General features: G+C 35.0%; 2 pseudogenes; both read left to right on the forward strand.

Moving 5' to 3' along the window:
- The first annotated feature begins 18,397 nt into the window (after positions 1–18,397).
- On the forward strand, positions 18,398–20,450 carry LOC124934986 (annotated as a pseudogene).
- A 2,547-nt stretch (positions 20,451–22,997) lies between these two features.
- LOC124934987 lies at positions 22,998–47,550 on the forward strand (annotated as a pseudogene).
- The last annotated feature ends 24,539 nt before the right edge of the window (positions 47,551–72,089 follow it).

Genomic DNA, 72,089 nt, shown 5'->3' on the forward strand with positions numbered 1-72,089 from the left:
TTCTATAAAAGAAATTAGAATATTTAATCAAATAAATATTCACCATATCACATGATTTCTACAAAAGAAATCATAATGTTTCAAGCACCTTTGACCGAAGTCGCTTAAACATTTATTTCCGGTTGCACGTTTGCATCCCGTAATATCGGCACGTTTGCCACATTATTCTCAAATCAAAGAAGACTTTACTTGTAATTATTTGATTTCAAAATTATCAAATTAAGTAAGTCTTAATGATGCAATTGGACAATGTATATCAAGTATCTTATATTAAACCAAAATTAATATATCTATATATATGATATTATATATTATTGCTTCTTTTATTTTAGTCACCACGATAACAAAACAACTATAATATATATAGTCAATAACATAGAAACGTAATCAGATAAATAATATGTCATATATATTATTAAACAAATATATATACAACTTCATTTATCATTAAAAATATCGTTTAAAAAATATATGATAATTAATTAGAATATTGATCATTCATCTTTAATCGAATATAAAACTAACTAATTATACAAATAAATATTCATGTCATCAATTATTCGTTTCTTAATTAATTAGATGACCTTTAACATTCTATAACAATTCTTTGCCAATTAAAGAACACATGATTTGTGACAAATTTCAAAATTATCTATTAAAATAAAAATGATAGAAAATAAATCTTAATTTATATATATATATATATATATATATATATATATATATATATATATATATATATATATATAAATTTCTAGATAATCATACTTATTATGAATAACATGAATCATCATATTATTAGCTAATATGCATGATTTATATTAATAATCAATTAGCACATAATCAAATATTTCATATATTAATCGAAGCACTTACATTGCCATGTTTTGAACAATAATCGGCGTGAAGCGACTATGCATGCTCAAAATAAATCTTAGTAGATTGTTCTCACCGAGACAATTTTTGCGAAGAAAATTTCGACTAACATAGTCATGTCTCTTTAAATGCATGATTAGAATAAGTTCTAAAACAAATAACTTATTTAATCTCATTATACATATGACCTTCATTTTCTGTCATTATGAATCACATAATTTCTATAGTGCCCCATTTCATTTCATTTAATAATTTTTACACAAGAAATTATAATGATTTTCACATCAATGACTCAAGTCTGATTTCTATAAAGAAATCATTAACTACCTCATTCATCTCCAACATTAATGGATAGAGTCATTTTAACTAGTCTGATTTCTACCAAGAAATCATTGACTACACATTCAACTCATAACTTATACACAAGAAATTAAAATAGTTTTAATATCAATGACTAAAGTCATTTTAACAAATCTGATTTCTATAAAAAAAAAAAAAAATCATTGACTACCCCCATTCAACTCATAATTTCTACAAAAGAAATTGGAATGGTTTCAACATAAATGACTAGTGTCATTTTATAACACATCAGATTTCTATGAAAGAAATCATTGGCTCCATTCATCTAATAATTTCTATACAAGAAATTTGAATGGTTCCACCATAAATGACTAGTGTCATTTTATCACGTCCGATTTCTATAAAAGAAATCAACGTAAATGACTAATGTCATTTTATCACGTCTGATTTCTACAAAAGAAATCATCTTATCAGTTGGATTTGAACAGGGGACCTCCCTTTCGTCACGCATCATTGCGTCTGAACTTTGAACCACTGCACCAATGCGCCATTTCATTGTTGTACCGCATTTATGACCTTTTGTCTTTTTTCTAGAGAAACTTAACTTTCTCTTCTTTTTGACTTAAACTCTGTCAAACAATGAATATATACACATTTAAAACCATAACTTATTATCATTATAAAATGTAATATATAAAACAATGTATAAATAAAGATATCATCTCTCTTTATTTATTAAATTATCCTACCATATTCTTATTAATTATATTGTTTAATTAAAAAGAAGGTATATATTATAATTAATTATTTTAAAACTGAAACCATATGTTTCAATTATAATTAATTTTAACACCATAAATTTTATAAAAATTGAAAGCTAACATATTAGTTACTTTTTTATTTTCATTCATTATTATTAATAATTTTAATAACCAAACAAATCTTTAAATAAGACTAGAACAAATTAAATTATTGTGTTCTAATTTATTTTCTATATAACATTTGTATAATGAATATACAAATTAATGTTTCTTGAGAAAATTTTCATATAAAATTATATTAGCTTATAAAACTAAGCTTTAACAGCATAAGAACATATGTGTTAATAATCAAACATATTTATATGCAATAAAGACTTATCTTTATTTGTTGATTCCTTGAGATGAATCTTTTCCATTTTTTTCGAAATGAACATCATCTCTTCCGCAACATCGCGACTCGTATTTCTGAAACATCAAAGACAAAAAATATATTCGATGGTGCAAGCTCTTAAATAGCTTAGCACAAAGAACTTGTTTTAAGATTGTTAGAAATCTTGTCTTGAAAAATTACAGAAATATATATATAAACGATGTTACAAACAAATGAAATAAATACAATGTTACAAAGAACGAAATCACCAGATACATTGTTGATTCGAGGCATGTGCTTAGCACATTTCCCTTAAAACAGTTCCACCGTCTCCCCATGTGCTAGAGCTTATCACAGATGGCTGTCTCCCAGGGTACAACGAATCTAGTAGTGATTCAGCACCGGAATCACTACACAACGAGCTTGATAAAGTACCTGAACTATCACCGGGTTTCAACGGAAAATATCGAGCGAAGAACTCGAAGAACACTCACAAAACAAGAAGAAAACTTTTGGAATTCTAGAGTGAGAAAGTTGAAGGATGAAGTATTTGTAAAATGAAATAATGAATGGGTATATATTGCTGAGAATTAAACCTGTAAATAAAACCATCCAAACGTTTATTAGCAATAAATATTGCTCATTCATTTGTTAATTAATCCATAACTAATTAACATCAGCCTATACGTTGATTTGCAGAAATGCAATGTTAGACATTCAATGCTAATGCTAGCTAATTGAAGAGTCCATACGTTAGCCAATAGGCCAATTAAAGCTAAATGTTTATCCTAACATTATGCTTTAATTTTCTAATTAGGCATTAAATATTAATTAAACAATTAATATTTAATTATAATTTGGATTAAATTCACCGTTAATTCACGTTTGAATTTGTGTGAATTTTATTTGATTTTATTTATTTACAATCTTATTTCCATTCATTAATGGAATTAGCTTAATTCCAACAAGATGCACGTAGACAAAATGTTTTAATCGGTCTATTAGACGAGGTCGTCTAAGAAGAAAAAGCATGTACTTTGTAACACCGTTTTGTTTCCCCCCCGGTCTATGTCCCGTTCCATAGCTTATCACGTGTTTGTGATTCACATGGCAATATGGAAGGACTACCGCGAGGCAGCTCGAGGTTCAATGATTTCAACCTTGGTTTGCGTACCAGGCATCTTTTAAAATGAAACATTTAATTTTTAAAAGATTTTGAGAATACCTGGAGTAGTAATAAATTAATTATGTAAAATAATTAATCTTTTGTTCAAACATTAATAATCTAGGAGGCTGAATAACAATTTAACCTGGCCTGATTTAAATCAATTAAACATAATCAATTTAAAGATTATTCATTTGAAAATCAGAGTCGCCAAGAGATTTTATGAAAATCAATAAAATGATACGTGTACAAACGTATTTATACTAGAGTTTCTAAAAAAAGTGGTTCGTTGTCTGTTTACGCTCGCGAAAGGGCTTTCGCGCTATGTCCTTTGCGCCCGCCTAAGTACGGTTTTCAAAATCCTTCTAAAATAGACAAAGTCTAGCTTCTATAAATCTAATTATAACATTCCTTATCTTTAATTAGTAGTCCAGGGGTCCTAAATGAGTATAAACTTTAAATAATTGTACAAAATTATTTAAAGGAGGTGTGTACCTGTTGCGTTGGGGTTCAGATTTAGCAAAACCTGAAAATATCAGAAAAAGATGTTAGAGAGTATAACCAAACAAGACCTAACAAAAGAAAATTTCTTTGGGAAACATCCCAGAGAATTTTGAGAATTACTTTATGACCTTGAAAATACCATTTTTTTTTTAGAAAATGGGGGCTTGGTTCCAAAATAGTTTTGGATTTTTTTGAAAATTGGAACCAAACGGGCCTAAGGATTAAACCCTAGGAGTCTGATCTGGTCAATTTGGGCTTAGTAAGGTTGAAGAGGTTCAATTTTGAGTAAGGGTTCGGACTTAGGCCTAGGTCTATAACGGTCTAAGGTTAATTGGGGGTTTGATACTAGGCTAGGGCTAGGGTTTGGCCTAGGCTAAGATGAGGCTAGGTTTAGTTGTTAGTCCTAGGTTAGGTGTTAATGTCAATCCTAGGTCAAATGGCAAGGTTTGTCCTAGGTTAATTAGGTCTAGGCTAGTTTTGTCGGCCCTAAGACAACTTTCTCGGTCGGGTGGAACGGTCCTGGGCGGTTTCCTCGGTCGCGCGGCTCGGTCCTGGCCTGTTTTTCTCGGCCCGAAGGCAAAATTCTTGGGCCTGGTGTTCTTGTTTTGGTCCGAAACTTCAGAAGTTCATAACTTTTGATTGGGATGTCCAAATCACAATCCGTAAGTTGCAGTAGGTTCATATGATCATGAAAAACAAAAGCCCTAACATAAATCACGATTTTGAAAATCATAAGAGGATCAATTTTAAAACACCATTTCTAGGTCAAATTTTGGGATCTTTTAAATTAAGCCATTTCAAGGCCTGATTTTTGTTCCATTAGGTTTGAAATGATGAATATAGTTGATCCATACCAAAACAAGAATATTATTACATCATTAAAATGGTTTTTAAAGATTGAATCAAAATCTAATTTTTTTCAAAAACCAAATTTGATCAAACATGATCAAAAGGGTGAAACAGTTACTTGAAGTTCATCCCTACATGTTAGGAATCATGTATAGCTACTAATTGAATCAACAAATCCATCTTAGAAGCAAGAACATGAAATTTCAAAAATTCAGATTTTTAACCTTTTTTTCCAAAATTTCAATTTGATCAAACATGATCAAAACATGATTACAGTTACTTATAAATCATCTAATCATGTATACAAACATGTAATACAACTAATTGAACCAACAAAATCAGATTAAAAGCAAGAACACAAAGTTTTGAAATTCAAATTTTCAAGCTTTTTTCTCAAATTTCAATTTTGATCAAACATGATCAAAACTTGATTACAGTTGTTTGGAAATGATTCAAACATGTTTATAAACATATATAACAACAATCTGGATCAACAAATCCAAGTTTAAACCAAGAACACAACATTTCAAAAAATCAAATTTTCAAACTGATTTTTGCAAAATTCTGTTCTAGGTTGATTTGATCGGTTTTTTTTCAACAAAAAGCTTACACATGATATATATAATGATTCTGTACAAAGAAATCATACAATCAAGCATAAGAACACGACCAAAGTGATCAAACAAGAAATTTTGAAGAAATTCAAAATTTTCAATTACAAATCAATATTCAAAGCTTCTGGATTCATACCAACAGCTGGAAAACATTCTTGAGAGTTTTTTGAAGTGATCCAGAAGCCTGGATCGAAGCTTGGCTCGCTGGAGAAAGTTTTGAAAAAAACTGTTCTTCGCCGGATTTTGCAGGTCTTCAATCGGATTGAATTGATGTGTAATTCCTGGTTATTGTTTGATAGATTGGTAGTAGAGGGGTAGGGGAGTATTTATAGGGTGGAAAGGTCGGTTGTAGAAGGCCAATTCGACTTGATTTTGATCGTCGGCGTTCTTATCCTTAAAATCTTATCCAGCAGTTGGCAGCCTTATCCCGGGGAAGATAAGGCTTCTAGATAAGGGGAAAACGTAGGCGCTGACGAGGGGATCACGTGGGCGAAAAAATAAACGGATTTGATCGCCTGTAGCCGAAGTTAGAGCTTTTGAAAGGTTTGACGCCGGCGATGATCGTGAATCCGGCGACCCTGCATCCCAACGAAGAAGATGAACAAAACGACGTCGTTTTGAGTAACGGAACGCTGAGATCCGTCTGCTTCCGTCAGCGGTCAGCCTGGTTGACAAACGGGGTTAGTCTGTCCCGTTAGTTGATCCGGTGCGGGCGCGCGCGCGTGGTTCCGCTACAGCTGGATTTCTGGCGTGCTCTGGGCTGTCGGATGAGATCTGGGCGCTCATCTGATGGTCCAGGATCCTGTTGCAAAGTTTAAGCATAAAATCAACCACACAAGATTATGCAATTTTAATTTTATTTAAAAGGTTATTAAAAAATCGAATTTAATTCCTTTTAAATCCATTTTTTCACCAAAAATTTCACAAAAAATATTTCTAGATTCATAATAACAATTATGATCATATTTTATTTTTTGGGGAATTTTGGGGTATTTTATTTAATTGGTTTAAGTCATTAATTAAACATAAATCATGAATAAATCCTAATTGAATATTTTTAACCCCTTCCTTGGTCTAATTTGGGTAAAATATATACCAATATTTTATCCTCGACTTATTTTGGGAATTTTGAAAAGTTCTCTTAATTAAGGTTTAATTATCACAATAATTAATCTTTAATTACGTTTTAATTCATTCTTTCAAGTTATTTTGAATATAAAAATCCAAAATATTATTTTAATATTATTAAACATAATAATATTATTTTGCAAATAGGGTAAGTCAAATTTTCATGCTTACATACTTAGATGTATTTTTTTACACACTCTATGCATCTAAGTCAATGTGTCTTGGTTAATAACCTACACAGTTAGACATTTTTGAGACAGAACAATTGGAAGCTCACGTCTAACTAAACACACGTTTAATACGTGTTGTTCATGCGTAATTAGACGTCGACGTCTAATAGACGTTAGACGTTTATAAGACACGTGATTAGACACATGCGTCTAATAGATGTTTAGATCTCATAGATTGTAGGATTAAGAAAAACGTCTAACTACGTGTGTATTAGACTGATCAAGGACAGCTGTCCCACATGTCGTGTCATCTAAATTTCCCACTCAAACATAAAAATAGTCATCTCCGAATAACATGAAGACACATGTCTTTCAAGTTAAGAGAAAATAACTCATATATTCCCAAAATTAATGATGACTCTATGGGAAAGGACGTCTAACATTAATTAATGAGCCCTACCCCTAGGAAAAGTGACGGTTAAGCCATGCGACTCTTGGAAAATCTATTTAAGGACATCTTGCATGAGATCGAAAAGTTTTTCACTCTCAAATCTCCCAAGAACCCTAGATTTCTTCAAATTTCTCTCTAAAAACCCTTATTCATCTTGTATCTGTTCATCTTCTTTTCAAAAATGGGCAACAAGAGAATCACCCTCGGACATTGTACTTTGTAGGTGGATTTCCCTTTTGTGTATACATTCGATCAACAGTAGGTGGTCGACATGTCAGATCTCTGGAATACTCTAGTCTCGGAAAGTATCTCGGCGTGCCGTTCATATTCTATGAGAAGGAAGTCCGGGAGTTCTTCAAATCGGCAACTATGGTTGGCGATTCGGCAACGGTGAATAATACAGTTATTTCTTTCAATGAGGTGTCCTATGCAGAGTTCTTCGAACTTCCATCGGAGGGCCACACGTTCAAACTGAATCTCCCATCTGAAATCACTGCGGAAATGAAGACTATTTTCTCAGCCTACGGTTTAGAAGTCAGATTAAAGTGGAGTAAGAAAGTTTTCAAACCCCATTTCATCTTGTTGAATGATGTTGTTGCTAAGGCTCTTCAAGGGAGGGCGAGATCCTTCCATCTCTATAGTCAGGATCGTTCTGACTATATGACGGCCATTTCCAAGGGTATTCAGGTTAATTGGGCCTCCACGATGTTCTTGAACCTGTGTGCAAGTATTGATCCCAAGAACAAAGAGAGTGTGAGCTTTTTTGCTCAACTCAGCCGATTGCTGAAACACTTAAGGGTTCTTATGGGAGATTCTGAGCCTATTAACTCTTGCCGAGTGTTCAACTTCTTCACCGTCGCCAACACTCTCGTTCGAATGAAGAACTCTAAGGAGTCTCTATCTGGCGCATCGAGCCAACAGACGGGTGGAAGATCCGTCACTCGTTCTAAGCAACTGGATGATTATGTTCTTTCGACGGAAGCCAAAAGAACAAGAACAACCAAAAGAATAAGAACCATGAACAGATCAGAGGCTAGTTCTACTAGCCAAAAATACTCTTTGAAGAAAGACTCTAGAATAGTTTATTCTAGAGTAAAGCAAGGTCCTTCTACACTTGTTGTTATTCTGATGTCTCCCCGGTCTCCTCCTGCGAGCCAGTTAAGAAAACATGTTAAGTCCTCCGTTTCAAGAGTAGAAAAGTCTAAGGTTCCCAGGGCGTCTACTTCTTTGAAGGCTTCGTCCAAGGTAAGCCCTTCTCAATCTCAGGCCGAAGTGCCTAAGTTTATTGTTCGTGTGTTCAAGCAAGATGTGTCTGTTTCTATTCCATTAGTGGAATATGTTGTCGTGTTAACTGTTGAGCTAGTTGATCCAAATATTGAAAATCTTGACATGATTCCATCTACTGTCCGTCAACCCGATCCAATAGCTGCTGAAGCTATAATTATTGTCGAAATAGAGCAAGGTGTTGTTCTTACCCTTGTTGTTGGTGTCGTATATGATCAGGCTCTTTCTCTGCCAAATGAAGAGCCTCTTGTACCCAAATAAGTTCAAAAAGAGTCCGTAGTGATAGGAAAGATAATCTAGTTTGAAGATTCGCCTAGGCTCTTTGCAAAACCTCTTACTCCTCATGAGGTAATGAGAGCCACCAGAAAAGTTGTTGGCATAACCATCGGAGAACCGAGGCCTACTCCAAAACCTATTGAGGTTATTGAAAAAGGCAAGGCAATTTCAACCTATTCAAATGAGGAAGTCTCAGAGGCTACATGTATCGTTAACCTAATGATCGATCAGGCCAAAGTAAAAGCTGTTACGAACATCGAGATCTACAATACTTTGGTTATGAACAGAATGTCCAATAGGTATGATCAGGTAATCAAAGGAAGAGGAATAAGCGAGAAATGGTTGAAGTTAGTCAATATTGAAAAGAGAGTCCTGAAATGGCTAAAACTTCGGAGGTCTATGAAGCTCTAAAAAAAAGAGCTGGTTGAAGCCAATCTGAGAGGTTGGGATCTTTTTTCCGATGCTCCAAACGAGAAAAGCCAACTTCAATCCTTTGGAAAAGAATGTTGATGCAGAGGAGAATGCTCTAAAGAGACTTGATGAGATTATGCAGGATTATATCTCTATCGTACTTAGGTATGTTCATGAAGCAGACTACTCAGGGGTAAATCCTCTCGGAAATTCTTCAGATGAAGATGAACCGATGCAACTTTTTGACGATGTTGATTTAATTCTTCCGAAAGACGAGCAAGCAATTGCTCATCTCATGGAACTGGGAAGCTAGTCTGTCGAAGAAAAACGGCTTATGGATCAACCCAAAGTTGAACAGACTCAAGAACCAGTTCAACCAGATCCGATCATTAAAGAAGAAGAGAACAATATCGAACCAGTTCAACCGATTATAACCCAAGAAGAAGAAGTGTTGGGATTCCCTATTCTCGAATCAGAGGCATCTCTAGAGAAGGAGGCTGAAGCCAGTCATCCCATCGAAGCACGATCTGAGGGGGAACCCTCAAAAGACATGGAATCTGATAAGAGTTCTTCTGCTAAGGGGGAACAAGAAAACAATGATACGTCTTCCGAAAGTTCTAAAGATACTCCTTGACCAACTCAGATAATTACAGTTGCAAACATTCATGATGATGTTGTTGACCTTCTCTTCACTCCGACGGTACGCCTGATCAAATTCACAAGGTGTGTGAAGATATTCTGGGTAATAAAGAATAGTCTAAAAGTGCTTCTGAGGAGGATGAACTAGAGCAGTCCCTGCAGATTCACACTCATATCAGTCCTATTTGGACAGCTCCCACCGACTCTCATGAAATCTCTTCAAATGAAGGAACATCCGCTGGTGGTGCAAAGCTTCTAAAGTCTATGACAGAAATGACGAGCACTCTTCAGAGGACTGTTGTGGACTTACAATCCAAAATGGTGAAAATTGTAAAGAATCAAAAATCAAACAAAAATGAATTTGCCTTTGTCGTTGAAACTCATAAAGAAATGGAGCAAACTATGAAGAGGATCACGTATGAGATCAACATCCTCAACAAGACCTACACCAAATTCGAAAATAATATATTCAAACGGCAGTCCAATATGTATGATTGCAAAAGGGAAATCAACATTGAACTCCATCATGAGTAGAGCTGATGCTGAGCGAATAGAACAAGCCGATTCCTTTGCAAGACAAGTTTAGGCCATTGAAAATGCAAAAGCTACTGCTAATAAAGAAAAAACCTCATTTCCCGTGAAGATGATAATGTTAAAAAAGCGGGAAGGAAGTTCTAAAGGCGGTTCTAGAGGCGGTGGTAGCAGTAGAGGTGGTGCTTCAACCGGCATCAGATCGAAGAGAAAACCAACTAATGAAAGAAGTTGCAGGCCAACTAAAAGAGGTGGAGGTCGCAGCGGTGATCGTGGTGGTGGAAGCGATGGAAGTGGTGGTCGTTCTCTCCCTCCATTTTGAAACCTTCTGAGCGGTAAAGGATTCAACTACCTAATCGTGAAAAGGGAAGATCAATAATCTCTCCTCTTCTAAACCATCTTTTGCTGGTTTGTGAACTTGGTTTTTGAACTTGGCCTTTTTTAAACTTGGTTTTTGGAATATTGGTTTTTGGAACCTATTTTTGTAGTTTCCGAACAAGTATCACTCTTTCTTTAATATGATGGGTGTTTATCTAATTAATTATGCAAAGTTTTAACATCATCATTAAAAGGGGGAAATTGTTGGGTCAAATTATTTTGACTAAGGATCAAATCATTTTCACTAACGGTATTTTGATGATAAACTTGTGTAAAACTTAAATAAGAAGGAAACTAAGTCGTCTAATTGTTTTTGTGCAGGTGCATCAAAACGTGCTAAGTTAGACTTAGCCTGAATCAGGTTCATTAAACGTATTGGTTATTAGACGTACGTAGTTAGATGTGCAGTCTAACGAATACGTAGTTAGACGTGTAGTCTAACAGACGTAGTTAGATGTGTAGTCTAACAGACGTAGTTAGACATGCAGTCTAATAGACGTAGTTAGACGTGTAGTCTAACAGAGGTAGTTAGACGTGCAGTCTAACGGATATATAGTTAGACGTGTAGTCTAACAGATACGTAGTTCAACGTGTAGTATAATGGATACGTAGTTATATATGTAGTCTAACAGACGTAGTTAGACGTACATTCTAACGGATACGTAGTTAGACGTGCAGTCTAACAGACTTAGTTAGACGTGCAGTCTAACAGACGTTGTTAGACGTGCAATCTAACAGATGAAAGTTAGACGCAAATAGTCTAACTCCTTTAGATTAGTCTAAAGGGATACATAGTTAGAAGTGTTGTCTAACTCCATTAGACTTGGTGGTCTAATGGATTCTGCTATTAGACGGGGGCGTCTAACTTTATTAGAATTCTCAGTCTAATGGAGCACGTCTAATGCCTCGCTTGAGCAGTTGCTTGAAGTAGCATCCGTCTACCCACGATCAACTAGTTGTACGCTACTCCTACTCAAATAATCCGTGCAGATCAGTACGACAGCCAGTTGTATTCAATGAATTAATGCCACGTAAGTAAATATTCTTCCCACTTCTTGTTTTTGCAGGACAATCCTAGAAGAATATTAGGCGCACTACCAGATTGGTATGGTCACGATCTTTGTGCATAGTGTCTGATGTACCTGTGTACTATGGAGGATTTCCAATGGGTGTTTTCCACGTGTCATTATAAAAGATTCAACCGTTGGTACCTGTTCTCTATTTAAAGATACTCAAGGACAACGGACAAAGACACAACAAGCAATTCCGCTAATCCACTAGTCTTCCGAACTTACAATCGATCTTACGAATTGCTTACTTGTTTACTTACTGTATTTGTACATCAAGAGAGAGATAGAATCAAAGTATTTTCTAGCTGAGTGATATTCTTCAATATACTGTAAGTTGAACAAAGTTTGTTCTGTTCAACGGTGAGCTAGCATTGAAATTGTATTTGATTCTAAGAAAAGTATAGTGAATCCTTTCGGTGGTTGGAAAAAGGGGTGACGTATGAGAGTTTTTCTCCGAACATCCATTAACATCTCTCTATGTCTTTTGTATTATGTCCTTCATTCTTTCATTCGTTCCTAGCTTCAAACCTAAGCAAACGTTTCCACACTTGAATCGCTTCAAAAGTTTATAAAGGTTTGTGAAGAATAGAAAGTGATATAAATCCCTAACAAGATTTATATCAAACCGTTTTCCAGAAGATATCATCAATAGTTAGACCCCTGTCTCTATTGGTGCTACCGATCCTTTCACATTTTGTGTTAGATGTGTTGATAATTATGATAAACTTTGTAGTTTGAAATCATTTTGTGTTAAATGTGTTAAGAATTGTGATAAAATTTGTAGTGTGTTGTCATTTCATATCAGATGTGTTGATAATTTTGATAAATTTTATAGTGCGTAGTCATTTTCATATTAAATGTGTTGAGATTTTGATTATAAATAGACATATGTTGGTAAAATATAGTTCATCATAGACCACCATTTTAATTATGTCGAATACACATATACCTTCAACTTTTGTTAAGAATATCTATTCGATCAACTTCCTACAACCACGATAAAATATCCTCTTATGTCAGGTTTATAGAGAAGTTTTTAAAAATTCAATTATTTGAGTGTACTAATCAAGTGACAAATTATGGTCCCATATATATATAAAGAAAAAATGCAACAATGAGAGATTCGTACTAAGAGATCTATGCAGACACAACTTGATACTATTAAAAAAAACAGGAAGGAGACTTCACATGTATACAAACAATTGAAGATATGCATTAAAGCAGTGTTTCAAATGAAGATATTGTAAGTATAAGACATTATTTGATTTAATTTTCAAAATTATTTTTTAAACAAATAGTAATTAATTATTTGAACTCGACAGTTCGATCACGTGTGGGACATTGTTAAAAATTTCGAAAAATTTAAATATTATTTCACAAGTAGCAGAAGTAAGCAATCTTGCAACTATCATTCTTCTATATTTTCAAAACTGCGTTGTCATGTTTTCAATAAAGCGTTGTCATGTTATGTTTTAAGCTGAAAATATATCTATTAAACTGATTTTTTTTAATATCTAGTTATTTGTTGTATAAATACTAAAAAAACATACACATCTGATTTTAAAATAAAATTGAAAATGTTTTTAAACTATTTTTCTAAGGTGATATGCATGTCATTTCCCCAATGCTTCGTTATCATGTTTTCAATGCTGTGTTGTCATGTTTTCAATGATGCGTTGCTCATTTTTCTTTCCCCGTGAGTATAGCATGATGAGCCCAAGTTAAGGCTGCTCCGGATGAAAGACGTGGTGTACGAAACCCATTTACAAGGTTTCGCTATAATCAAGTGTCAATGGTGTGGCACGCATACTTAATCGAGTGTTTGCCCGTGAGATTGAAAGAAGGATTTGAATCGAATCCATTTACGATCCCGAGTTTCCAAACACATCGTACTGTAGCTCGGGTCGAGGCTGCCACTCGGCCTTAAGATCTGGCCGGGTGTGTACTCCAAGCTCCAAAGGTACGGTTTCCCAATCGGAGATCCATGGATCACAGACGGTTCACAGCCTGGTGGGAGTTCTACAGTACTTCTCGTCATTGAAACACAAGCTGGAGACGTATCGGCCTATATTCCCACCAATGTGATTCCCAGTACTTAAGTTAACAGGAGAGCTATCGCTGCTGATAGATTTAATTTTCCTTCTTGTATGTTAAAGAAAAACGAAATCCAAAAATAAATGCCTTAAGCCCTGACTGTGAGACCGACTGGGCGAACAGAGACGAAAGTCGGCCATAATGATCTGGGAGTCCCGTGTGGGCCGTATGACGCGAGAGTGTATACTCTTTTTCTCAGGAGGCGCCTAAAAAAATGAAAGAAGGTCCAATCCAATCAAGGCTAAGACTTGATTATAAAAATAAAATAGTCTAAAAAGTTAAAAACAAAGTTGGAAAGATGCGCGCTGGAGACTATTGAAGTTCAATTTGGAATCATTATGGTTTTCTATCTTTTGATTACCAGAGTATTAAACTGATTTTTTTTAATATCTAGTCATTTGTTGAACAAATACTAGAAAAAACATACACATTTGATTTTTTTAAAATTTGGAAACGTTTTTAAATTTTTTTTCTCTTTCTCTTTAGCTTGACGGATCATCCATCATCATTTACTCCCGATGTTCAAACCTCCACTGTTGGAATGACTTTTGATTCTAAAAATGAGCTTCTTGAGTATTATAAGTATTATGCCCGATTTAAAGGTTTCGGTATTTGTAAGTTAGGAGGAAGAAATGGTCAAGATAGCAAATAAAAATAGTTCTCTATTGCATGTGTCAAAAATGGTGTATTCACTTCAAGGGGGAAAATAGTTTACAAGTTATACCTTCTACCAAGACGAATTGCAAGGATAAGATAAATGTTGCTGTTAGAAATGAAGGTGCGGTTGAAATTACTAGTGTCTTCCATGAGCATAACCATATTTTGAGCCCGAGAAAGTCGAGACATCTTTAGATCTCACAAGGTTTTAGATTCGATTACGAAGAGAAGATTGTAATTAAATGACGAATATGGAATAACTTTGTAAAAAACTTTTCAATCATTAGTAGTCAAAGCTGGAGGATATGATAACATGACTTTTCATGAGAGAAGCTGCAGAAATTATATTTCAGAAGCAAGACGGTTGTAGTTAGGAAATGGTGCTGCAGAAGCCTTATGTTAGTATTTCTACCGAATGTAAAACAAATGTTTAAAAAAATTATGTATATGATGTGGACGAGGAAAACAGGATAAGAAATGTGTTTTGGACTGATGGAAGATGTAAGGCTACATACATGTACTTCTTAGATGTCATCACAATTGACACAATATATTTGACAAACTGCTATGATATGCCTTTTGCTCATTTTTTCGGTGTTAATCATCATGGATAATTGATTTTTCTAGGATGTGGCTTACTGTCTAGTGAGGATTCTAAGTCATTTATCTGTTTTTTTAAAGCTTGGTTAACATGTATGAAAAAACGTGCTCCAAAAGGCAATAATCACTAACCAATGTCGATCATTGGCCATTGTAATTGAAAAGGTACTTCCGAACACTTATTATCGTTTTTGTCTTTGGCATATAATGAAGAAACTTCCCACCAAATTGTCTGCGCATGCTCATTATAAAAGTATACAAAGACATTGAAGAACATTATCTATAACTCAATCACAATGAACAATATGAAGAGAATTGGCTATAAATGATAGAGGAGTTTGAGTTGTAAGACAATTATTGATTGAACTCCTTGCACGTAAAACGTGCTAAATGAATTCTAATGTATGTTAAATACCACTTCTGGGCAGGCATGTCAACATCTCAAAGAAGTGAAAGTATGAATGCTTTTTTTGATGACTTTGTTCATTCGAAAACATCCCTAAAACAATTTGTAGAGAAATATGACAGGGCCACTAAGAAGAACATAGAGAAGGAAAAGAAATTGGATTTTCAATCTTATAATTTGACTATTTCAATTGTGAGTGGTATTCATTGGAAAGACAATTTCAGAATGTATATATACTAACAAAATTTTTAAGTTGTTCCATAATGAGGTAAAAGGGTTAATGTTCTGCGACACCTCCACACTTGAAGAATATGGGACAACTACTATATTTAGAGTAGTGGAGACCAATTTGGGAACTGAAGGAGAATATTTGAGATATATTTCAATGAAGGTACAGTTCACCTTAATGGAGAGTTCTATCACTAACATTTATGATTCTGATGTGTGTGAGAGTGATAAAAATCGTTAGAAATTCTCCTCATTCTTTTCCTCAGCTGGGAGTGGAATCCTATCAACCACTCTCTTTCAGCCAAACCCCCAACCTCTTCTCGATCTTTATTCTATATCTTACCATCTTGTCATCCCAATATGACAAGATGGGGAACTATCTATTGTATTTATTTCTTAACGTATAATCTGCTACCTTGTCCATGTAGTATAACTGGAATTTTTTTTGTCAAGTGTCTAAATCTATAGAGTAATGCTATGCACAATAAAAATATAAATTATAAGAATGTATTCTATCACTTACCAATAAGAATGTAAGTGGACCATGGTAATATGATTGTTGATTATTTTGTCATTTTTGTATACTCTCAAGGAGTCCATTGAGTACGTACTTACACCAGTTCACATTCTTTATTTTATCAACATCAATTAATGATTTAAGGAATTTAAAACTGCAGTATTGTAAACATAAAAACGTAGTTAAATAATATGACAACATTGTATGAATAACATGACAATAGTGTATAAATAATATGACATGTTTACATGCAATGTGAATTTTGTGTTGTCCACAAAAAGCTGGATACGAGGTATACAAAAAAATCGCGTTTGAAGTCGTCATTCGTATATGTGTTTGCTAAAATTATCTCATTCATGGAAAGAGTTGCAGGAGCACTTCTAATTTCACTCACAATCCATCTTTTCCTCCAAGCCTTGAGAACTTGGAGGTACTCTGGTCCATCATCAGAGTTTTTCCCAATGGACTCTACTATGTCAACGTCATCTCAGGGGAGGTTCAACACGCACTGAACATCCTCCTCGTCAATTTTCAACAGCTCCCCATTGCTTAGTATAAGAGAACTCATCCTGGGATCGAATTTTTTAGAAGGTGGCGGGATATTTTGAAAGGGCATCTTAAGATACCCAAGGAGACTAAGGAGCCGAAACCGATGGCCTTTACAACATCTTTCTAAACATCTGAGAGTTTTCGGACTAGTGAGTGAAGTTCTTTAGGAGATGTTCTAATATTTAATATACATCTTCTTGTTGGATTAATAGAAGAAGCGGGAGGTGAAGAAAGCTTTATCTTCTTAGATTCCTTCACACTACAAAATCAGAGTATAATTATGTCAACATAGTATTAAAAACTATGACAACGAAGTTAGAAAATTATGACAACTCAGTTAGAAAACTATGACAACTCAGTAAGAAAACTATGACAACTTAATTAGAAAACTATGAAAATAAAGTTAGAAAACTATAACAATTTAATTAGAAAACTATGACAATGAAGTTAGAAAACTATGACAACGATGTTAGAAAACTCTGACAATGAAGTTGTTACCTTTCAACCTTATCAGACTTACTCTTCTTAGATTAATGGACAACGCTATAATAATGTATGACTATGAAGTTAGAAAAATATGACAACGTTACATTTGTACTTTGTCTAGCTTCTTCTTGTTAGATTCCTTGATAACACTCTAATAAAGTATGACAACATTGTTAGAAAAAGAATCAAGTATTCAATTTAATACAAATCATAACATTAAGAGGAATCATAAGTTGCTATCTTTCAACTTGTGAAACTGTCTTTATCTTCTTCGCTATCTTCTTCAATTCATTTTTTTGCATTTGTAGAAGATTTGGAATCATAGATGATTATTTGTTACCTGAATCCTAAAATCACAAAGTCAAAAGTTAGACTACAATGTCGCAATGAATAGTAGGTTTTCAGCACTGAAGTAAAGAAGGATGAGTTTACCATTTTGAAGTGCACGAATGGAAAACAAAACAGAAACAGACTAGGGTTTGAGGAAGAAGGAATGTAGTATTCTAGAGTTTGAGCGGCGGCTAAAACAGAACGAAGATAATCGCGAGGACGGAGCGGGCGGCTGAAGCGGAAGGCTGAAGGAGGGAAGAAAGCGAAAAAATCGCAGAAAATATAATTTGTAAAATACGCCGATTCCTTCTAGATTTGTGAATGGTCTTCGAAAGAAATATTGCAAGGGAGAAGAGAGACGCTCCAGATGAGATCCACTCTAGCGATATTCTTGAAACCGGACAGCCGACGACGAACATAAAGAGATCGCAGCCAAATTTCGAGTTTCTCTCCAGAACATTTTTTTGTGGGTTAGGGTTTGAAATGAATAGGGAGACATGCGTTTTAATTTCTTAATTCTTTTTTTTAATTCCATGTTGTCGTGTGCCACGTAGACGATCGCTGATATGTATCCATCCTCGAATATTAAATATTAAGATCGTTATGGACATTTATAAGTTAACTCTTCAAGTAATGAGAATACATGCTTCGACATGACGCGAAGGGGATCTTGAGTCATTTAAAAAAAATGCAGGTTATTATTAGTGTCATTTAAATTTCCCTAACGAACTGATCATCTGTTATTCAGTTGCAATGGAAGATCTCTCTACTTCTTCCCTCATGTTCTTCTATGATCAGCAACTTAGTTATGCCGATATACTTCCTCCTGCCGAGGTAATCATATCGTATATGTATATAATGCATTCATACGGATATGCTTTCTGTAAAGATGGAAATGTATGATTTCTATTCAGGTTAGGGCAAGGATTGAAGTGGCCGTACACAATTTCCTGAAGATATTGAGTTCTCTGACTTCTGCAATCTTAGATCTTTCTCTGGTACCAATTTCTCTCTTCCGTTATTCTGTTTGAGTTCTAGGTTATATATTCATTGCATTACTACGAACTTAGATACTCATAATTGTTCAACTGAATGTTTTACTATCTTTCTGCAACTAGGAGCTAAATCAAGAGGTTGTGGAATGTGCTGCATGTGGATCATCAGGTTATGCTATTACAGGAGACTTGGCTTTGTTAGACAAATTGGTTGCAAAAACCGATGCTCGCTACATCATTGTGGTGGAGAAGGTAAGTAAACAAACATATTGATTCCATATTTCATTTATGTACTCAAAATGGTTTGTTATATATATATATAGTAATCCCCCACAGTTCAATGGAATCCTTAGCACGCCATATTCCAGAGGCTAGTTGAAGACTGTGTTTTTAATCAGATACCAAGCATCCTCATCACAGGCAAAGGCTACCCAGACATTGCTACAAGGTAATAGTAATAATATCCCATGGATTGTATTTCATACTTAGAGTTGATTTTACCTTATGCTGATTAAAGAGAAATATTATATATTTCAGTTCAGTTCAAATTAGCTGAATTTGTATGCTGTTAGTTCTTCTATATGCAATTTGATCATTGAATAATACTTTATTCAACTTGCACTAACACATTGATGATTAAAGGACATAAAATAACAGTGCGATTCAAGACAGAATATTACAGGCAAAAATGAGACATGAGTGATAAGTTAATGAACAAAAATGAGATTAATTTGCTTCAATTCACTTATCAGCGAAGCCTGCCCTTAAAAATGAGATAAGTTAATGGTAAATGATTTTATTCGTTCCTTTATATGAATGTAAATTTGCATAATTTGATATTGTTTGGGGGCACATAGGTTCATTTTTTCTTCATTAAATCCTTTCTTTTATCAATTGGGTTGTGTTCATTGCTGCTTTAAGGAAATGATTTTAGAAGGGCTTTAGCGAAAGTGAAAATATGGTTGATTTATTATGACTTGTGTCTTTTCTTTTTAACTTGGTATTTGTGGATGTACTAACATTTAGTTATTTATACAATTGTTTTATTAAAATCTATAGAATGGGCTACTCCGAGTAAGAGTATTGTTGACCAAATTTAACTTTAAATATATTTTATGTCATTATTTACTGTATTTTCTACTATTTTATAAGTTTGTGTAAATTTATAGTTTTAATTTATCAAATATAGATTCTTCCAGCACCGTTTGAGCCGTGCTTATCCAGAGTTGCCTATTCTTGGCCTGGTTGATGTTGTAGGACATTATATAATACTGAGTTCATTGTCAATTTGTCACATAAATTCCATACATTTATATTTGTATGTTGATATTCAAGGAATCCAGCAGGACTGGCAGTTTTATGTACATTCAAGTATGGAAGCATTGGAATGAGAATGGAGGCATATAAATATGGTGCTTTCTTTAGTTCTCTTGATATTTAAAGTAGAATAAAACTCGACTAACAATCTTTATGGCAGCTTGCAATGTTAAATGGCTAAGATGATTTGGAACTCATACCGGAACAATCTTTCATTCCTCTCAAACCACGGGACCTTCAAATAGCGAAAAGCTTGATGTCATTGGGGATTTTACAGGTTTAAAATTGAAGGTCAAATTTTAATTTGTTAGGCTTAATATAAGCAGGTTATTGATGAGAAGTTAGTTTACTTGTAGGAGAAGTATAGAGAAGAAGTTGAAATGATGGTTGAGAGGGGTCAAAGAACAGAGATTGAAGCTCTATATTTCCATGGATTTGATTTCTTGGGTAATTACTTGGCAAAGAAAATTGTTCAAGCAAGCTACATATGATATAGAATATAGGAAAGATCTAGATGTTTTTACTTAATTGCCTTTTATTAAAAGGCTTGTTTTTGGTTGTTAATTTGCTTAAGTTAGTTAATCCATTAGGATAATTCAATGGTCAAACTTAGGTGCTTAATTTAATTGACTAAATGTTATGGATTCGATTTTCACTTTAAACATTTTAAGTTGAAGTGGTAAGTTGAAGGTGATCTAATTAATAAAATGAAATAACAATATAATATAACTGGAATATATTTAAAAGAAATTATTAGTTACCTCAAGTGACAAATATTAGAGAGGTTTGATTTCTACTAAAACCGTTTATATTAACCATTTATATGGTATGAATTAGGGTGTGTCAGAGGTTTAATTTGGTCGGATTTTTAATCAAAAAATTCATCCCGACACTATATATCAAAATATGTATATATCAGTTAGCGATTATAAGATTGGTTTAGTTGGTTTATCGGATTTGATAGTCGATTTTAATAGTTGAAGAATTAACAAATATATATAATATAATAAACTAACGAATGAAAAAAATAATTTAGAAACATTTTAGTATTTAAAATTCTTACAAGTTATGTAATAAAACGATGATTTAATTTAAACGAAAATTTGTTTGTTAGAATATTAATAATTCAATAAGTTTAAAAAAATCTTGTTAAAATTCACACCCTTTACACAACAAAATATCATTATAGAAAGAGATAATAAAAATATATATCTAAATACATATAAATTGTTCGTAGTTATATCAGAAAGAAAAAGAATGATAATTTTTTGTTGGATCAATTTTATTTAGTGGGTACGATATATTTTAATGTTTTATCCATACTTTATATTTTATCAAAAATTTCGGTATACAAAAAATTCATACATTTACATTACATTTCATTGATTTCGGTATACATTGAATTTAGTATATCTTAATTTCGGTATAAAAAAATTCATACATTTATCTTATTTTCGATATACCTTAATTTCGGTACGGTATCAATATTATACCTTTAATACCTAAAAAATATATTAAATTAAAAAAAATATATATCAATCATAAATTGGAGATTGCATATATTGATTATTGAATAATATTTTAATATAATAATATTTTGATATTATTAAAAAAAAAATTATATTTTATAATTAAATTAAAAAAAATTAATTCTCGTTCAAACAAATAGTTACATATAAAATATTAATTTATAAATAATAAAAAAAAGTGAAGACTAATAGTACGATAAATTTACAAAAATTAAAATTTTAATAAAAAAGATTCAACATTTTGAATTTTTTTTTAGGATGACTTAAATAAGATCTTGTTTGAGTTCAATAACAATGCGTGACGAAGTAAAACAAGCTGAGGAAACCAATCATACGGTGTCAAATTATTACCGTCAAATTATTTCTTACAATTGACGATTATTAACATCAAACGATCTATTACAAATTAAGAATATTATTCGAATTATAAAAATCAAAATGTCATACTTAACCAAAATATTACATAATTTAAATTTGAATAGTCAATATAAAAACACTGAATAAAAAAATATCTGAGCAAGGACAACATAACTTGTCACTCTCTATAATTTTGTTTATATAAAATATAAGAATATTATAGAGATAAAAAATAATAATTCTTTAATTATTTCAATTAAAGAGATAATATAAAATTTTCTTTTATTTCATTTTATTACTATTATTACTTTCATTTTTTTTTATAATATATTATCATTATTTAATGAAACTCTTATATTTTATATTATCTTTTAAATTATTAATGGGTTATATACACATAAATGTATACTTTTATTTAAATATGTTATTAATTTATTTTGTTATTAAATAATATTATTAATATAATTAAATTAATATATATATATATAATACTTACAACTAATTAAATAATATTTAAATTTAAATTGCAATTAATTAATAATTATAAATATAATTAAATTAAAAAATAAAATTTATAATTCCTAACCTAAGTAGCATCTAATTCACGAATAAGAATGTATTTAAAATATTTTTTATTTATAAATATTTTAGATAAAATTAAAATTATTAAAATTTAATTAATACAATTAGTTTTAGTTTATAAAAATTAAGTTTAATCATAAACTTAATGTTAACATATATTTTATTCACTCGGCACCACAATTAACTCTTAATTGACCATCATCCACTCGGCTCCACTCGGCACCTCAATTAACCCTCAATTAACCATCATCTTTTGACTCACACTTTTTTATATATTTTTTTATCCCTTCGGGGAACCACCCACTAATCTTAGTCGACTTCAATTGGTGACACATCTTTTATCTCACATTAAACTACCACCAATATTAATTTCGACCTCACACTCGACAAAACACCCACTACCCAATCTAATCTCGTGCCCTCACACTTTCAAATGCTCACCAAACTAACAACTAATTTCGACATCACATTCCACACCCCACCCACCACCCGACCTCCCTCATCCAAACAATCTTTGTTGATCGACGATACCTCGTGGATTTCCTCTCGGATTTTTTATGCACCAGGTCTTTGATGAGGGAGAATGCTGCTAAGTACTTCATCAGAGGTATCAAAGAAACACATCAGACTGCTCACACATATGTATATATACTTGCAAATACTCATTTGTCTTTCTCCACTTCCCATCCGGTAGTCTGGAAGATGATGGAGATGTGTTATCAAAATTGATTCTAGAGAAGAGAGTGACACAGAGAGAACTGTTTTACAAGCTGATTAGCAATTCTCCTGAATACTTCCCATCTCAGTTGGAAGTTAACAGGACTATTCAAGGTCGTGTAATTCACCTCTCTTTCATTTAGTTAATGATCCAATGTATATGGTGATTGTGTTGGTTGATGCATACTAAAGTTAAAAAGCTAAACAGATTTGGTGTCATTGCTCCAATGTAGCCGTTACAGTCTTGGAATCATGGCATCTTCCAGAGGGGCAGTTTCTGGGCGTCTATCTCTTCAGGCATTCATTCCATTACTACGAACTTAGATACTCATACTTGTTCAACTGAATGTTTTACTATCTTTCTGCAACTAGGAGCTAAATCAAGAGGTGGTGGAATGTGTTGCATGTGGTCATCAGGTTATGCTATTACAGGAGACTTGTGTTGGAATTTATGGGTCACTATTATAATAAATAATTGTGCAAATATCATCTTTTAGTTAAGCCAAAATAACGTGATCTAATGTGAAATCAAGTTTATAGGCTTATGGGTGTATTTGTCATGAATATAAAGTGAGGATACCTAAGTGAACTTTATAATTTTATGAAAGAGCTAAATTAGAAATGTTCAAACTAAAATAACTAATTATGATTATTTTGTAACGGTATGGTCTCAATTGATGTGCGATTCATTTTTCTGTTTGCGTCCCCATCAACAGATAGAGAAAACAAATTTGACGTACTCATCAATTGGAAGATCCATTCCACTTCTAAAGGAAGAGAAGATTAAAGAATCTTTCAAATATAAGAAAAGAGATGATGAGTACATGTATTCCGCTAATTGTTAATCGCAGTATTATTATCTCATATATATTATTAGTATTTAATTCAGATAATCTAACAATTGTATCAGAGCCATCCTAGTTTAATTATGTGAGAAATTATATTTAATTATGTGATAAATTATATCGGTGTAGATAACATATTCAGATTTAATTATGTGAGAAAATTATATAGCATATATCGGGTGCAGATATATGCAGATTTATATGCATGCAATTGATAATAAAAGCATGTTATTATGATTATATATATATATATATATTAATTTGTGATAATTTCAAATAAATTTATGTAAAATATAAAGATTTATGGTTAAACAGAAGAATTTTTTGTTGATAAAATGTAGGGATATTAAGATTCTCCTCAGTCGACTATTTAGATTATTATTGATATAATATATTATATATTATAAGAGAGAATTGAGGAATATTAATTATATATATATATATATATATATATATAATTGATTAGGTATAATTTATTTTATTTCACAATAAAATTAAATTAAACTACATGTCATTTATCAAAACAAAATTATATGTTTATTTAGAAAATAATATATTATTGATTTGAGTTATATATAATAATATATATGACATTTAAATTCAAAATTAATGATATTATAGTTCATTAATTGAATTGTATTTGTTGATTCAAATAATCGCGAAAGTGACAATGTTTGTTGAAATTGATTCAATAAAATTTGAATGTAAGTATTGTATAATTAATGTGATTATATTAATTGATTCAAAGATTGATAATTAATTGACCTAATTACATAAATACTTGTGATTATAAACATGTAATAATTATAAAGTCATATTTATGTGAATAATTAATCTATCCAAAGATAGATTTTATTATTTGACATGTTTTATTATTAATGTTTGATCATTACAACAAAATACTATTAGCAATTAATATTATTGTCTATTAATGTTGTGTTAAGTATTTTGAGATGGGATAAATTATAATCATGAGCATGTTATTAATGTAATTTATTATTTTGTTTTTTTATTTATGAGTACAGTTGATGCTACTGTATCTGCTAATGCTAATTTGATTTCGATACTTAATGGAAGTAATTTTAAGGATTGGAAAGAAAGCATTCTTATTGTTCTCGGATGCATGGATATTGACTTTTTGTTTAGAATGGATGAGCCCACTCCTACTACGGATGATAGTAACTCTCATGATAAGAGAATATATGAGAAGTGGGAACGTTCTAATCGTTTGAGTCTTATGATCATAAAGCGTGGCAGACATGAGGCTTTTAAGGGTGCGGTATCTGATGAGATAACCAATGCTAAAGATTTCCTTGCCAAAATCGAAAAGTACTTTGAGAAAATTGATAAAGTAGAAACTAGCACTCTTTTAAAGAGACTAATTTCAATGAAGTTTAAAGGTAAGGAAAACATAAGGGAGTACATCATGGAGATGTCTAATGTTGCTTCTAAGTTGAAAGCACTCAAACTTGAGATGTCTGAAGACTTACTCGTGCACTTGGTTCTTATATCTCTTCCTGTTCAATTCAGTCAATTCAGGTCAGTTATAACTGTCAAAGGGAGAAATGGTCTCTTAATGAGCTCATTTCATTTTGTGTAAAAGAGGAAGAGAGATTGAAACAAAACAGTACTGAAAGTGCTCATTTGGAAAGCACCTCTAAAGAAAAGGGTATAAAGAGGAAAAATGAGGCTACTAATGATAAATTTGCAGCACAAAAGAAACGAACTCAATCTCAATCTCAAGTTAAAATTGATAAGAGTTGTTTCTTTTGTAAGAATGATGGACATATAAAAAAGATTGTCCTAAGTACCGTATTTGGCATGCTAAGAAAGGTACATTTCATAATTTAGTTTGTTCTGAAGTTAATTTAGCTTCAGTACCAAGAAACACTTGGTGGTTAGACTCTGGTGCTACTGCTAATATAAGCGTTTCATTGCAGGGTTGCCTGAATTACCAAAGACCAATTGATGCTGAAAGACGCATTTATGTGGGAGATGAGAAATCGGTAGAAGTGGAAGCAATAGGGCATTTTAGATTATTATTAAGTATTGGTTACTATTTAGATTTAATGGATACTTTTGTTGTACCGTCATTTAGACGTAATTTGATTTTTGTTGTTTATATGGACAAATTGGGATATTATTGTTCATTTGGAAATGAAAATTTAACTTTATCTATTAATTTTAAAGTTGTTGGAACCGGTTTACTTATATCTTATGATAATCTTTATTTGCTTGAAACAGTTGCTTCTTATAATGAAACCTTGAATGTGGAATCACATGGTACTAAGCGAAAAATAAATAATGAAAATTCAAGTTCCCTATGGCAAAAGCGATTACGACATATCTCTAGAAATAGAGTTGAAAGACTTGTTTCCGAAGGAATTTTGGATAAAATTGATTTTTCAGACTTTAATATATGTATTGAATGCATTAAAGGAAAAAAGACTAAAAGAAAGAAATTATGTGCAATAAGGGGAAATGACGTCTTAGAATTGATACATACGGACATTTGTGGGCCATTTCCTACATCTTCTTAGAATGATCAATAATATTTTGTATCATTTATAGATGACTACTCAAGATATGCATACATATTTCTAATTCATGAAAAATCACAAGTATTGGATGTATTCAAATAATTTAAAATTGAAGTTGAAAACCAACTCAATAAAAGAATAAAGAAAGTCAAATCTGACCGTGGTGGTGAATATTACGGTAGATATGACCGTTCATGTGAACAACGTCCAGGACCTTTTGCCAGATACCTAGAGGAGTGTGGGATTGTCCCACAATACACCAAGTCTGGTTCACCTAGAATGAATGGTGTGGCTGAAAGACGTAATCGCACTCTTAAGGACATTGTAAGGAGTATGATTAGTCGTTCGACTTTACCAGAATCTTTATGGGGAGAGGCACTGAAGACTGCAGCCTATATTTTAAATAGAGTACCAAGTAAAACAACTTTTAAAACACCTTATGAGCTTTAGACTAGTCGTAAACCTAATTTAAAGCATTTTCATGTTTGGGGATGACCTATTGAGGCAAGGCCTTATAGACAGGGACGTATGTATAGTAGGGTTGAGGTGGGCTTCCTTAATTTTTTTTAATGTATATATATAATTAAAAAAAAATCCAAACACCCTGTTTCTTTTTCCTTTCTTATGCTATACCATATATATAGATACGTTTATATATATTTATATATATTTATATATATATATAATAATAATAATAAGTTTAATTTCATATCATTAATTAACTTTCCATTTTATTTGGAATTTGTTTAGACATAATTTTATTTCACTAATTTAATATATTACTAATTCTTTATCATTTAATTATTTTTATTTAAAAATTTATATTTAATTTTTTAATTTAAAAAAAGATAGAATATTATTTTTTTTTCTAATTCTCTTCCCTAATATCCATATTCTTAATTTATGTAATTAACAGAAATGGAGAATAGTTGAGAGCTTTGAATATTATATTTTCGAGAGATTAGAAAAATAGTAGAGAGTTTTAGAGTTTAGGTGTTGAGAGAATAGAAATTTTTTAGAAAGATTAGAAAAATAGTAGAGAGTTCAGGTGTTGAGAGAATAGAAAATCTACACACACTCTTTGAGAGCTTTCTCATTATAAGTACTAACAAAATAAACAAACAAGTCCCTCAAGTTATGAGCAATGGGAACAGTAATAATTCTTTACAAATATTATATATTTTTTTCTTATTCTCTTTCATAATATCCATCTTCTTAATTTATGTATTAATTAATTTTATTATATTTATAACGGATTTGATTTTATTATGTTGAACTAATATTACAAGTTAACAACATTTCGAATTTTTTTCTATTTTTATTATAATTTTCACTATAACTAATTAATAAAATATTTAATTAGTTTTAACGTTATAACTTTTACTACTAGAGAGCAAACATTTTCAATAATGAAAATGTGAAGACGAAACTTCGCAATAAAATAGAGCATAATTTTTTTGCTACTCTTTAACCATCTATATTGAACGAGATTTATCTAAAGATGTAAATATATATTTTTATTATAGATGAATTTTATGTTTTAAAATTCGGTACAATTTAACTTATTTAATTATTATAGTATAATGTCTTCTTTTGATACATAAAATTTAAGCCCACCCAATACCAATTCTTGGACCCGTCCCTGCTTATAGGCCGAATGAAAGAAAATTTAATCCCAAAATAGTTAGCAGTTATTTTATTGGGCACTCTAAACTATCAAGGGGATATAAATTTTATGATCCCAAGTTAAAAACAAATTTTGAGACGGGAACTACAATATTTTTTGAGGATATTGAGTTTGATAGGAGAAATAACTTTGTCTTTAAAGATAATTTGGATTCAACAATTTCTATGTAGGAAGACTTGATTCATATCCCAAATGATTTTGACATTGATATGGATATTATTCATATTAATGATCAAGTTCAAAATCAAGAGCAACAAGAAATTATTGAACAAACTCTTGAAGAACAAACTCAACAACCTCAAAATCAAGTGCTTTTAAGACGATCCACTAGAAAAGAGAACTGCTATATCAAATGATTATATAGTTTTTCTTCAAGAAAATGAGGATAGTGATAGTATAATGGAAGATGACCCTATCAGCTTCTAACATGCTATGAAGGATACTAATTTTGAAAAGTGGATTTGTGCAATGAACGAAGAGTATAAATCTATGCAAGACAATAAAGTTTGGGAACTTATCACGTTACCAGAAGGAAAGAAACATATTGGTTGTAAATAGATTTTTAAAACCAAACGGGATTCAAAGGGTAATGTTGACAAATATAAGGCTCGTCTTGTAGCAAAAGGTTATTCTCAGAAGGAAGAGATTGACTTTAAAGAGACATTTTCTCCAGTTTCATCGAAGGACTCTTTTAAGACAATCATGGCATTCGTTGCACAGTTTGATATGAAGCTTCACCAAATGGATGTCAAGATAGCGTTTCTCAATGGAGACATGAAGAAACAATTTATATGGTGAAACCATAAAACTTTGTGTCGGAAGACTCAAAGCATATGGTATGTAAATTGAGAAAATCCATTTATGGGCTCAAACAAGCTTCTCGTCAATGGTATCAAAAATTTCATCAAATTATTATCTCATTTGGTTTCGAGGTAAATGTCGTTGATGAATGTGTGTATCAGAAATTTGTTGGGAGTAAACATATTTTTTTGATTTTGTATGTTGATGACATACTACTTGCCACAAATGATTTAAGCATATTGTATGAAACCAAGAGTTTTTTATCAAAAAATTTTGAGATGAAAGATCTTGGCGAAGCTTCTTTTGTATTAGGAATCCAAATACATCGAGATCGTTCTCGAGGTATCATTGGATTATCTCAAAGAAACTATATTGTTACAGTGCTTAAAAGGTATGTGATGTTTGATAGTAACCTTTAGATACCCCTGTCGCTAAAGGAGACAAATTTAGCCTCAATCAATGCCCAAAAGGAAATCTTCAAATTAAAGAAATGAAATCAATTCCATATGCTTCGGTTATTGGGAGTTTGATGTATGCTCAAGTATGTACGCGTCCTGATATTGCGTATATTGTTGGAGTTTTAGGCAAATATCTTAGTAACGCGGTATTAAATTATTGGAAAGCAGCCAAAAGGGTTATGAGATACTTAAAGAAAACAAGAGATTGCATTCTCATATATCAGAGGTCAAATAAGTTTGAGATCATTGGGTATTCTGATTCTGATTCTGATTTTACGGGAGGCCAAGATAGTAGAATATCGACTTCAGGTTATGTTTATCTGTTAGCTGGAGGAGCTATATCCTAAAAGAGTTCTAAACAAACTCTTGTAGCTTCTTCTACCATGGCAGATGAATTCATAGCATGTTATGAGGCATCAAATCATGGTTTATGGCTAAGAAATTTTGTCACAGGACTGCGTATTATGGAAGGAATTGAAAGACCACTAAAATTGTACTATGACAACAGATTGGCCGTATTATATTTAAATAACAACAGGAGTACAACAAAGTCAAAATTTATTGACATTAAATTCCTTATTGTTAAAGAAAGGGTACAAAATAGACAATTAAGCATAGAACATATTGGAACAAACTCCATGTTAGCAGATCCTCTTACAAAAGGCTTGGTACCCAAGGTCTTTTATGAGAACACTACTCACATGAGTATTTTAGTATTTGAGTATCTTTAGTTTAAGTGGGAGTTTATATTACATTGTTGTTCTATGACTTTAAAGTATTTGTGTATACACTTAAGTTTTATTTTTCAGTTATGATAATGTTTAAAGATATTTTATACAATAATGTTAAAAGTTTGATCTCACTTAAGTAGGACCAATTGAAAATTGATATGAAAAGATCACCGTGCACGAAATTTTCATTCCTTACATTCATGATATGATTTGTCAATTAATTGTATTGATTTATGTGATCATTGTTGGGTCTAGTTGTGAATAAATACAACGACAAACTCTTTGGTCCTTGTTAGGATCTAGGTCGCGGCTGGAGGACCGGGGTTGGGTCGGTTAGCGCGTCTCACTCAAAGGGTGGTGATTAATCCGGTTAGAGATTAACACCGGGGTTTTAATACTACACAAACTGTCACAAACCCTTGAACCAGGTTCAAGCGCGAAAGAGGTTTGTTTCAGGTTGAAGCAGCACACTCACGAGATAGGCAGAACCGGTTCTTGGATAAGGCAGGTTTGGAAGTTGCTGGATCGGTTTGGAGCATAGTGATTCGGTTTAGGTAATGTAGAGTTGGTCAAAGCGGTGTAAGTAGGTTAGTATAAATCGGTAAAAAAGTAGAACCGGCAAAAAGTAAATAACAAGACAGGTTTTTATGGATGTTCGGAGATAAAAACTCCTACGTCACCCCTTCCTCTCGAAACCGCGAGAAGGATATTCACTAAGGAATACAAATACAATCCGGTCGAGACTTATTTCCTGCTCGATAACACCCGTACAATTTACACCAAAATTGTAGAATTACACTTAAACTTAGCACTTAAGCTTTTCTATAGATAGAACACAATCTTATCACTTGTAAATTAATTTTCCATTGTGTCCCGCATTTACTACTCTTCAGCTGCTCCTTTTATAGGTGAAATATGCCAACGGTCATATTTCATTTCCTTGAATTTGATTGGTTGAGCAGAGGTTCAATGATTCAGACCTGGCGGTCAACCTTTCAGACCTGGCGGTCTAATCTTCCAGTATGTAGGACAAACCGGCTAGGTTTGTCTTTTACTCAATGTGGTAACTGTCGGTTACACAGTTCTCTGTACTTGGAAGATTGCCTTTCTGATTTATCCTGAAGTGGAAAGATCTTGTAGGACGGTTTTCTGCAGCCTGCAGACTGTCCTCAGACTTGTATGAATATGGAAATGTTCAGTCTGTTCTTTGGCATCATTCTCAACAGATACCCAAAGTATCTTCTTATGCTGATCGGTTATTTGTCTTGACCGGATGTCTTCTGGTTATTGCTTTGGCTTCTGGTCGGTTAATGACCGACTATCTGGTATTTCGGCCTTCGGTTTTGACTGATCTTGCCTTCTTTGTTCGGTCAGGTTTTTTGTTCGGTTTGATAGCTTGACCGGTGAAGCTTCTTAACCGATTCATTGATTTGACCGGTCTGGTTCTTTGTCTGTTCGTGCATAGGAAGTTTATTTGTGTTAAGTTCTATTACCGGTCTAATTTTATCTAACAATTTCTCCCTTTTTGATTATTTTATTTAAAATTATCAAAATCATGTAAGATTGCAAATGTAGGCCGGTTTTGTGAGTTTTATTTGGCCGGATTTTTGGAAACTGGCTTGGGAGGATTTTTCGAAAAAATTTTGGAAAATTTTAAGAAAATTTTGAAAAATTCCATATTTTAACTTATCAATTTCTCCCTTTTTGATTATTTTATTTAAAATATTCAAAATCCAGTCGGAATGCAAATATAGGCTGGTTTCTAAAAATAACTTTATATATATAAGTAAAGATAACCGAAAAAGGGCAAAATATTATATATGTAAACACCGAAATAAACATAGGTTAAGAAAAGAAAGCCCCTAGTCCAATCTGGATGGCAGGAAGTCTCCCATCAAGTCATCTGTTGGTTGGTCCTCAGCCGGTTGAGCCGGTCTTGAAGAAGAACCTCCTGCTCCCGTGATGTCCTAGTGAGGAGAGAACGGTTGACCGACCGTGCTGACTGGAACCGCATTGATAACTCGCTGTCTTGTTTGTCGCGGCTCGAGATCCTCTTGAAGTCATCCTCGGTTTGCAGAGCCGGGTCCGGTATAGAGTCAATAACTGTCTCGGTGATTCTGCCTAGCATTCCGGTGACTTGAGCCTTTCGTGAATGAACTTTCCTTTTTCGTGTTGCCGGAACCGAAGAGGAGGGAGCCACTTTGGACTTCTTGTGAGCCTTAGCATATTCGTCAAGCCTTTGTTTTTCAACGTTTAATCGTTCTGCATCCTTGGCCTCTTGAGCTGCTATGGTCTTTGCAAGTGCCGGATTTCTGGCCGCTACATTTCGTACACGTTCGGCTAATTCCTCATCAGACAATCGCGTTGCCTCCTTCGTTTTCCGCGTTTCTTCGTCCAGCGCATCCTGAATGTTCTTAGCCGCCTCAGCGTTTGCCTCCTCAACCGCTCTACCGGTAGCAAGCTTGGCATTTATCAGCTCATTCACCTGTTCGGTGACCGCCTTGAGGTCGGCTTCAAGTTTGTTGTTTCGTTCCTCAAGGAGTGCATTTTTTCTCTTCAACGGTTTTGACCCTGTCGAGTGTCGAACCTGCTTCGGTGCTTGACCGCCCCATGTCCTCATCGACCTTTGTAAGCCGTTGCTCGGTTTTCTCTTGAAACCGATCCAAGTCATCTACCAGCTTTGAGGTCGTATTTTCCAAGGCTACGGTTCGTTTAAGATGAGCGTCGTACAGAACAGTGTCGTCACGGTAGTTGACTTCGACCTCCGTGATCCGGTCGTTTGCCTTCACAAGGTCTTCCCTTGTGGTTTCGGCTAACTTGATTGTTTGAACCACGGCGTTCTTAATTTTCTTTTTCCACGGTCGAACCTTGGTGTTGGCAAATTCGTTGATGATAGTTATGACCTCCTTTTCTGTAATGGCCGGTTCTGAATCCCCGGGTTGATCGGATTCAAGATTTTCGGTGATAGGAGGCTCTGTCCTATCGTCGGTTTCGTTGGTAGCCTGATCCGCTAGAGGAGACCGATCGCCTGGGTTCTGACCGTCACCGGTCTCAAGTCGCGGAGAGTGCGCTGTATTTTGTTGTTCGCGCACCGCTTCAAGCCGCGCTACCTCGTCAATGAACTCTCCTTTCTTGACCGCAAGGATATCCAACACCAGAAGTTGTAGTTGAGACTTCGGTGTTCCTGGAATATACCTTTCTGTAAGCTTTTGCATATGTTCGGTTAGCTTTTATAGCCGAGCACGAGGTTCTACTATTGTCTGTCGGTCCATAGCTTAGTTGGGATCCGTAGCGTTTGTGAGGCTGATGACGTCTTCCTCTATCTCCAAAATCCTTTTGAATCTTTGTCCAGTGGTTAGGTCCGGTAACACATGTTTGAAGAATGTGTTGCACCGGATCCGGAACCACTCATTGTATACTTCGGAAGCCGCCTGAGCTTGCAGATCGATTTCCTCCATGATTCTGCGCACTATATATTCGGCTATCTTCTGGTCCTTTTTAATGGGAACGTCTTCCTCCCCAGGGTCGTCTGCACCGGTTTCTTCAAGTTCAATACTGGCCGATTGTTCCCCTTCAATCGGTCCCTTTTCTTTACCGGACAGATTTTCTTCGGTATTTTCTGAAGCAGTTCGGTCAGAGCTGGAGGCCGAATCGTCCTCATCTCGCGTTTCAGAGGGCGGTTCCGCGGATTCCATCGGTTGTTTGTTCTTCTTGCTTCCAGTCCTGCCCTTTACCGGGGCCGGTTTCATAGCGGCAGACTTCTTCCTTCCGCCACATGTAGAGCCGGGGGTCGGCTTCTTCTTTTCTAAGAATTGACGAGACCTTATGATCTTGTTTGAAGGAAGAATAACACTCGGACCGGTGTTGATGTTGTTGTGGAGTATGATCTTTCCGAGTGGGATGGCGTATCCCCATGACCGGGTGGAATCCGGTTTCACCATGTCCTTTAGATTGTGGAAATTCTCCTTCGCCCAATTGACATTTATTCCGTTTAGTAAGCCGGCAAGCATCTCGATTTTTGTCTTGGTGAGGTTGTCGTAATTTCTACCTCTCGCCTGAACCGACTTGGTAAAGATGTCACACAGCGGTATGTATTCCGGTCGTAGTGATGACTTCTTACCGGAAACTTCTACAGGAACCGCGGTTGCCGAGAGAATCTGGCAAGTCGCCTCGAATGTTTTTCTATCTAGATCCATTGAAGCGTTGCGTCCATCTGTTGGAAGGCGTAGGATTTCCGCAACCGACTTGATAAGAAAAATTAAGTAAGTTAATTTTCAAACCGGCCATCATTACAAGTTTTGAATATTTATTCTAAATAATCAAAAAGGGATAAATTGATAAGAAAAAATTAAGTAAAGTTAATTTTTGGAACCGGCTAGAAAAACTAAACAATTGTTAACTTTCATGTGCAGGAGCAGACCAAATCGTGTAAACCGGCGGGAGCCTCATAAACCGGTTGCTGAAATACTTTAAAGAAAATCAGTTCTAAGTGATCAAGTCAAGATCAGAGGAACCGGTTTTTACTATCTCAAGTGACCGGCTAGCAAAAGACAAAATTCACACTCCAGTCGGACTATATTATGTAAGAGACAAAACCGGAAACTACAATCTGCAGAAGTGACGTAGTGTGACGAAATAGACGTGTCTCGAAGGAATAAAAGAAGATCAGATCCGATCGGAAGCATGCGAGGAAAGCAATGATGATTTACTGATCCGATGTTGACAACCGGAAGGTGCATGCCTGACACGTGTCCGAATCTGCAAACCGGCAACGTCACATTTTCCTGAGGAATTCTTGCATGCTTGCCAAGTGTTGAGGAAGGTGAAACGTGCAAGTAACCTTCCTGCACCGGCGTGATGCTGATCAACCAATCCCACGGTGAGAGAAGAATGTGACCGTTGGGATCTCATCTACTATAAAAGGAAGATGAAGCGTCCTCATTAAAGGCGAATCACATTCATCTGAGAAAAGCGATAAGTTACAAAAATCTTAGAGAGATAAACTTTTACGATCCAAAACCGGTGTGTCATAAACCGGAAGCTTTCTGTGTCCTGTTGTGTTGTGTTATTGTATTACATCAAGAGTGAGTTGGTGTAACCGGCGAGTAGCGAGTTGGGCTCGACCAACAGTGTTATTATTGTAACGTTGAAAGTTAGTGGAGATCCTTCTCATAACCTGAGAAGAAGGGGTGACGTAGGAGGGTTTGCTCTGAACATCCATAAAAAATCTTGTCTTGTGTCATTTTCTTTATTTCCCGCTTATTCACTGAATCTAACCTAACCAAAATCAATCTCACTCCGAAAACCGGTCCACTCATATCTCTAAAACAAACTCCTTCTAAAACATCATCTAAGTCTCATACGTTGCTTCAGGCTGAAACAGACATTTCCGCCCTTGAACCCGGTTCAAGAGTTTGTGGCAATTTGTGTAGTGCTGAGAACGGTTATAGTCTCTAACCGGACTATCACCAAAGTGTTGTGTGTGTTGTAAGCGGCCACCCTTCCTAAAACCGGAAACACCCCGGTCCTCCAAGGGCGTCCCCGATCCTAACACGACTCTTCGGTTATGTCGAACTGTTTTCCGCCAACGGTTGCGGTTATTGTACTGCCAGAGAGAGATGCGGTATTAAAGAATTCTTCAACCGCTTCCTTGTATAGAACGAAAGGACCATCTAAGAAGTATTCGAGACCGGCCTCGGAAATCCGGGATAGAACTTCCTTTGCCGGAGCCAAACCGTTTTGTCTGATTTCCTCAAAGTCCACCTGGATGATATGTTTGAACAATGCGGAATTACGACCCATTGTTGATGATTGAATCGAGAGAGCAAAAGAAAAACCGCTTTGAGAGAGTTTGAGAGCTAGAGAGAGAAAGCTGTTTCGCGTAGGAATGAAATGAAATGGCCAAGTCTCTTTTTATAGGCGCGGTTTGGAAGCTCAACCGTCGTAAACCGTCCCATCACCTTTGGGCAGGAATTTTCCCTCCAAGCCACAAGGCGGCAAACAATGGGCGGTAATCCAAAAAGACGGCAATTCAAGGCGGGAAATCAAGGCGGGATATTTGGGCGGGAATTTTCCCTTCAAAGATTTTAGGTGATCTTTCAATTTAGGTTTTGATGAAGCAGCCCCTTTTTGAAACCGTTTTATGAAGTGATCGGTTAACCGCGATGATGCGGTGTTTTGAGTGATCTGAACCGTTTTACAAATACAAATTTGCTTATCGGTTTTAGCCGGTTAGTTAGATGAGTGATCTGATTTTTTCCAACCGTTGACCCGGTTATGAAACTGAAATGGATTTTCATTAAATAAAGGTACAAGATAGAAACCGATATACGGATCGATTTGAAAGAAAAGAAGTGCAAAGGAGATAACGATACAGCTTAAGCAATAACCATCCTTGAGAACTTGTCATCATCAAGAATGTTTGAAAGAGATGCCGGTGTACCCGGTCCAAATTCTGGACGGTACTTGAGAATGAGTCGACTGATATGAGGAGCATAGCCGAGACCTCTTTTGGTCAACACCATAGTTTTCAGGATGTTGAATATAACCGATGACCAATTTATGGAAGTATAACTCATGATGTAGGTCATCATGTTGTACACCTTCTTGGTGTAGCGCTGGTTGGGGGATTGGCAGATTAAGGAGCGATTGACAATTTCAAGGAGGAGCTGGATGTGGAAACGAAGATCGGTCTTTGGCCCGTTGTTCTCCACCGGCACCCTGGTTCTTGAGAACAGCCAAGCATAAGATACCGCGGCGCTGCCTTCCCGGGGCGGGAAGTCCGAAAACCCTTCGGTGGGTAGGTTAAACATTTGAGCAAACTCGGCTCCATCCAGCCAGAATGTGTGATCTCTCACCGTGGAAACAATGTAGTTTCCTCTTACGCAAGCACTTCTGAAGAAAGTTTTGACATCCTCAAGGAGTATAGGACCGGATTCTTCGAGAAAGGTGCTAAGCCCGGTGTTAATGAGGGATTCAAACAACATCTCCTTTGTTTCTTGATCATTGATCTCCAGGCATGATTCGAAATCAATGCTTAGGAAGTTTGGTAGAGTTCGGCTCGGCATGATTCAAACTTTGCTAAGAGAGAGATGGAGTTCAAGAGATTTTTGATTTTGAGATGTGTTAAGTTGATTAGGGGATGGCTCTTTATATAGATCCGGTTTTGGAGGGAAATATCAACATTGAAGATCAGTTTTGTCTTATTAGAGAAGAGAATATTTATGTTTCCAAAGTGTATTGGAAAGAGATTACTTTTGACCAATTACGGAGCTCGAGGTAGGGATTTAGTCCAAAAGTAACCAAGTTAGTTGGGTAGTAATTACTCATATAGTTGGGAGTTACTTCATTAATTAAATGTGACTTTTCATTAATGGCGGATGCAACAACAAACTGAAGAGTAACCGATTGAAACCGAAGATAACATAGACTAGGCCGAAGTGATCATAATAGAGTTGAACAGGGATACAACCGGTGCGTGCAACAAAATGACCGGTTGTAGGAAGGAGTGACTTAATATCCGTTGGAGGTGGTGTGACGGTTCCTCCTCTTCCAGGCCTTTTCAAACCGCTCATAGAATGAGTCGGTGACTTCCTTGGTGAGCACCTGAGCTTGGTTCAAACCTTCGTCCGGACAGGTTGGAACTCCAAGCTCTAGAAGCAGACAGCTCAGTTGGGGAACGAGGCCGACTGTTCGAACGCCAATCATCCAGATTATGACGTCGAATAGTACCCTTGACCAAATAACCGGTGTTCCGGTGGTTATAGCAGCCATCATGTTAAAGGTTGCGATACAGTAGGTGTTCGTCACATCTCTCCCTAAGATGCTTCGACCGATTACGTCATTGAGGAGCTGATATTCAGCTCTCAATAGTGACTTCGTACCATGGTCATCAACGGGTTGAATTGACCGCGCAAAGGTTAGGGAGATCTCGGCTTTTATGTCAGCCGACACATTGAGATCGGTCAGCCCTTGCTTTGGTAGGCTGAAACATCTCGCAAAGTCATGTTCGGTGAAGTCAAACACTATGCCTCCCACTTTTGATTGGACATGGGTGTCAAAATGAGGAGTTCCTCTGAAAACCCTGGCATTGTAAAGAAATTCCAGGACAGATTCGGAATAGATGACATGCTTGTCATCTAGAAAGTACTGAAGGCCGGTGTCTTCAAGTGATTTGATCATCTTGAATACATCATAGTGTTTAGTGCTCAGAGCAGATTTGAAATCCACTTGAAGGATGTTTGGAAACTAATACATTTTTGTCTTAGTGAGAGAGTGAGTTATAACTTGTGATTGTTTTGTTTAAGGTTTGTTCAACTTATATACTAGTGGAGGGATGATCTAATTATCCAGTGTATCACATGTGATAATGTCTATTAACCATATGATAAAGAGTTTTGCACGAAATAAGCATGTCTACAGCCTGAGATGTTGGTCATAGAACTGGACCATGAAAGATATCAAATCTTCACGTCTTTTTAGGTGTGACCATTTTACTTTGAAAAGGTAATGTTTCAGAACAGATAAGTTTAAACACAGATAATTATTCCACTTTTGTTCGAAGACCAAATAATCTAAGATAAACTATTTCCGAACCGGTCAGTTATCAGTTGTTCGTCCCGATGCGGTTATTTGGTACATGCACTAAGTAACCGGTCGGTTTACTATGACTGATAAACCAGACGGTTCTTCCATAGATACCTTGGGAAATTTGAAATCCGACAATTTAGGAGGAACTATCGGTTTTGTCTGTCCGAACCGATTTCCTTTAAGCATCCTTAGGAATGATCTGACTAATGTCGGTTAAACCGAGTGTGAGTCTGAATTGAGAGAACTTAGCTTCCTGTAGAGGCTTTGTGAAGATATCGGCTACTTTTTGATCTGTCGATACGTATTCCAGCCGGATATGCTTCAGCATGACATGTTCCTGAATGAAGTGGTGCCTTATGTATATGTGCTTGGTTCTAGAGTGTAGAACCGGATTGTAGGTGATTGCTATGGCACTTGTGTTATCATAGAAGATTGAAGACTCTTCGGCTGTAACACTGAAATCCTTCAGTTGTTGTTGGATCCAAAGAAGTTGTGAACAACAGCTTCCGGCTGCCAGGTATTCAGCTTCTGCGGTTGATGTAGCCACCGATGTCTGTTTCTTGCTATGCCATGAAACAAGCCGATCACCTAGGAATTGACATGTTCCGCTGATGCTTTTTCTATCAACCTTGCAACCTGCATAATCTGCATCTGAATAACTTGTTAGGTTAAAAGATGAATCCTTTGAATACCACAGACCGACGTCAGATGTTCCCTTTAGGTATTTCAAGATTCGCTTTGCGGCTGTGTAGTGGGATTGTTTTGGGTTGGCCTGGAATCGTCCACACACACCAACTGCAAATAGAATATCCGGTCTACTTGCTGTCAGGTATAGAAGAGAATCGATGATGCCCCGGTAGGCGGTTAGGTCTACCGCTTGACCCTCATCATCTTTGTCCAATTTGACCGATGAACTCATTGGAGTAGCCGATGAGGAGCATGTATTCATCCCGAATTTCTTTAACAGTTCCTTAGTGTACTTGGGTTGACTGATGAATGTTCCTTCTTCGAGTTGCTTAACCTGAAGACCTAGGAAGAAACTTAATTCTCCCATCATACTCATTTCAAATTTGTTAGTCATCAGGGTTGAGAATTTAACACATAACTTAGGATCGGTTGAACCGAAGATGATATCATCTACATAGATTTGAACAAGTAGGATATGTTCCTTTTTCTCAAACTTAAATAACGTTTTATCCACCGAACCGATGGTGAAATCATGTTTTAACAAAAATGCGGTTAGTGTGTCATACCAGGCTCTAGGAGCTTACTTTAGACCGTATAAAGCTTTATTTAACCGGTATACATGATTGGGTAGTTCAACATTTTTGAAACCGGGTGGTTGTTCAACATATACCTCTTCACGTAGGTCACCATTCAAAAATGCACTTTTAACATCCATTTGGAAAACCTTAAAATTTTTTAATGCAACAAATGCTAGAAAAATCCTAATAGCTTCAATCCTAGCGACAGGGGCAAATGATTCTTCAAAATCAATGCCTTCTTCCTGTTTGTAACCTTGTGCCACTAATCTGGCTTTGTTCCTCGTGACCAAACCGTCTTCATTGAGTTTATTTCTAAATACCCATCTTGTTCTATGACCGGTTGATCTTTCGGTCTATGGACTAGGTACCAGACTTTATTACTCTCAAACTGGTTTAACTCTTCTTGCATTCCCAAGATCCAATCCGGATCTGACAATGCTTCATCCACTCTTTTCGGCTCAATCTGGGATATGAAGGCGGAATTAAAGTATTCCTCCAGAATTTGACGCCTAGTTCGAATAGGTTCTGAAGGGTCACCTATGATTAGCTCAAGAGGATGCTTGGTGTTCCTTTTGAAATTCGGTTCAGGGGTGTCTACCAAATTACCGTTTTCTTGATTAAGGCTAGACATATCGGTAGGCTGAGCAATAATGTCAGACCAACCGATTTCCTCGGTTTGGACCGAAGTGTCAGCTTCCTGTCGTGGGACAGCTTGATCCGACTGGGCTTCATCATTACCCATTTGGTTATGGACAAACCGCCTGAACACCGGAATTTCATCTTCACTATCAGAATGTATATTATTATTTTCCAATCTGTTGTGTAGATCAAAGCATGAAGCAGTATTACTTTCAACCGATTCATCGAAAACAACATGAAGTGATTCCTCCACGGTTAAGGTTCTATTGTTATACACTCTATATGCTTTACTTACTGCTGAGTAACCTAACATGATCCTAGTATCGGTTTTTGCATCAAAAGCAGATAGATATGTTTTGTCATTTATATGAATATAACATTTACAACCGAAAATCTTAAGATACTTGAGGTTCGGAACTCTATCAAAATAAACCTCATAAGGTGTTTTGTTGTGAAATTTGTTAATCAAAGATCGGTTTTGTGTGTAGCATGCAATATTAATAGCCTCAGCCCAGAATTTTTGAGCAATACCCGAATCGGCTATCATGGACCGTGCGGCTTCCTTGAGAGTTCGGTTTCTTCTCTCAGCCAGGCCGTTCTGTTGAGGAGTCCTAGCACTAGACAACTTGTGTCTAATACCGGATTTATCAAGAAATACGGTTAAAGTACTATTTGTAAATTCGGTACCTCTATCACTTCTAATGCTATTAATGCGTGTTGATTTTTCATTTTGCAAACGTTTAAGCAGTGTGATCAAATTTGATACGGTGTCACGTTTGGATGGTAAGAATATTACCTATGTAAATCTAGAGTAATCATCAACAACTACCATGGTGTAAAGAATACCTCCTAGGCTGATGACCTGAATCGGTCCAAATAAATCCATGTGAAGAAGATCTAAGCATCGGTTAGATTGAATGTGTCATTTACTCTTAAAGGTTGACCTAGTTTGTTTACCCATTTGACATGCTGAACAAACTTTATCCTTATTAAATACTATGTTAGGAATTCTGTCGACTAACTTTTTACTGCGAATATAATTTAAGGTTTTCATGTTCAGATGGTTTAGTCTTTTATACCACAGCCAGGTTTGATTAGTTTTAGCTATCATACATATAGGATATTCTACTTTAGTTTTCCAGTCTACCTTGAAGATATTTCCTAGCCTATTTCCGGTTAGTAATATGGTACCTTGAGAGTTCTTAACTAGGCATGCATGTTTAAGAAATTCTACCGTGTATCCAGCATCACACATTTGACTAATGCTTAACAAGTTAAAACGTAGGTTTTCAACTAAGAGTACATTATCAATTGTTAGGTTACCATGGACAATCTTACCCTTACCCACAGTTCTACCTTTTGAGTTGTCACCGAAGTTGATTAGCGCACCGGTTTCTATTCTGATGTCGGTTAGAAGGTTGTTGTTCCCGGTCATATGCCTGGAGCAACCACTATCCAAGTACCATTCAGAGTTTCCTAACCGTTTCTTTAAATCCTGCAAAATGTACATATTTACAACTGTTTGGTACCCACATTTACTTGGGTCCACATGCGATTAGTCCCTTGGGCATCCAGACCTTGACAAACCGGACAGCTTTCGTGGTTAATGTTTTAACTATCTTTCTGACACTCGGTTTTGAATCTTTCGGCTTCCCTAAGAAGGCCTTGTATAGGTATGATCTTTGGTTTGTCCTATGCTGTTGTGGGTTGGCTCTCCTATTATTGAACAGGTTGGCTTTCCTTTTCTCAGAGTGAAGTCATTTCTCAGAATCAGTTGGACCTACATAGGTTAGTTTTTCTGCCGTATAATAGGCGGTCAATTCTTCTTTAGCGGTTAAGGAGTTTCTAATAAAACTTATAAAGGGAAGATCATCATTTGTGAGCCTTACTTTGTCTATGGGTTTTTGGTTTTTGGATCTATCGTTCTTGTATCCTAGGCCGAACATGCAAAAAGGGTGTCTTTTATAACTACACATCTTTCTTACCATTTCACTAGATCTCTTATATGCGGTCATTTTATACTGGAGTCGGGCATTTTCCTCCTCGGTCAATTCTCGAGCTGGTTCATTAGACTGTTCGGTCTTAGGTGATGGTTCAGGTGCTAGCTCGGTTTCTAAGGTAGGTGTTTCATCAGTTTCTATGGTTTCTGGTTCGGTTAGAATGGGTACTATAAGGTCGGCTCTAAAGTTGGGTTGCTTAGGTAATAGGGCTAGTAGGTTCTTATACTTTGCTACCATATCGTTCAATGCATTATATAACTCATCTTTAGTAAATTCTTCACAAGGAGAGTCAAATACCTGTTCCTCATTTGCCATGAGGCATGTGAGTTCATCATCACTGTCACTGTGAGCCCATAGACTTCCTCCATCATCGGCTATCAGTGCTTTCTGAACCTCACTTCCTTCACCGGTTTGTTGATAATTATTTCGGTTATTTTGGTTGTCCGGTTTCCGGTCATCCCTCCTCGGTTTTCTACATTCCCACTTGAAATGTCCCAAACAGTTACAGTTATAGCATCTTACATTTGATTTATCACCGTAGTTATAGTTGGTTGTCGGTTGGCTTCTTTTCATGAACCTCCCAAATTTCTGTGCAAGCATTTCCATGGCATCCTCGGTGAACTGTTCGGCGGTTCTAATCGGTGCAGGTGCAACCGGTTCTGTGGATGTGATCAATGCTCTAGTTGAGGCTGAAACCTCTTCTTCAGTCCTAGATCTCATTTCAAACTCATACGCCTTAAGATCTTCGAATACATCATGTAGCTTCATCTTGCTTAGGCAGTTTGATTCCCTCATCACCATTGTCTTTATATCCCACGCACTTGGAAGAGATCTTAGCGCTTTCATGATGACCTCCTTATTATCATACCTCTTGCCAAGAGTTGCTAGCTCGTCTAACACACCTGTGAACCGGTCACTGTATTCTCTCATTGTTTCTCCCGGTTTCATCTTGATGCTTTCAAACTTCTGAGTAGCTACCATTACCTTGTTTTCCTTGGTTCTTTCATTTCCCTCATGAATCTGAATAACCGTTTCCCATGTTTCCTTTGCGGTTTTGCAGTCTCTGATCTTGCAATACTTGTTTCTGTCCACACCGTTGGAGATCCGATTTCTGGCATGGTTATCCAGATTGTTTCTTCTCCTATCTTCAGCTGTCCAATCCTTCTTGTCCTTATCAATTATTATCGGTCCTTCAGCCAGAATGAACTGCATCTCGTCATCCATGGTGATTAAGTGCAGGTGCATGCGTGCCTTCCAGTTGGCAAAGTCATCACCTTCTAGCATTGGTGGCCTATCAAACGATATGCTTGCTTGAGTATTGAAACTAACTGCTCTGATACCAATTGTTAGGATCTAGGTCGCGGCTGGAGGACCAGGGTTGGGTCGGTTAGCGCGTCTCACTCAAAGGGTGGTGATTAATCCGGTTAGAGATTAACACCGGGGTTTCAATACTACACAAACTGTCACAAACCCTTGAACCAGGTTCAAGCGCGGAAGAGGTTTGTTTCAGGTTGAAGAAGCACACTCACGAGATAGGCAGAACCGGTTCTTGGATAAGGCAGGTTTGGAAGTTGCTGGATCGGTTTGGAGCTTAGTGATTCGGTTTAGGTGATGTAGAGTTGGTCAAAGCGGTGTAAGTTGGTTAGTACAAATCGGTAAGAAAGTAGAACCGGCAAAAAGTAAAAACAAGACAGGTTTTTATGGATGTTCGGAGATAAAACTCCTACGTCACCCCTTCCTCTCGAAACCGCGAGAAGGATATTCACTAAGGAAAACAAATACAATCCGATCGAGACTTATTTCCTGCTCGATAACACCTGTACAATTTACACCAAAATTGTAGAATTACACTTCAACTTAGCACTTAAGCTTTTCTAGAGATAGAACACAATCTTATCACTTGTAAATTAATTGTCCACTGTGTCCCGCATTTACTCCTCTTCAGCTGCTCCATTTATAGGTGAAATATGCCAACGGTCATATTTCATTTCCTTGAATTTGATTGGTTGAGCAGAGGTTTAGTGATTCAGACCTGGCGGTCTAATCTTCCAGTATGTAGGACAAACCGACTAGGTTTGTCTTTTACTCAATGTGGTAACTGTCGGTTAGACAGTTGTCTGTACTTGGAAGATTGCCTTTCTGATTTATCCTGAAGTGGAAAGATCTTGTAGGACGGTTTTCTGCAGCCTGCAGACTGTCCTCAGACTTGTATGAATATGGAAATGTTCAGTCTGTTACTTTGGTATCATTCTCAAAAGATACCCGAAGTATCTTCTTATGCTGATCGGTTATTTGTCTTGACCGGATGTCTTCCGGTTATTGCTTTGGCTTCTGGTCGGTTAATGACCGACTATCTGGTGTTTCCGGTCTTCGGTTTTGACCGATCTTGCCTTCTTTGTTCGGTCAGGTTTTTTTGTTCGGTTTGATAGCTTGACTGGTGAAGCTTCTTAACCGGTTCATTGATTTGACCGGTCTGGTTCTTTGTCTGTTCCTGCATAGGAAGTTTATTTGTGTTAAGTTCTATTAACCGGTCTAATTTTATCTAACAGTCCTATATTGATATAGTTAATTGATAAAATTATTTATACAACATATGAATGAGATGACACAAAACTTCGAGCGCATTATGATTGTTACATTTATTTTTGTAATACGTGATCCAGTGGGAGATCGTTGGAGTTTATGGATCACTATTATATAAAATAATTGTGCAAATGTCATCTTTTAATTAAGCCAAAATAATGTGATCTAATGTGAAATCAAGTTTATAGGCTTATGGGTGTATTTGTCATGAATATAAAGTGAGGATACATAAGTGAACTTTTTATTTTATGAAGGGCTAAATTGGAAATGTTCAAACCAAAATAACTAACATTATGGTTATTTTGTAACGGAATGGTCCCCAATTGATGTGCGATTCATTTTTTTCTTTGCGTCCCCATCAATAGAGAGAGAAAACAAATTTGACGTACTCATCAATTGGAAGATCCATTCCAATTCTAAAGGAAGAGAAGATTAAAGAATCTTTCAAATATAAGGAAATAGATGATGAGTACAGGTACGCTTCCGCTAATTGTTAATCGTAGTATTATTATCTCATATATATTATTAGGATTTAATTCAAATAATCTAACCACTTGGCTTTGTTAGAGAAATTGGTTGCGAAAACCGATGCTCGCTACATCATTGTGGTGGAGAAGGTAAACAAACATATTGAGTCCATATTTCATTTATGTACTCAAAGTGGTTTGTTATATATATATACTAATTCCTGCCAGTTCAATGGAATCCTTAGCACGCCATATTCCAGAGGCTAGTTGAGGACTGTGTTTTTAATCAGATACCAAGTATCCTCATCACAGGCAAAGGCTACCCAGACATTGCTACAAGGTAATAGTAATAATATCCTATGGATTGTATTTCATACTTAGAGTTGATTTTACCTTATGCTGATTAAAGAGAAATATTATATATTTCAATTGAGTTCAAATTAGTTGAATTTGTATGTTGTTAGTTCTTCAATATGCAATTTGATCCTTAAATAATACTTCATTCAACTTGCACTAACACATTGATGATTAAAGGACACAAAATAAGTTAATATTACAGGCAAAAATGAGACATAGGAGATAAGTTAATGAACAAAAATGATATTAATTTGCTTCAATACACTTATCACCAAAGCCTGCCTTAAAAATGAAATAAGTTAATGGTAAAAGATTTGATTCATTCCTGTATACGAATGTAAATTTGCATCATTTGATATTGTTTGGGGGCACATAAGTTCATTTTTCTTCATTAAATCCTTTCTTTTGTCGATTGTGCTATGTTCATTTCAGCTATAAGAAAATGGTCCAACCATTTCTTCTGAATACCAGCTTTTCTTTTGACTAGTTAAAACATTAGGGTTGGCCAAATTCAGTTTGTGTTATAAACTGCATGATTTTAGAAGGGCTTGAGCGAAAGTGAAGATATGATTGATTTAACAAGAAGGATTTGAGTGAAGGTGGAGACTAATATATGACTCATGTATTTTCTTTTTAACTTGGTATTTCTAGATTTAGTGAAATTTTCTAACATTAAGTTATTTAGGCAATTGTTCTATTGAATTCATAGATTGGGGTACTCCCAATAAGTGTTTTGTTAACCGAGTCTAATTAAATATATTTTCTATCGTTTTTAATTAATGTTTGTGTAAATATATCATTTTTATTGTCAAATATAGATTTTTCCTGCACCATTTGAGCAGTGCTTATCCAGAGTTCCCTATTCTTTGCCTGGTTGACTAGTAGGACATTATACAATACTGAGTTCATTGTCACATAAATTCCACATTTATATTTGTATGTTGATATTCAAGGAATCCAGCAGGACTGGCAGTTTTATGTACATTCAAATATGGAAGCATATGAATGGGACTGGAGGCATATTAATATGGTGCTTTCTTTAGTTCTCTTGATGTTTAAAGTAGAATAAAATTGGACTAACAATCTTTATGGCAGCTTGCAATGTTAAATGGCTAGGAATTCGAAGAGATGATTTGGAACTCATACTTGAAGAATCTTTCATTCCTCTCAAACCACGGGACCTTCAAATAGCGAAAAGCTTGTTGTCTTCGGGGATTTTACAGGTTTAAAATTGAATGCCAGTTTTTAATTTGTTAGCCTCAATTTGAATTAAAGGCATGTCATTGATGAGAAATTAGTTAATTACTTGCAGGAGAACTATAGAGAAGAAGTTGTAATGATGGTTGAGAGGGATCAAAGAGCGGAGATTGAAGCTCTCTACTTCCATGGATTTTATTTCTTGGATAAGTACTTAGAAAAGAAAATTGTTCAAGCAAGCTACATATGATATAGAATATAGGAAATATATTGCTCTTTTTGTTTTATTACCTTTTATTAAAATAGAAGGTTTGGTTTTGGTTGTTGATTTGTATCGGTTAGTTAACCCACTAGGATAATTCAAATGGTTAAAGTCTTGGGTTCCTAATAGACTCTGGTTAGAGGAAAACATGAATATCATTCAAAGCATGCAATTCACATTCAACACATCGAAGACCTTCAAACAATGTTTTCATGATATCATGTTCAACCAAGATATGTAAGCATTCAAAATATTCAAGCATTGACATCATTCAAAGTGAATCATCTTTCTCAATTTGATTCATCATGCATTATCTTCATTTAGTTCATAACTACTTTAGAAAAAAAGAAGAAGATATGATATCATGTTCAACCATGATATGAAATCATGCCATCTTGTAAAATATTCAAGCATTGGGATCATTCAAAGTGAATCATCAATTCAATTAGTCATCTTTCTAATTTTGAATCATCATGCATTATCTTCATTTAGTTCATGGATATTTTAGAAGGAAAAAAAAGAAGCTCAATTCTAATTCATTTCAAGAGAAATAAAGTTTAAGAAATCAAGTCATGCCAAATAAATCAGGCATTTTCACTTTGTTTTGATTTTTAAGCAAACCTCTTGTTAATGCTTTATTGCAATTCAAAAGGCTTTCTCTCATTACATTCTGGTTTCAAACATGCATAAAAGTTGGACCATATTCAGGACATAGTTTATTCCTCTTTATTTGGTTTTCTATTGACTCGATCTCCGTGATTGAAGAGCAAAGTCTAGGATCTTACATTACTCAACAACCTGAAGAGCGGCATTACAAAAAAAACAAGTTTATGAATTTCAGAAAACTGGTTTGAAATTCATTTTTTAGTTTAGCCTTATGAAGTGACTCATAGAAAATTTTCTAACCTACATTAAATATCATATGTTAGATTTCTTGCATGAAATGGTCAGTTTTGTTATCAATTTTTGCAAAAGAATGTAGCAGGCTATCCAGAATTTGGTACTAGATTTCTTTATTTAGATTTTGATATATTTTTTCAAAGATTTAAAATTTAACAAACCAATGTCAATGTTTGGATGTATATTTATGTGAATAACTAAACCGAACTGCTTCAACTATTTATGCATTTTCTTATAACATTTCATTTTGTTATATATGATTTTGAATAAATGTACAGCCTGAGATTGAATGGAGTTTCTGTTTGATTTTAATTTGTAGTTGATTTTGATTATATATATATATATATATATATATATATATATATAACCATCCAATCTATATTTTAACCAATACAATCGAACTAATTCATTTACATTCTTAATTTAAATAATTGGATTAAATTTAGTTGATGATGAGATAATAATATACTTGGATAAAATATGAATAACTCAACTCAAATAGGCCTCTATATGCAAAATCATGTAATGTTTAAGTTGAATGGACAAAATAAAATAGGTAGAAATCTATTATCAAATAGGTCTCTATAGGCAAAATCATGTAATGTTTAAGTTGAATGGATAAAAGTAAAAAGGTTACGGGTTCGATTTAATCTGAAAGTGTGGACTATGACTATGTGTTCTCATGTTAGTTCTCCTTTATTATAAAAGAAAACAAATGAACAAAATAAAATAAGGTAAAAATTAATGAATGGTTTTACTATTGATGAATACAATAACAAGTTTAATAATGACAAATTATTAAAGAGCAATTGTTAAAAATATTTTTAATCGTTATTCAAAAATATTGTCGAAATTTCAATCATTCATTTATATGTCATAAAAAGTAGAAGTATTATAAATTACTAGTATAGCCTGTGCATTTGCATGAGTATGATATAAAACTAAGAATATATATATATATATATATATATATATATATATATATATAATGATGCTTCATTTTTAAAGTGTCCGATTGTCGGGTCGAGAGTTGTGATTAATTTGGATATATATATGAGTGTAAATGAATACTTGGTCAGATTATGGGTTGACCGCTATAAACTTAAAACGGTTAAAAATAAAATTAAAAATGCTATAGGTATGGTTCGAACTTACAACCTAACAAAACAAGAACAATCCTTTAACCAACAAGCCTAATAACACTTTATATTAAAAATTCAACACCAAATTTGATGAACGCGAGACATTTTAAGAATATAAGTTCAACTTTTTAACTAACTAATATATATATAAATATATATAATGATGCTTAATTTTTAAAGTGTCCGGATTGCGGGGTCGAGAGTTATGGTTAATTTTGATATATATGTGAGAATAAATGGATACTTAGGTCAAATTATGGGTTAACCCGCCCATAAACTTAAAACGGTTAAAATTAAAATTAAAAATTCTATAGTTATGGTGCAATTCACATTCAACACATCGAAGACCTTCAAAGAATGTTTTCATGATATCATGTTCAACCTAGATATGAAAGCATGTCATCATTCAAAATATTCAAGCATTGGCATCATTCAAAGTGAATCATCAATTCAATTAGTCATCTTTCATGCATTGTAAACTTGCATCATCTTCTTCATCGATATGATTTTTATTAATTCCAAATAACACTTTCAATAATTTCTTTCTAATTTATTTGAGTTACATATAGTATTTTGATCTTGTTTATATAGAAAATATTTTTAATGTCCATAAAGTGATATATTGAACACAAGAAGCATTATAAGGTGGGAGATTGAATGTTTCTTTAAAATTGGGTCATTCATTTGATATACAGTACATGCATTGTATACAATAATTAAGTGGAAGTTTAAAGGTGTTTGTAAACTAAGTATTTTACTATAAATTAATAAAATATTAATTAATATATAAACTAATAATTATTAATTTATCGATTAATTAATAACTCTTTTAATTAATAAATTTTGGTCGTCCCAAGTATATATTATTTTATAGAGTTTCTATTTTATATTTATACCATATTTAATATAAAATTGTAACTAGTTTCTAAATGTAATCATTTTCTTATATCACTTAATTTTAATTTCTTATTATATTTTTATTAAAATTATATAAAACTTATTATTATATAATATTTTTAATATATTTTATATAATTTTAATATTATTATTATATATAATAATTTTAATATCATATATATTTTAAAAATAATCCAATATTATAATTAAAAAATAATATATATATATATATATATATATATTTATAATGATATTATTAATACTATTATAATTTTTTATACTTTAAGTATATTATAAATAATATTATTACTGTATATATTATTTATTTTATAATAATTATTAATAATGTTTAAATTAAATAAATATAATTTATAATTTTTATATTTATTATTTTATTACATTTTTATTACTAAAATTTTACCTACTAAATTTATAAATTTTAAATAATTATTTTGAATAAATAAAATTATAACTAAAACCTGACTAAATAATTAATTGAATTAAATATTGTGATAATTAAACTCCAATTAATTAAAATAATGGCCTAACAAAATAAATTAATAATTTGAGATAAATGTTGTACTCAATTTATCTCAAATTAATTTTAAGAGATCAATCTAAATTAACATAAATAATTTAGGATAAATGTTGTATCCATTTTATATATAATAAATTATTTATGAAATCCTAAGAATATACAAAAATAAATAAATAAATAAGCAAAATAAATGTCATGTTTATTAAATATACTTTGTATATGGTAAATAAAGGCAAAGAGATGAAACAAAAATTAATTTCAAATAGGTCTAATAAGCCCTAAGGCTGAAGATGGGACATAATCTACTACAGCTGAAATCCAGAAGATTAAATGTAGCAGACGTTACATGCATGAGATGAGCACCCATGCTCCATTCGACGCCCATGAACGTTCCGCGTAGCCAACAACGCTTCCACGCAAAAGTGAATTAGTAGACAAACGCCTCCAACGACCTCAATCCAAACACGCGCGGATCACCCATCGCCAACAAAGCGCTAATGGATTGCCCAACATCCGCGCTTAGGCTCGAAATAATGTCTTTTTGGCCCCTCATCGGCGCTAAAATGCTGAAGGAGGAGACGATGCCATTTTTGGCCTACTTTGTCTTCTTCCTCGCAACGACGAACTAGATAAGAACAATTTTCATATTTGATTTCTCAAAGATAGAACTTTTTCATTTCTCCACCATTTGACTCCGTTTAAACGTTGAAATAATCACCCTACTCCGGTGATCATTTCACCTACAACCTAGGGCAATATCATTGCATATACGGACAGTTGGTTGAAGAATAAATAAAAGACCACTAATGACCTTTTGACTAAGTTGAAGTCACTTTGTTGATCAACCGACTTGATAGGATATAAATAGCTTCCCCTGGGCAAACTGAAGGCAGTGAATCCAATCATAATCCCTCAATAAATCCCAAGAGAAATCTGTCATTATAGATTTTCATGCTTTTTTTAAAATTTTGGAAATTTTGTGTAAGGTTGTAGAACTCAGACCTGACATTCAGAAAGCTTCTTAAAGTGTTCATGAGTGTTCTCTAACTCATAGTAATCTTACAAACCTACTGTAATTTGATTTACATGTTTAAATTGATCTTTTTTACATTTCAGTTTGACCAGTTTCATATACAACTTGCTTATCTGATTTTTTGATTGGAAAACGACCCTATAATCATTTATAAGATTTCTATCGAAACAAAACTGAATCAATTAACCTAAATCAGAAATACTCAAATTTAATTTTGAAATTTATCAAAATCGGGTTTCTATTACTCAAGAACAACAACTCACAAATATTTTCAATACGTTTCTAAGGATATTAGAAACATATTCAAGCCAATTCCACGTCATCTCGATCATGCTTGATAAAAAACTATTTTTTATAAAAAATAAAATTTTCAGTTCTTGAATCGGTTAAAATGAATAATTAGTGTTCATGTTTTGGTTTTATTCAACCATATGAAGTATAAGGAAGCTATTAGTTAGCTCCTTACACATCTTTAAATATTAAAGCCCATAAATACGGTTTTTAATCAATATTGTTTGAGTTAAGTGAGACATCATCCCGATCGAATGATGCATCGGGATGATATTTTAAAATATCATAGGGACTATACAAAGCTCCCCATGCCCTTGGATCAAAAGACCATGTCCCTAGTCGAAATCATCAAACTTGTAGTTTGATGTTATTGTTGTCCAACTGAGGCCTCACCCTGAGTTCGATTTTCGACCGAGAATTTCTAATCTAGACCGAGAAAATTCAACTCAGGACCGAAAGTTCCTCGCACCTTGACCGAGAAATATCACACATGACCGAGAGCTCTCCTCACACCCCGACCGAGAAATCTCACACCCGATCGAAGACCTCCCACACCTCGACTAAGGAATCTCGCACCCGGACTAAGGATTCTTAATTCAGGACCGAGAAATTCAATATATTTTAATTTTTTTAAATAATAAAGAAAATAATGAATAGCTAAATTAAAATTCAGATGCTAAAGAGTAGAGAATCAGAAAGGTAATAAATAAATAAGTAATAAATTTAATAATATGACATAGGGAGGGTAAAGAAAAAGAATAATATATGACTCGGAGGAAAATATAAACTTTACATAAAGATTATTAAACTTCAAGATTAATTAATTAATTGCATCGTATATATATCAATATAATATCTTAATTATACATTATTAATATTTGTTACTTTTATATTATATTTTGACTGTAAATATATAATTCTTTAGTTTGATTTACATTTATGATTAAGAAAAAATAGATAAATTAAGATATGAGTAATTAATAATTTGTGCTATCTGGGCTAACTAGGTCCATAATTTTGTTTTATCTAATTTGATATAGTTAATGGTGCTTGCTTGCATAGGGTATTTTGATTTTTTTTTTATAAATTAAATATATATATATATATAGTACATAATTATTTAATTTATTAATTAAAATACTAACATATTTTTATTTATTTTATTAAATTTAAATTTTAAATAAATAAAAATTATTAAAAATAAATTTAAAATAATAATTTTTTTAATCAATTAATTTACCTATACTGTGTAATCTGTTTTAATTTATGATTGTATGTGTCACTTTCTAAATGTGGTTTTCATTTAAATTTTCAAAATTTGATTTTCTAGTATTATATTTTCTTTTTATTAACTTATATGTTTCTTACCTAATTAATATATTTTATATAGTGATTTATATCAAATTATATTTAAATAAAAAAAATTAATCTTAGTAACAATTGTTGTAATAATATTTTTTCTTAGAAAACTAAACATGTTTACCAATTACTTACAAGATCAATATAATCCTTTTTAAAAACAATATTTAAATTACTTGCAAGATCAATATAACTTTTTATTATAACAAATCACTTTTTAAAAGAAATTAATCATTAATTTCAAAACAACTTTTTCGTAATCAATATTATTAAAAATAATAATTAAATAAATTGTATATATTTTTTAAAATGTTAAGTATATTATTTGTTGTACAATTCAAAGTTAATATATGGTATGATATAATAATAAAATAAAAGTGTCCTTACTATACTTATATATATTATGGGTGTCATATTAAGAAAGAACAAAAATAAAATATAAAAATTATCCTAATATATATTTTTTATTATTAATCCTCTCTTCACAAATTTATACATTGATTGATTAATTGGATATTATTATTTAACTAAATTTTTACAAGTGTTATTAAAAGAATTGTCCTTTCCTTTTATATAAAAAAAATTGTCCTTTCCTTTTATAAAGAACACTGTGTCAACAAAATGATGAGAATATCCTACCATCAATGAAAGACTTGAAAAATGAACAAATATTTTTTTTACTATATTTTTTATTAAAGATAATTTATGAACAAAATTAATAATTAAAATATTTATATATTTAATATATCCTAACCAAACAACATATGGATTTTAACTATTCAAAAAACACTAATTTCTACAAATTTAATTGTTCATATATCTTATCAAAGCTTAGAATACATATTTAGTTTTTTCTATTCAAATTAATTTTTTTATAATTAATATATATTCATTAGGGTTTATTGTTAAGATTAATGATATATATTAATGTTTTAATTATCAGATTATTATATAATTATTTTAAACCGGGAGATCTTTGTTATTAGAATTAAATATATTTATATAGCTTAATGTTTAAAAATAGATAGTTAGCTGCTATTTAACTTTTAAATGATGAAAAAACTGAATAAGTAGTGAATATACCACCTTGAGATTATTTATATGCATCCAAATGCAATGGAAGATTTAAAAAATGTAATTAATCAAACTAATAGTTAGTTAATAAGATCTCTAAAATTAAATTAGAAAAACATAAAGCCCAACAAATTATAGACATGAAGAATGAATGATCCAAAATTCATGCCAAAAGTACTTATATATATTTGACCCTAGATATATAACTACTTACATGCCTGGTTTTTTTCTTATATTATTATTATTATTCTTCTCGAAAAAGAATACCATGTTTTTTATCATCAGTAAATTGAACAAGAAGAATGTATGTATATTTTTTTCTTATGATTGTCTTTTATTATATTTATTTCTTAACTACTAACAAATCATGCATCTTTATCATGTGCAACTTTTTCTTTAGCTAGTGATCATGGTTGAAAGAAAAATGCATTATTATTATTCAAGAACATCCATTTATAAGTTAGTGAGACCCAAAGATCATCGATCACACTTCTTTCTCATCATTCTCATTTCGAACATTACTTTGTCGGCCTGTGAACTTTCTAATTATTCTCATTTAGAACATTACTTTATCCTCAAGTGAATATCATGTGTGTGCTTAATTTCTTTCACAATGTAATCGACATTTAACATAGTATTTTAAGCATACTAATGATTGAAAAACTATTCGTCCCATCTGCAATATAAGGTTAGTTATAGACTTATAAAAAAACCCATAGACTGTTATTTTCTTCTCATTCTAGGTTAAGATAATGATAATAAAACTTAGTTTGAGACATTTTTCAATTTTGATTTTTGAAACAATTTTAGATTTTAATAAAAGTTTATAAAATATTAACAAGTAATGTAAATGATTTAATAATTTTTTTTGTACCAAATTAATAAGTAATATAAAATTTGTATTTTTATTATCACAAAATATTAAGAACTTCTCTGTTTATTTATCAATAAATTTTTTTATCTTATATCAAAAAAAAAAAATATATATATATATATATATAAATATTTATATGTTTCTTTTGGTTAATAGCAAGTACACAATTATTTATTAACATGAAAATTAATTTTAGTTGGGGGTACTCGAATAAAAAAAAGGATGAGAATAATAATATAAATTTTCTTTGAAATCATTTATTTAATTTTATTGAAAATAAGTTAAAAAAAAATTTATATTTATTTATAACATTTATTTTCTAGAGTGTAATTGTACCGAAGAACAAAAGGTGTTAGGATCTAGGTCGCGGCTGGAGGACCGGGTTGGGCCAGTTAGCGTGTCTCACTCAAAGGGTGATGATTAATCCGGTTAGAGATTAACACCGGGGTTTCAATACTACACAAACTGTCACAAACCCTTGAACCAGGTTCAAGCGCGGAAGAGGTTTGTTTCAGGTTGAAACAGCACACTTACAGGATAAGCAGAACCGATTTTTAATAGGACATGTTTGGAAATTGATGGGTCGGTTTTTGTAACTTGGTAATTCGGTTTAGATAGTGTAGAGTCGGTCAAAATGGTGTAGATCGGTTAGTAAAACTCGGTTATAAAGTAAATCAGGCGGAAAGCAAATAACAAGACAAGTTTTTATGGATGTTCGGAGATAAAACTCCTACGTCACCCCTTCCTCTCGAAACCGCGAGAAGGATATTCACTAAGGAATACAAATACAATCCGATCGAGACTTATTTCCTGCTCGATAACACCCGTACAATTTACACTGAAATTGTAAATACACACTTCAACTTTAGCACTTAAGCCTTTTCTAGAAAGAGAACACAATCTTATCACTTGTACATTAATTGTTCACTGTGTGTCCCGCATTTACTCCTCTTCAGTTGCTCCTTTTATAGGTGAAATATGCCAACGGTCATATTTCACTTCCTTGAATTTGATTGGCATAGCAGAGGTTCAGTGTTTCAGACATAGCGGTCAACTTTTCAGACCTGGTAGTCTGTTCTTCCAGTAGGTAGGTTAAACCGGCTAGGTTTGTCTTTTACTCAATGTGGTAACTGTCGGTTGGACAGTTGTCTGTACTTGGAAGATTGCCTTTCTGATTTATCCTGAAGTGGAAAGATCCTGTAGGACAGTTTTCTGCAGCCTGCAGACTTTCCTCAGACTTGTATGAATATGGAAATGTTCAGTCTGTTCCTTTGGTATCATTCTCAATAGGTACCCGAAGTATCTTCTTATGCTGGTTGGTTATTTGTCTTTAAGCGGGTGGCTTCCGGTCATTTGTCTTTAAGCGGGTGGCTTCCGGTTATTTGCCTTGGCTTCTGGTCGGTTAATGACCGACTATCTGGTGTTTCTAGCCTTCGGTTTTGACCGATCCTGTCTTTCTTTGTGCGGTCATGTTTCTGGTTGGTTTGATAACTTGACCGGTTGAGTTTTCTTAACTGGCTCAGTGCTCTGACCGGTTGGTTTTCTCAATCCGGTTGGGTACTTTGACTGGTCCGGTTCTTTGTTCCTACATGGGAGGTTTATTTATGTTAAGTTCTGTTGACCGGTCTAATTTTATTTAACAATTTCTCCCTTTTTGATTATTTTATTTAAAAATTATCAAAATTATGTAAGGTTGCAAACGTAGGCCGGTTCTTTATTTGACCGGATTTTTGAAACTGACTTGGGAGAATTTTTTGAAAAATTTGGAAAAATTTTGAGAAAAATTTTGGAAAATTCTAATCTTTTATCTTATCAATTCTAATCTTTTATCTTATCAATTTCTCCCTTTTTGATTATTTTATTTAAAATTATCAAAACCATGTAAGATTACAAGTATAGGCCGGTTTCAAAAATAACTTTATATATATAAAAGTAACCGTAAAAGGGAAAATATTATATATGTAGAAAGCGAAATAAACATAGATTAAGAAAAGAGAGCCCCTATTCTGATTCGGATGGCAGGAAGTCTTTCAACATGTCATCGGTTGGTTGTTCCTCATCCGGTTGAGCCGTTCTTGAAGATGAACCTCCAGTTTGCGGTTGACCGACCGTGCTGACTGGAACCGCATTAAGAACTCGCTGTCTTGTTGATCGCGGCTCGAGATTCTCTTCGATTTCATCCTCGATTTGCATAGCTGGGTTCGGTTGAGTTTCAATAATCGTCTCGGTGATCCTCTCCAGCATCCCGGTTACTTGAACCTTCCTTGATGGTGTTTTCCTTTTCCGTGTTGCCGGAACCGAAGAGGAAGAAGCCGCCTTGGTCTTCTTGTGAGCCTTTGCAAATTCGGCGAGCCTTCGTTTTTCAGTATTTAACCGTTCTGCATCCTCGGCCGCTTGAGCTGCTATGGTCTTTGCAAGTGCCGGATCTCTGGCCCTTGATATCCGTAATCGTTCGTTGAAATTCGCATCAGACGATTGTGGTGCTTCTTTTGTTTTCCGCGTTTCTTCGCCCAGCGCATCATGAATATCCTTAGCCGCCCGAGCGTTAGCTTCCTCAACCGCTGAATCGGCAGCAAGCTTGGCATTGATTAGCTCATTCACTTGTTCGGTGAGCGCCTTGAGGTCGGCTTCAAGCTTGTCATTGCGCTCTTCAAGACCTAAATTCTTCTTTTCAAGATCGGTGACCCTGTCAAGTGTCGAACTGACATCGGTGCTTGACCGCCCTAGGTCCTCATCTACCTTTGTGAACTGTTGATCGGTTTTCTCTTGAAACCGTTCCAAGTCATCCACCATCTTGGAGGTCTTATCTTCAATGTTTTCGGTTCGCTTAAGATGTTCGTTGTGCAGAATAGTATCGTCCCAGTAATCAGCTTCGATCTCTGTGATCTGGGCATTTGCCTTCACAAGATCATCCCTCGTTGTTTCGGCTAACATGATTGTTTGACGCGCGGCTTTCTTGATTTTCCTCTTCCACAGTCGAACCTTTCTGTTGGAAAACTCTTCAATGAGAGTCTTGACCCTTTCTTCTGTAACGACCGGTTCTGAACCCCCAGGTTGATCAGTTTCAAGAGGCCCGGTGAAAGGAGTCTCTGTCCTTTCGTCGGTTTCGTTGATGACCGGATCCGCTAGAGGAGGCGTATCACCTCGATTCTGACCGTCATCGGTCTCAGGACGCGGAGAGTGCGCTGTATCTCGCTGTCTGCGCACCGCTTCAATCCGCTCTATTTCGTCAATGAATTCTCCTTTCTTGACTTCAAGTATATCCAACACCAGGAGTTGTAATTTAGCCTTCGGTGTTCCCGAAACATACCTTTCTGTAAGCTTTCGTATATGTGTGGTTAGCTTTTGTAGCCGAGCACGCGGTTCTACTATTGCGTGTCGGTCTATTGCTTCGTTGAGATCCTCGGCGTTTGTGAGCCTGATAACGTCTTCCTCTATCTCCAAAATTCTCTCAAATCTTTGTCCGGTGGTTAGGTCCGGTAGCACATGTTTGAAGAATTTATTGCACCGGATTAGGAACCACTCTCTATACGCTTGTGTTGCCTTTTGAGCTTGCAGATGAATTTCTTCCAAGACTTTGCGTACAATTTTCTCGGCCATCTTCTGGTCGTTGTCAGCGGTAACCTCTTCCTCCCCACGGCCGTCTGCACCGGCATTGGTGTTTTCAAGGCTTGCGGCCGCACCGGCATTGTCAAGACTTGTGGCCGATTGTTCCTCTTCAATTGGTCCTTCTTTATCGGAAGGATTTTCATCGGATTTCTGCGAGGCGGTTCGGTCAGACGTGGAAGCCGGATCTTTCTCATCTCGTATTTCCGAGGGCGGTTCCGTGAATACTATCGGTTCTTTATCCTTCTTGCCTCCGGGTCCGCCCTTTACCGGAGCCGGTTTCTTAGCTGCTGCTTTCTTTATCCGGCCTCCTGAAGAACCGGGGGCCGGCTGCTTCTTCTCCAGGAATTGGCGAAATCTAATTATTTTGCTTGATGAGAGAAGAACACTAGGACCGATGTTGATGTTATTGTGGAGCATGATCTTCCCAAGTGGGATGGCGTAACCCCATGACCGGGTGGAATCCGGTTTCACCATGTCTTTTTAGATTTTGAAAGATCTCCTTCGCCCAGTTAATGTTTATACCGTTTAATAAGCCAATAAGCATCTCGATTTTGGCCCTGGTGAGGTTGTCGAAATTTCCACCTCTCGCCTAAACCGACTTAGTGAAGATGTCACAGAGCGGTATATATTCCGGTCGTAGTGATGACTTCTTACCGGATACCTTTACAGGAGCCCCGGTTGCCGAGAGAATCTGGCAAGCCGCCTCGAATGTTGTTTGGTCTAGTTCCATCGAAGAGTTGCGGCCATCTGTTGGAAGACGTAGGATTTCCGCAACCGACTCTTCGGTTATATCGAATTGCTTGACATCAACAGTTGCGGTTATTTTGTCGCCAGAGAGAGATGCAGTTTTAAAGAACTCTTCAACCGCTTCATTGTAAAGAACGAAAGGACCGCCTAGAAAGTACTCGAGTCCGGCTTCGGAAATCCGGGTAAGAACTTCCTTTGCCGGAACCGAACCGTTTTGTCTGATTTCCTCAAAATCCACATGGATGATGTGTTTGAACAATGCCGAAGCACGACCCATTGTTGATGATTTAGAGAGTTTGAGAGAACAAAAAAATAACTGCTGTAAGAGAGTTTGAGATCCTAGAGAGAGAAAGTTGTTTCGCGTAGGAGAAAAATGAAATGGCCAAGAGTCCCTTTTATAGGCGCGGTCTGGAAGCTCAACCGTCGCAAACCGTCCCATTACCTTGGGCGGGAATTTTCCCTCCAAGTGATTTTGGCGGCAAACCATGGGCGGTAATGAAAAAGGCGGCAAATTATGGGTGCCAAATCAGAGGCGGGAAATTTGAGCGGGAGCTTTTGGCGGGATATGTTGGCGGGAATCTTTCCCTCCAAAAATTTCGATTTTGGTTTTGATGATGACATCCCTTTTTTTTGAAACCATATTATGAGGTGATTTGTGAATCGCAATGATGCGGTGTTTTGATCTTGACCGGAAAGTTCAACGAACACAGATTTGTCTATTGATTTAACCGGTTATTTAGATGAGTGTTCTGAATATTTACAACTTTTGATTAAGCGGTTCTTCTTGAGTCCGAGCATAACTGCGAGGACGCGGTTTCTTTGATATTGACCGGATATTTCAATGAAAACGAAGTTACTTAATAATATTAACCGGTTACTTAGATGGATATTCTGATTGTTATTTTGTCCCGGTTAGTTAGACTGAAATAGAGTTTCATTGAATGAAGGTACAAAAAAAAGAAACCGATATATGGATCGGTTTGAAAATAGAAATACATAAGAAATAAAGATATAACTTATGTGATAACGACTTTTGAAAGTTTGTCTTCCACTCCATCTATGTCAAGGATGTTTGAAGGAGATGCCGGTGTGCCCGGTCCAAATTCTGGGCGGTTCTTCCGAATGATCCGACTGATGTGAGGAGCATAACCGAGACCTTTCTTGGTGAGCACCATGGTTTTCAGGTTCTGAAAAATGACCGATGACCAATTGATGGCCGTGTTGCTAACAATGTATGTCATCATGTCAAATATTTTCTTGGAGTAACGCTGATTCGGAGATTGACAGATGATAAAGCGGTTTACAATCTCATGAAGGAGTTGGATGTGGTGAGCAATGCGGGTTTTTAACCCATGATTTTCCACCGGTACATCGGTTTCATAGAAGAATATTGAGTAATTGGTTGTTGCACTTCCCACCCGGGTTGGGAAGTCGGAAAACCCTTCTGTGGGCAGGTTGAACATCTGGGCAAATTCTGCTTCATCCAGCCAGAAGGTATGATCTCTCACCGTGGAAACGATATAGTTTCCTCTGATGCAAGCACTTCTGAAGAAAGTCTTGACATCCTCAAGAAGTATGGGACCGGATTCTTCAAGAAAGGTTCGAAGACTGGTGTCAATGAGAGATTCAAACATGACCTCCTTTGTTTCTATATCCCAATGTTCCATACATGAATCGAAGTTGATGCTCAAGAAGTTTCCTAGAGTTCGACTCAGCATGATTCAAACTTTGCTATTAGAGAGAGAAGGAGTTCAAGAGATTTATGATTTGAGATGTGTTAATTTGATTAGGAAAGTTCTCTTTATATAGATCCGGTTTTGTAGGGAAAACATCAACATTGAATGTCAGTTTTGTCTTATTAGAGAAGGGAATATTTATGTTTCCAAAGTGTGTTGGAAAGAGGTTACTTTTGACCGATTGCGGAGCTCGAGGTAGGTATTTAGTTGAAAAGTAACCAAGTTAGTTGGGTAGTAATTACTCATGTGGTTGGGGGTTACCTCATTAATTAAATGTTACTTTTCATTAATGACTGATGCAACAACAAACTGAAAAGTAACCGATTGAGACCGAAGATAACCTAGACTAGACCGAAGAAAACATAGATAAAAACTGAAATGATCATAAGGGAGTTGAACAGAGATACATCCGGTGCGTGCAGCAAAATGACCGGGTGTAGGAAGGAGTGACCTAATATCCGCTTGAGTTGGTGTGACCGTTGGAGTGGATGTGACGGTTCCTCCTCTTCCAAGCCTTCTCAAACCGCACATAGAACGAGTCAGTAACTTCCTTGGTAAGTACTTGGGCTTGGTTCATCCCTTCCCCCGGACATGTTGGAACTCCAAGCTCCAGAATTAGACAACTTATTTGAGGAACGAGGCCGACTGTTTGAACGCCAATCATCCAGATTAGGACGTCGAACAGTACCCTCGACCAATTGACCGGTGTGCCAGTAGTTATAGCAGCCATCATGTTGAAGGCAGCGGTGCAGTATGTGTTGGTCACATCCCTTCCCAGGATGCCTCGACCGATTACGTCATTGAGAAGCTGGTATTCAGCTTTCAATAGTGACTTAGCACCGTGGTCATCCACTGGATGGCTTGACCGGGCAAAGGCTAAGGAGATCTCGGCTTTTAGTTCAGCCGGTATGTTAAGGTCGATTAGCCCCTGCTTTGGTAGGTTAAAGCATCTGACAAAGTCATTTTCGGTAAAGTCAAACACGATTCCTCCTACCTTTGACTGGATGTGAGTGTCAAAGTGAGGAGTTCCACGAAAAACCCTGGCGTTATAAAAGAACTCCAGGACAGACTCAGAATAGATGACATGTTTGTCATCTAGAAAGTGTTGGAGACCAGTATCTTCAAGTGACTTGATCATCTTGAAGACCTCATAATGCTCAGTGCTTTGAGCAGAGTTGAAATCCACTTGAAGGTTGTTTGGGAACTGAGACATTTTGTCTTAGTGAGAGGAAGAGTTATACAATTTGTGATTGTTTTGTTTAAAGTTTGTTCAACTTATATACTAGTGGAGAGAGGAGCCTATTATCCAGGTATCACAGGTGATAATGTCTATTAACCATAGGATAAAAGGTTTTGCATGAAATAGGCATGTCTATAGCCTAGGATGTTGGTCATAGACCTGGACCATGAAAGATATCAAATCTTCACGTCTTTTTAGGTGCGACCATTTTACTTTGAAAAGGCAATGTTTCTGGACAGATAAGTTTAAACACAGATAATTATTCCACTTTTGTTCGAAGACCAAATAATCTAAGATAAGCTATTTCTGAACCTGTCAGTTATCAGTTGTTCGTCCCGATGCGGTTATTTGGTGCATGCACTAAGTAACCGGTCGGTTTACTCTGACTGATAGACCAGGCGGTTCTTCCATAGATGCCTTAGAAGATTTGAAATCCGACAATTTAGGAGGAACTACCGGTTTTGTCTGTCCGAACTGATTTCCCTTTTAAGCATCCTTAAGGATGATCTGACTAATGTCGGTTAAACCGAGTGTAAGTCTGAATTGAGAGAACTTAGCTTCCTGTAGAGGCTTGGTGAAAATATCGGCTACTTGTTGATCTATTGGTACGTATTCCAGCGGATATGCTTCAGCATGACATGTTCCCGAATGAAGTGGTGCCTTATGTCAATGTGCTTGGTTCTAGAGTGTAGAACCGGATTGTAGGTGATTGCTATGGCACTTGTGTTATCACAGAAGATCGGAGACTCTTCGGCTATGACACCGAAATCCTTCAGTTGTTGTTGGATCCAAAGAAGTTGTGAACAACAGCTTTCGGCCGCCAGGTATTCAGCTTCTGCGGTTGATGTGGCAACTGATGTTTGTTTCTTGCTATGCCAAGAAACAAGCCGATCACCTAGGAATTGGCATGTTCCGCTGGTGCTTTTTCTATCAATCTTGCAGCCTACATAGTCTGCATCTGAGTAACTCGTTAGGTTAAATGATGAATCCTTTGGATACCACAGGCCAACGTCAGGTGTTCCCTTTAGGTATTTCAATATTCGATTTACGGCTGTGTAGTGGGATTGTTTTGGGTTGGCCTGGAATCGTCCACACACACCGACTGCAAATAGAATATCCGGTCTACTTGCTGTCAGGTATAGAAGAGAACCGATGATGCCCCGGTAGGCGGTCAGGTCTACCGCTTGACCCTCATCATCTTTGTCCAATTTGACCGATGAGCTCATTGGAGTAGCCGCTGAGGAGCATGTATCCATCCCAAATTTCTTTAGCAATTCTTTAGTGTACTTGGGTTGACTGATGAAAGTTCCTTCTTCGAGTTGTTTAACCTGAAGACCTAGGAAGAAACTTAATTCCCCCATCATACTCATTTCAAACTTGTTAGTCATCAAGGTTGAGAATTTATCACATAACTTAGGATCGGTTGAACCGAAGATGATATCATCTACATAGATTTGAACAAGTAGGATATGTTCCTTTTTCTCAAACTTAAATAGCGTTTTATCCACCGAACAGATGGTAAAGTCATGTTTTAGCAAAAACGCGGTTAGTGTGTCATACCAGGCTCTAGGTGCTTGCTTTAGACCGTATAAAGCTTTGTTTAACCGGTATACATGGTTAGGTAGTTCAACATTTTTGAAACTGGGTGGTTGTTCAACATATACCTCTTCACGAAGGTCACCGTTCAAAAATGCACTTTTAACATTCATTTTAAAAACTTTAAAGTTTTTGAATGCAGCAAAGGCTAGAAAAATTCTAATAGCTTCAATCCTAGCTACAGGGGTAAATGATTCTTCAAAATCAATGTCTTCTTCCTGTTTATAACCTTGTGCCACCAATCTGGCTTTGTTTTTCGTGACCAAACCGTCTTCATTGAGTTTATTTCTAAATACTCATCTTGTTCCTATGACCGGTTGATCTTTCGGTCTAGGGACTAGGTACCAGACTTTATTGCTCTCGAACTGGTTTAATTCTTCTTGCATTCCCAAGATCCAATCCGGATCTGACAATGCTTCATCCACTCTTTTCGGCTCAATCTGGGATATAAAGGCGGAATTAAAATATTCCTCCAGAATTTGACGCCTAGTTCGAACAGTTTCTGAAGAGTCACCTATAATTTGCTCAGGAGGATGTTTAGTGTTCCTTTTGAAATTCGGTTCAGGGATGTCTACCAAATTACCGTTTGCTTGATCAAGGCTAGACATATCGGTAGGCTGAACAGGATTGTCAGACCGACCGATTTCCTCGGTTTGGACCGGGGTGTCAGCTTCCTGTCGTGGGACAGCTTGATCCGGCTGGGTTTCAGCATTACCCATCTGGTCATGGACAAACCGCCTGAAGACCGCAATCTCATCTTCACTGTCAGAATGGATATTGTTATTTTCCAATCTGTTGTGTAGATCAAAGCATGATGCAGTATTACTTTCAACCGATTCATCGAAAACAACATGAAGTGATTCATCCACGGTTAATGTTCTATTGTTATACACTTTATATGCCTTACTCAGTGCTGAGTAACCTAACATGATCCCAGTATCGGTTTTTGCATCAAGGGCAGAAAGATAGGTTTTACCATTTATATGTATGTAACATTTACAACCGAAAATTTTAAGATACCTGAGGTTAGGAATTCTATCAAAATACACCTCATAAGGTGTTTTGTTGTGGAATTTGTTAATTAAAGACCGGTTTTTGTGTATAACATACAGTATTGATAGCCTCTGCCCAAAATTTCTGAGCAATACCCGAATCGGCTATCATGGACCGTGCGGCTTCCTTGAGAGTTCGGTTTCTTCTCTCGGCCAGGCCATTTTGTTGAGGAGTCCTAGCTCTAGATAACTCATGACTAATACCGGATTCATCAAGAAATGCGGTTAAAGTACTGTTGGTAAATTCGGTACCTCTATCACTTCTAATGCTATTAATGCGTGTTGATTTTTCATTTTGCAAACGTTTATGCAGTGTGATGAAATTTGATGCGGTGTCACGTTTGGATGGAAGAAATATTACCAATGTATACCTAGAGTAATCATCAATAACTACCATGGTGTATAGCATACCTCCTAGGCTAATGACCTGAATCGGTCCAAATAAATCCATGTGAAGGAGATCTAAGCATCGGTTAGATTGGATGTGTCCTTTACTCTTGAAGGTTGACCTAGTTTGTTTACCCATTTGACATGCTGAACAAACCTTATCCTTATTAAATACTATGTCAGGAATTCCGTCGACTAACTTTTTACCGCGAATATAGTTTAAGGTTTTCATGTTCAGATGGTTTAGTCTCTTATGCCACAACCAGGTTTGATCAGTTTTGGCTATCATGCAAACAGGATATTCTACTTTAGTTTTCCAGTCTACCTTGTAAATATTTCCTAGCCTATTTCCGGTTAGTAGTATGGTACCTTGAGAGTTCTTAACTAAGCATGCATGTTTAAGAAATTCTACCGTGTATCCAGCATCACACATTTGACTAATGCTTAGTAGGTTAAAACGTAGGTTTTCAACTAAGAGTACATTATCAATTGTTAGGTTACCATGGACAATCTTACGCTTGCCCACAGTTCTACCTTTTGAATTGTCACCGAAAGTGATTAGTGCACCGGTTTCTATTCTGATGTCGGTTAGCAGGTTGTTGTTCCCGGTCATATGCCTGGAGCAACCACTATCCAAGTACCATTCAGAGTTTCCTAGCCGTTTCTTTAAATCCTGCAAAATGTACATATTTACAACTATTTGGTACCCACATTTACTTGGGTCCACATGCGATTAGTCCCTTGCGCATCTAGACTTTGACAAACCGGACAACTTTCTTTGCTAAGGTCTTGACCGTCTTTTTGGCACTCGGTTTTGGATACTTCGGTTGTTCTACGAAGGCCTTAAATGAGGGTGATTTTTTGTTTGTCCTAGGCGGTTGAGGATTGGCTCTCCTATTATTGAGAAGGTTGGCTTTCATTTTCTCAGGGTGAAGCCACTTTTCAGAATCTGTTGGACCTACATAGGTTAGTTTTTCTGCCGTATAGTATGTGGTCAATTCCTCTTCAGCGGTTAAGGAGCTTCTAATGAAACTTATAAGAGGTAGGTCGTCCTTTGTGAACCTTACTTTGTCTACGGGTTTTTGGTTTTTGGATCTATCATTTTTGTACCCTAAACCAAACATGCAAAATGGATGTCTCTTATAGCTACACATCTTCTTTACCATGTCACTAGATCTTTTATATGCGGCCATTTTATACTGGAGTCGGGCATTTTCCTCTTCGGTCAGTTCTCGAGATGGTTCATTAGACTGTTCGGTCTTGAGTGGTGGTTCAGGTGCTAACTCGGTTTCTAAGGTAGGGGTTTCATCAGGTTCTATGATCTCTGGTTCGGTTAGAACGGATATTTCTGGTTCTGTTAGAGTGGGTACTGTAAGGTCGGCTCTGAAGTTGAGTTTCTTAGGTAACATGGCTAGTAGGTTCTTATACTCAGCTACCATATCATTTAATGCATTATATAACTCATCTTTAGTAAATTCTTCACAGGGAGAGTCAAATACTTGTTCCTCATTTGCCATGAGGCATGTGAGTTCATCATCACTGTCACTATGAGCCCATAGACTTCCTCCATCATCGGCTATCAGTGCTTTCTGAACCTCACTTCCTTCGCCGGTTTGTTGATAGTTAATTCGGTTATTTTGGTTGTCTGGTTTCCGGTAATCCCTCCTCGGTTTTCTGGATTCCCACTTAAAATGTCCCAAACAGTTACAATTATAGCATCTTACATTGGATTTATCACCATAGTTGTAGTTGTTTGTCGGTTGGCTCCTTTTCATGAACCTCCCAAATTTTTGTGCAAACATTGCCATGACATCCTCGGTGAACTGTTCAGCGGTTCTAATTGGTGCAGGTGCAACCGGTTCTGTGGATGTGATCAGTGCTCTGGTTGAGGTTGAGGCTGAAACCTCTTCTTCAGTCCTAGATCTCATTTCGAACTCATATGCCTTAAGATCTTCGACTACATCATGTAGTTTCATCTTACTTAGGCATTTTGATTCCCTCATCACCATTGTCTTTATATCCCACGCACTTGGAAGGGATCTTAATGCTTTCATGATGACCTCCTTGTTATCATACTTCTTGCCGAGAGTTGCTAGTTCGTCTAACACACCTGTGAACCAGTCACTGTATTCTCTCATTGTTTCTCCCGATTTCATCTTGATGCTTTCAAACTTCTGAGTGGCTACCATTAACTTGTTTTCCTTAGTTCTTTCATTTCCCTCATAAATCTGAATAACCGTGTCCCATGTTTCCTTTGCGGTTTTGCAGTCTCTGATCTTGTAGTACTTGTTTCTGTCCACGTTGTTGGAGATCCGGTTTCTGGCATGGTTATCCAGGTTATTTCTTCTCCTGTCTTCAGCTGTCCATTCCTTCCTGTCCTTGTCAATGATTATCGGTTATTCGGCCAAAATGAACTGCATCTCATCATCCATGGTGATTAAGTGTAGGTGCATGCGTGCCTTCCAGTTGACAAAGTCATCACCTTCTAGCATTGGGGGCCTATCAAACGACATGCTTGCTTAAGTATTGAAACTAACTGCTCTGATACCAATTGTTAGGATCTAGGTCGCGGCTGGAGGACCGGGGTTGGGCCAGTTAGCGCATCTCACTCAAAGGGTGGTGATTAATCTGGTTAGAGATTAACACCGGGGTTTCAATACTACACAAACTGTCACAATCCCTTAAACCAGGTTCAAGCGCTGAAGAGGTTTGTTTCAGGTTGAAGCAGCACACTTACAGGATAAGCAGAACCAGTTTTTAATAGGACAGGTTTGGAAATTGATGGGTCGGTTTTTGTAACTTGGTGATTCGGTTTAGATATTGTAGAGTCGGTCAAAATGGTGTAGATCGGTTAGTACAGCTCGGTTATAAAGTAAATCAGGAGGAAAGCAAATAACAAGACAAGTTTTTATGGATGTTCGGAGATAAAAGTCCTACGTCACCCCTTCCTCTCGAAACCGCGAGAAGGATATTCACTAAGGAATACAAATACAATCCGATCGAGACTTATTTCCTGCTCGATAACACCCGTACAATTTACACCGAAATTGTAAATACACACTTCAACTTTAGCACTTAGGCCTTTTCTAGAGAGAGAACACAATCTTATCACTTGTACATTAATTGGTCACTATGTGTCCCGCATTTACTCATTTTCAGCTGCTCCTTTTATAGGTGAAATATGCCAACGGTCATATTTCACTTCCTTGAATTTGATTGGCTGAGCAGAGGTTCAGTGTTTCAGACCTGGCGGTCAACTTTTTAGACCTGGCAGTCTGTTCTTCCAGTAGGTAGGTCAAACCGGCTAGGTTTGTCTTTTACTCAATGTGGTAACTGTCGGTTGGACAGTTGTCTGTACTTGGAAGATTGCCTTTCTGATTTATCCTGAAGTGGAAAGAACCTGTAGGACGGTTTTCTGCAGCCTGCAGACTTTCCTCAGACTTGTATGAATATGGAAATGTTCAGTCTGTTCCTTTGGTATCATTCTCAACAGGTACCCGAAGTATCTTCTTATGCTGGTTGGTTATTTGTCTTTAAGCGGGTGGCTTCCGGTCATTTGTCTTTAAGCGGATGGCTTCCGGTTATTTGCATTGGCTTCTGATCGGTTAATGACCGACTATCTGGTATTTCCAGCCTTCGGTTTTGACCGATCCTGTCTTTCTTTGTGCGGTCATGTTTCTGGTCGGTTTGATAACTTGACCGGTTGAGTTTTCTTAACCGGCTCAGTGCTCTGACCGGTTGGTTTTCTCAATCTGGTTGGGTACTTTGACTGGTCCGGTTCTTTGTTCCTGCATGGGAGGTTTATTTATGTTAAGTTCTGTTGACCGGTCTAATTTTATCTAACAAAAGGATATGACGGAGATTTGGTTACTTTTGTTCGTAGCTTGTAAGGTTTTATTAATTTAATAAAAAAATAAAAATTTATATAAATATATATTATGTTATAACTTTTGTAAATAATTTCACAGATTGTTGTTGGGCAATTAATGCAGCTTAGGGATGACAATGGGTACCCGTATATCTGATACCCGTGGGTACCCAATGATCGGGTTCGGGTATTTTAAATCGGGTTCGGGGTCAGGATCGGGTATGGGGAGTGAAAAATGGTACCCGATCGGGTTCGGGGTCGGGGATGGAGAGTGTTGGAAACTCAAACCCGATACTCGATACCCGAATATATTAAATATTAATGTATATTAATAAAATTTATGTGACTTATCAAATTCCAACTACTAACTAAATAACTATTATTAAATAAACTAGCATGTATCCCGTACATTTGCACGAGTAATAATATAAAAAACCATAAAAAAAACATTACTGTAAAAATTAACCCACAATCCGACCCAAGTATTCATTTACTCTCACATATATCAAAATTAATCACAGCTCTCGACCCGGCAATCCGGACACTTTAAAAATTAAGCATCATTATATATATATATATATAAATATATTAATTATTTTATCATTACTCTTAAGTCTTAACATCATTTCCTACGTACATCATGCACGCTTAACATAATTTCATTAATTCGTAATAAATATTTCCCTCTCATATATCTCCATTCAACCTTACTTCAAGAATTCAAGTCTTCAACTTTTATTTTCTTTAACTTCTTCTTCAACATAAGTTACATAGCTATTATGCAAGTAAGTAATGTTTGCAATTTGTTCTTCAACTTTTACAATCTTATATTTATTTATTTACTTAATCTTCAATATTTATTTTGTAGCTTATTCTTCTGTTTTAACAGCAATAAAGTTTATTTTTTCTGTAAAATCTACATGACTACGAGTATACAACACAAATAGGTAAGTAATATTTTCATTATTTATAGACTTTTTATTTAATATGTGGAATCTCTTCAATACTAAACATAACTTATATATACGACAAGAGATTTAGGCATACTTTCATTATATATAATATGTCTATCAGTTATTTAACTCCATCAAACATTATATAAACTTATCCAAGTGTTAAATGGATTTTCACAACTAAGTTATAAATTATAATAAAATATTAATATTATAAAATATTTTTTATGAAATAATTTATAATTTAATACAATAAATAAATTTATTTTTTATAAAGGCAAAAATAAAGGGTCAAACGAGTTTTTTTAAGGAATATTAAAAGTTCTTTATATTTAGTTCAATGTATTAGTATAAAAATAAAAGAATTTTTTTAAAATGTTATGTTTAATTATATTTAGAAAATAATAATTCAACATATTAGTTATTTATTTTTATAAATATTTTTGGAAAAATATTAATATATAAGACTAGGTAAAAGAATTATATTAATCCTTATTTTCTAAATAATTAATTGTTTGTCAAAAATTTGAGGTATGTTATTAGTCTATTTTGTATTTGTTAATGTTTATTGTTTTTTATATTGATTTTGTAGGTTGTAATTAAATGTGTTGAAGAATGTATTCAAGAAAGATGTTTTTTATGAGAACTAATTTGATAATTTTTGAAGTTTTTGTGTTTAATTAAGAATTATGTTCTATCACTTTTAAGTTTATTTGTATTTTTTTAGTATGGATGAATTTATATTGTGTAGTATGAATGAATTTATATTTTATAGTGTGGATGATTTTCTTTTTAAGGATATAATATTTATTAATAGTTTTAGGTTAATTATATTTTGTAGTAACATATTATATTTAATTTATATAATTTTAGTTAATTAAAATATATTTTTTTAATATTTAATATCGGGTAATGGGGTACCCGTCGTAGATCGGGTACCCGATGAATCGGGGATGAAGATATAAATAGAGATACCCATCGGGTACGGGGTCATGTAGTAATTTGAAAATTGGGTTCGGGGATTGGTACTTCACTATCCGGCGGGTAGGGTACCCGTTGCCATCCCTAAGCAGTTGTATATATAAGATAAAACAAGTAAAATTAATTATTATTCTTTAAATATTACCGAAAATATATAAAATCAAATATCTTGATAAATTTGGAACAAACTATTGTTGATTTTGGCAGGGATTAAGAGAAATTAAGAAGTAAACAAATTCTGGATTATAAA

The sequence above is a fragment of the Impatiens glandulifera genome, chromosome 4 (genome assembly GCF_907164915.1).
Source record: "Impatiens glandulifera chromosome 4, dImpGla2.1, whole genome shotgun sequence".
Classification (NCBI taxonomy): Eukaryota; Viridiplantae; Streptophyta; class Magnoliopsida; order Ericales; family Balsaminaceae; genus Impatiens; species Impatiens glandulifera.